The sequence below is a fragment of the Vicugna pacos genome, chromosome 22, assembly GCF_048564905.1.
Source record: "Vicugna pacos chromosome 22, VicPac4, whole genome shotgun sequence".
NCBI classification, from domain to species: Eukaryota; Metazoa; Chordata; class Mammalia; order Artiodactyla; family Camelidae; genus Vicugna; species Vicugna pacos.
In genome coordinates this window covers 28,090,144-28,159,032 of record NC_133008.1, presented here as the reverse complement: position 1 = coordinate 28,159,032, position 68,889 = coordinate 28,090,144, and the positions used below count along the sequence as shown (strand labels likewise).

Sequence of the window (68,889 nt, the reverse complement as noted above, 5' to 3'; positions counted from 1 at the left end):
ACATTCTCTTGTATATATATTACAGCACATTTTCTTTATCCATTCACCCAGGGATGGACACTTAGGTTATATCCATATCTTGGCTATTGTGACTAATGCTGCAATGAACATGGGAGTGTAGATCGATATTTTTTGAATCGCCAAGCAAGCAGTGTTGGCATAGCAGTTGCTGGCTTGGCTCCTTAGCACCCCAAATTTGGCAGCAGCCTACCTGCCTGATCCTTATCTCTGGATTCATTGAGTGGCTTAGGTGATCAGAGAATTCTGCAAAGGAAAGGATGTAGAAGCTGATGGCTTACAGAATCTGGCACTCACGACCCTGCCTTTAATTTGACTTCTCATTGTCCCATGAATATTACACCAGCGAAGAGTGCCCTTCTTGAAACCCCCAAGACTCTTTAAGAAATAGGAAATAAGGCTTCGTAGTTCCCCCTCTGTTATCAGTTAGAAGCTGGGGGAGCCATGGCCAAGAGTACAAACGTTTTCCTATGTGGTGAGTATTAAACGTTTTATTTTCTTTGGTTCTAAGACAGTTACATTGTATTATTCAAGTAGAGATGGTGCAAAGAGTTCAGATGGAGTTGACTTGTGCTCAACCGCAACTCTGTAATTTAATAGCTGTGTAACTCTGGGGAAATTGCTTTAATCTTCAAAGTCATACATGGATGGATATTCATAGACCCTCCTACCCTATGGCTCCCATTCATCCTTTGCTAACACCTCGTTGGGACAATGTAGGTCGCTTTGCCCAGGAGATTTTTCTCCCGTGGCATCTGTGCAGTGGAAGCAATGTCTTCAGCATTCGATGTATCACTTTGGAAGTTCTGTGGGTCTCTTCTCTGGGCTCCATGGGACTGGGAATCTTCACACATGCCCTTCACCCAAACGCCCATAATGTTAACAACAGGGAACTGTCAGTGAAAATAATCAATAAACAGCCTATAATAGGAATAGAAAAGAATTTTATCTGAGCCAAACTGAGGACTGTAGCCTGGGAGACAGCCTCTCAGAGAACTCTGAGGAACTGCTCCAGAGAAGAATGGTTTTCAGCATAGTTTTATGTTTTGCCAGAACAAGGAACATCAGACAAGTCAAGGATACATTACTTCAAGGTTTCAAAAAAAACCAGATCAGTATGTACATAGTTGGCCTTGGTACCTGGAAAGGGAGTCGTATCATCCAGAGTACCAGCCTTGGTGCTTCAGGAAGGAAAGCACTTAATCTTTCATTTTAACGTGGACAGTCTTAACTTCTGGTCAATGCACCTTTTTCTTTAATAATAGAAGCAGATGTACATTGTATGTTTGATAGGTCACAAACAAGCTATTCTAGAAAGCACAAAATTCAAGTTAACACATGTGTGAGCCTGGATGACTTCCCCATACCTTAATATGTGAAGATCTCTTTGATCAGAATCCTAGTACAACTCTTAAAACAGGAAATGAACATTGATACAATGAAAGCTATATTTCAAAATCTCTAAATACCGTATGATGTCACTTCTATGGGGAACCTTAATAAAAAAGAGAGACAAAGGAAATTATTTACAAAACAGAAACAGACTTACAGACGTAGAAAACCACCTTGTGGTTACCATGGGGAAAGGGAGGGGCGGAGGGACAAACTGAGGGTTTGAGATTTGCAGATACTAACTGCGACATATAAAATAGATAAACAACAAGTTGCTACTGTACAGCACAGGGAACTGTATTCAATACCTTGTAATAGCCTATAATGAAAAAGCATATGTAAGGGAATATATTCATGTATGTTTGTATAACTGAATCACTATGCTGTACATCAGAAATTAATGTTGCATTGTAAACTGACTATACTTCAATTTAAAAAGGGGAAAAATGTTTAATAAGGGCCCAGCGACAGCCTTCCCAGCTACTTACTTATATCCCCATTTTTGGCTTTTAGAATGTAGGATCCTGTAAAGATTGTGGAGACAGAGCTCTTCTAATTAAAGTAGCAAAGCACTTTCTTTCCTGTGATGAGTCTGTGTCATTAATCTGCCTCATCCCTTTTCTGTCCTAGAAATCAGAAGTAATAACTGCCTTAAACTTGGCCAGAGGGATGCATTTTGACAAAACTGTAAGAAGCAGGTAAGCGTCACAACTTGATGAATTTGCATCCGCTTGGATAAAAGGCACACGGAAGGAAGATCTTGTCAGAATGGAGTGGGGTACTGTTGAGCGGGCTATTTCAGCATGGTGCCCGTGTGTATTCGTCATATACTGCTGCATAACAAGTTAACCCAGAACTTATTGGCTTAAACAGCAATCATTACCCCCCAGGTTCTATGGATCAAGAATCCAGGGGGTACTCAGCAGGGTGCCCTGGTGCAGGGTATCTAAGAAGGCTGTAATCAAGGAGCGATGACATGGAGAAACTGGAACCCTCATCCACTGCTCGTGGGAAATTATAAAGCTCCTCTGGTAAACAGCTGGCAATTCCTCAAACATTTAAATATGGAATTACCATGTGATCCAGCAATTCCACTCCTAGGTACACACTCCAGAAAACTGAAAATGTAGCTCCACACAAAAACTTGTACATGAGTGTTCATAGGGACATTATTCACAATAGCCAGAAAGTGGAAATAACCAACACATGCATTAATTCATGAATGGATAAAAGAAATGTGGTCTATCCATACCATGGACTATTACTCAGCCATGAAAATGAGTGAAGCCCTGAAACTCACTACAACATGGATGAGCCTTGAAAACATGATGCTCAGTGAAAGAAGCCAGACACAGAAGGCCACCTATTATATGATGCAACTTATATGAACTGTTCAGAATCGGCAAATGCAAAGACCCCGAGAGTAGACTGGCAGTTGCCTCAAGACTTGGGGGTAGGTCGGTGGAAAGGCTGAGGAGTGATAGCTGGGGAATGCACAGTTCTTTGGGGAGTGATTAAATTGCTCTAAAATTGATGGTGGTGTTGGTTGTACAGATTTGTGTATGTACTAAAAACCCATTGAACGGTATGCTTCAAATGGATTAATCACATGCTATGGGAGTTATATCTCAATAGAACTGTTAAAGGGAAGAAAAGACGTTGGCTGGAATTGGCCGACATGCGTGCTTGCTCCCCCTAGTACCATCCAAGATTTTAGAGCCTGAAGACACCATCAAGACCATCCATTCTACCCCTTGTGTTTTCAAACGGGGAAGCCGATGCCCAGAGAGATTTAAGTGACTTTTTCAAGGTCACACTGCTGGTTGGTGGCAAAGCTGTGTCTTGGTTGCCCGTTTCAAGGTGTGTGTTTGGAGCTCGTCCGCAAAAACGACTAGACGGCCAGTTCAGCTGATGAAAAATTAAAAAAATAAAAAGGAAAAATAAATCATCTTCTTCTCTCTTAGTTAAAGGAGACCAGTTCTCAGAACAACAGCAGACAGACTTGCACCCGGTTGTCAAGGCTGTCTCACGACTGTGGAGCGGGGAAGACGACTGTATCCTTACAGGTCTGAGGTTCCTCGGCTCTAGTTGCAGACGGATAGTTTTTTCCCCGCTACCCTTTGAAGTAGACTCTATGTTTCAGAGCAGTGGTAGGTTCACAGCAAAACTGAGCAGAAAGTACAGAGAGTTCTCATGTGCCTTCTGCCCCGACATGCACGCATCCAGCACCAGATGGTACTTCTGTGAACCAATATTGACATATCAGCATCGCTCCAAGTCTGCAGTTTATGCTGGGGTTCAGCTCGTGGTGTTGTATATCCTGTGGGTTTTGCCAAATGTACCATGACATATATGCACCATTACAGCGTCGTACAGAGTAATTTCACTGTCCTAAAAATCTTCCGAAAAAGCCATCTCTATATATTTGTATTTAATGGAGGTACTGGAGATTAAAATTGGGACCTCATGTGTGCTAAGCACGTGACCTACCACTGAACTATTACCCTCCGTCCTCACATAAGTTTTAAGAAATGTCTTTGAATAACCATTTTACCTATCTCAGGAGTACGACGTGGCATTTTGATACACATATACATAATGAAATGATTAATTAGAATAACGACAGTAAAGCTAATTAACGTATCCATTTCTTCACACACTTACCTTTTTTTGTGTGTGTGGTGAGGTGCCCTGAAATCTACTCTTGGCAAATCTTCAGCATATGATACAGTATTCTTTTTTTTTAAATATGGTATTCTTAGCCATCTTCATCGTGCCGTTCCTTAGATCTCAAGACTCCTGCATCCTGCCTAACTGCAACCTTGGACCCTTTGACCCAATGCACAGGGACATTTTTAACAAAACAAATACTGTAGGTCTGAAAAGTGTTGGAAGACTCGCTGGGGGATCGTCTACTGAGACGAAGTTTAGCACACGAGTCCTGTAAAAGTTCTCAGAATGGGTCATGACACGGGGTTTGCACATTCGGGGCAACCTCGTCTCAGAGAGGCACCTTGGAGTTTATGTGTCGAGGTGGGTGCGGTGGTTCAGGCAGAACTTTGAGCCCCTCAAGTCTCCGTCAATGAGCATAGATGCCTCTTCTTTTTACATTTTATTTAAAATTTTATTTTTTTTAATTAATCCTGTGGCAAAATGTCCAGGAAGTGTCCTGCAAAACAAAATCTTCTCCCTCCCCAGACCAGAAAGGCGCTCTACAAAAGTAGAAGAGAAAGAAATCAGTTTTATTACAGAATTAGTAGGCTGGAGGGGCGGGGGCTATTGGTGGATTTGTTTGGGTAAAACTCAAGTTCAGATTTATTTGAGTAAAGAACCTGGACCTCACAAAGCCTCCTGTTCTTATAAGCAACCTTGTTTCTAACAGGGGATGAAGGACTCGTATCCGATCCTCACAAACCTCATTTCCCAGTTAACTGCTGGGAAGAAAAAAGAGAAAGCTCTGCTGGTGACGCTGTACCTGCAAAGGGTGGAGGAGGCTGTCTTTACAGCTGCATCCAGAGATGGGAAAGGCAGGCAGAAGGTCGAAGGGCAGTTCATGGGTAAGGAATCGCGATGCTGGTGAATGCAGCTCCGGCTGTGTGTTGCCAGGCTGTGTCCTGGCCAGTTGGTACATCACCTCACAAAATCCCCCCAGCAGTTCTGGGACGCAGGAGTGGTCACCTCCTCCACTTCACAAGGAGTCTGAGGTCTAGAAAAAGGGCATGAGTTCCTGGCTTCCTAAATGGCCGAAGAGCCAGGGATTGGACCTTCCAACCAGGTCTGAGCACACACTCTTCTCTGAACCAGCACACGGACCGCCAGCGTCCACTGTCGGGGACCATTTTGGATTTCATCTCTTTGATTTTTTTCTACAGGGACCCACCGTCAAGAGTTGGAGGTAGCTCATTTCATTAGGCACCAAAAATGCTGCATGGAGTGAATAGGAGGTGGCTTTAATTTTGGAGTGGGGAGATCTCTTTAGTTCTTCTTGTCAATAATTGAGGAATCACAGATGGCTTTTGTCAAAAGACAGAAAATAACAAGTGTTGACAAGGATGCAGAGAAACCAGAACCTTTATGCACTGCTGGTGGGGATGTAAAATGGTGCAGCCTCTAAGGAAAACAGGATAGTGGGTCCTCAAAATCCTAAACTTAGAATAATCACGAGATCCGACAATTCCACTTCTGACTATATACCCCCGAAGAACTGAGAGCAGGGTCTTGAGATGTCTGTACATGGATATTCCGTATTTGTAACAGCCAAGAGGTAGAATCAACCCAAGTGCCCATCAACAGATGACTGGATAAACACAATGTGGTCCATCCACACAATGGAATGTTCTTCAACTTTGAAGAAGAAGGAAGTGCTGACACCTGCTACAACATGGTTGAATCGTGAGGACATGATGCTCAGTGAAATAAGCCCATTACAAAAGGGCAAATACTGTCTGTTCCACTCATAGGAAGTCCCTAGAGGACTCAAAATCATAGAGACAGAAAGTAGGATGGTGAAGGCCAGGGGCTGGGGGAGGGGCTGGGGAGTCAGTGTTGACCTGGATAGAGTTGCAGTTTGGGAAGATGAGAAAGTTCTGGAGATGGGTAGTGGGGATGGCTGCACAGTAGTGTGAATGTGCTTAATGCCGCTGAGCTGTGCACTTAGACATGGTTTATATTATGTCTTAGTCCCTAGTTTACTGTTTGAACTTGGCTAAACTCTCACTGGGTTTGAACTCCGTTTCTCCAGAATAATCAGGAGGCAGACTCCTCTCTCCTGTCCCGAGCTGAGTGTGATCACACGGGAGCAGGTGGGTAAGTGGATGCTGGTGTTGACCACACGTGCTCTGTTTTTTAGCCTTTGAAACGCTGAAGGTTAAGCAGAGCTGCTCGCGGGAGAAGACACTCAGGCTGAGAGCAGAAAATCAGACGGTGACCATTCACTGCGCCACCATCGCGGAGGGGCGCGTGGGAGGTAGCGCAGACGGGGCCCTCAGATTTAGACAAAACAGCCCGACAGCTTCCCCAGTGAACTTCCACGTTGCTCCTTTATAACACATTCCCGGAATCCGTTCATTGTCACCTAAGTTCCACGCTTTTGTAAAGCCGCCAGGATCTAAATCCACATGCAGCCCTCACAGCCAGAAAAAAAAAAAAAAGATAATAAAGCAATTTCCTATTTTGTTTATTTGCAATGTGTCACAGTAGGAATAGAATGCTGGGTTTCTTAATCACTTCCTCTGTCTGTTCTTTGTGTTAACTCGCCTTTAACCCTCACGATGCTACAGGGTAATGTCCTTAAAACACGTGTGTTGGGAAGAGGGGTACAGCTCAGTGGTAGAGTGTGTGCTTAGCATGCACGGTCCTGGGTTCAATCCCCAGTATTTCCAGTAAAAAAAAAAAGAAAAAAAAAAACAAACTCCCCCCCAAAACAAAACAACAAAGAAAAACACAAGTGTCATTCCCCTGCACACGAGCAGTGAATGGCTTCTCATTGCCTACCAGAAAACCCCAGAAAAACTAGTCTTTTAGCTCATTTTTTAAAATCCTATCTTTGCAGCAACATGGATGGACCTAGAGATGGTCATACTAAGTGAAGTAAGTCAGGCAGAGAAAGGCAAGAATCATATATCACTTACGTGTGGAATCTAAAAAATTATACAAATGAACGTATTTATGGGACAGAAACAGATTTACAGGCATAGAAAACAAATGTATGGTGACCAAAGGGGAAGGAGGGGGAACCTATAAATTAGGAGTTTGGAATTAGTTTGGAATTAGTTTGGAATACACACTACTATATACAAAATAGACAAACAGCTAGGTCCTAGTACATAGCACAGAGAACTATATTCAATATCTTGTAATGACCTATAATGGAAAAGAGTCTTAAAATACATATATATACATATATACATATATATGTATAACTGAATCACTTTGCTGTACACCCTGAAACTAACACAACATAGGACGTCAACTGCACTTCAGTAAAAAAATTATAATGCAAAAAAATCCTAACAGTTTCAGTATTTATTATTTATTGACTTATTTATGCTTTATGCTTTTAATTTAAACATTTTAAATTGAGGTGTAACCGACTATTAGTTTCAAGTGTGCAATATAATTATTTGATATTTGTCTAACTCATTTTTATTAAAAAAATTTTTTTAGTGAAGGATAGTTGATTTGCCCTATTGTGTTAAGTTTGAGGTGTACAGCAAAGTGATTCCATTATATATATATATATATATATATATATATATATATGTTTTAAGATTCTTTTCCATTATAGGTCATTATAAGGTATTAAATACAGTGCCCTGTGCTATACAGAGGTCTTTGCTGTTAACGTCTTTAAACTTCATCTCCCCGAATTACAAAACTAAACTGTGATTATTTATGTGAGTGAGTCACTCGGAACACTGTCCCAGAGCAGAGGCTCAACAAATGGGAACTAAAATTATTCTTTCCAGTGGGCTGGCATCCCATTCACAAGTGAGATTTAACATGATGTTCCCTTAAATTGTTGACCTGGCCAAGTGGGCATCACTGAAACCCAGTGGGGCCTTCTTTATCTCAGGTGCTGCTGCATTTATAGCCTATGCTTCAATTGGCTCCATCATCAATGAGAACTTTGTGTCTGAGGAGAACCTAAGGGCAAAGGAAAAGCTGCATAATTTCTACTCAGACTCCAAGATAGTGAGCGGGATCCAGGAAGAATGCCTCGCTCTCCAGGTCTATTAATTTCACGTTTCAGCATGAACAGGTGTGTTGAAACCAGGTAACTTTATTATTACATCTGCAGGGGTTTTGTCATTAAATGGGAATGTTTCCGTGTTGATGATTTCATGGGTAGAAAGTCTTTAAAAACGAGCTGGGTTCTCATATCTCTAAGAGAGTTTGGGACATGGTGTTGAAAAGTCCAAAGTGAGCCAGAAGTATGATGTGGCTGCCTGGAAAATTTGCATACCCTTGAGGCGGATTTTCAGAAGCCTCTCAAGGGTCCACCAGGGCTCTGGCCTGGTCACACCCAATCTGGGGCCACACAATTTTAAGAAGAAACAAACATGGACCAGCATATGGGGTGAGCGATAGTCATTAAATTTTTTGAAGTGCTTACTGAGTGCCACACCAAGGCATCGTACCAACAACGTTTCGGTAGACGAGCATCTTAGGTTTCAGGACAATGTCTAAATTTAAAAATGATTCCGTCTTCTTCAGAGGGGGTTCTATTTGCTGTGTCACAATGACCTCAGAAGTCGGTGACTGAAGGCAATAAACATGTATTAGCTCATTCAGATGCTGGGGGTCAGGAGTCTTGCAGTGGCTTGCAGGGGTGGTTCTGGCTCAAGGTTTCTCGTAAGCAAGTGCTGTCCTAAATGCTGACCTGGCTCCAGTCACCTGAGGGCTTGACAGGGGCAGAAGCATCTGTTTTCAAGACGGCGCCCTCACATGGCTGCTGGCAGGCGGCCTCAGCTTCCTGCCGCGCGGGGCTCGCCAAAGGGCTGCTTCAGTGTCCTCACCACATGGCAGCTGGCTTCCCCCCGAGTGAGTAATCTATGAGCACGAAGGTGCGAGGAGGAAGTCTCCTTGTGCCTTTTATGACCGTCTCAAAAGTCACACTCTGTCACATCTGCATTCTACTCATTATGTCACATCTGCATTCTACTCATTACAAGTGACTCGTAAAGGGCAGCCCGCACCGACAGGGAGAGGAGTTAGGCGGGACACTTTGGAGGGAGTGTCAAAGAACTTATGGACAGGTTTTAAACCACCACAGGGATAGTATAGAGTCTGGAACCGAACAGTCTGTGTTCAAATCTCAGCTGCCTTCCTGCTCACCCGTTAGGCAAGTTATCCAAGCGTCGGTGCCGTGCTCAGCCTGGTAAGCAGAGGGTCTGCTACGGATAATTGCCGTGTGTCTTGGTGACACGTGGGTTAAATGGGTTAATGTACATAAAGCGCTTAAAATCATACTTGCCATCAACAAAGGGTGTTGAGAAGACGGGATATCTCCTGCAAAAGAGTCAAGTCGGACCCTCACACCAAATACAACATTAACACAAAATGGATCAAAGGCATAAATGTGAGACCTAAACCTGTAAAACTCTTAGGAGAAAACGTAGTGGAAAAGCTTCATTACATTGCATTTGACAAGAGTTTCCAGGGTATGACAGCAAAAAAAAAAAAAAAAAAAAAAGGCGATGAAGTAGAAATAGACAAATTGGACTGTATCAGGCTAAAGGCGTCTGCACATCAAAGGACATAAACCATGGAGTGAAAAGGCAACCAACGGAAGAGTAGGAAATATTTACAATTCATGTATCTGATAAGGAGTTAGTATCCAGAATACATAAAGAACTACTACAGCCCAACAGCAACAACAATGAATAAATTAATGTTTTAAAAAAATATGCAAAGGACCTAAATAGACATCTCTCAATACACAGATGGCCAAGAAGCACATGAGAAGATGCTCAGTGTTACAAATCATTAGGAAACTGTCCATCAAAACCACAGTGAGATCTTACCCCACCCCCATTAGGACGGCTGCTATTTAAAAAAAAAAAAAGCATGCAACAGAAAATGATAAGAAAGGAAAGTTGCTTTTAATCAGAATGCCCACAATCTGGGGAGATGGCTGATTCAGTGTCTCTCAAAGGCCATCTCCCCAGATTCTGCTCATCCGTGAAAGTTTTAAAGGGAAAAGGGGAAGAAATCTCAGTTAATCACTGAGACAGGAGGTCAGGGCTGTCTCCATCCCCCACTGCCTGCAGGCTCGTCAGTGTCTCTCGTGATCTTTCCTTGAGATGCTGTCTTGTTCACAACAGCCTTTCCCCGAGGTCACTGGAGGCAGGGCTCAGGATGAGATCTGGTCATCTGTTAATGCCTTAGTCTCCATTCCTCCTTCTTTGATCTGGGAAAGAACCAACACATTAGGCAAGGTAGGGTGATCAAAAGATTTGAAAAGTGTGCTTGGGCGGGGGGTGGGTAGACCGTGCGGGCACCTAGTTCAAGGTTAGTGACCAGATAAAAGGGACCTCCTGCAGAAAGCTCTTTCCCACCAAGAGCTCTTTCCTGCCAAAAGCTGCTGGCAAGAGGCGGTGTGATTGTTCTCCAGGGGAAGAAGGAAAGCGAATGGGCTCTCCGCGTTTACTGGCATGGGTCATCTTGGTCTACAGGGGGCTGCCAGGTCATTTCTTCAGACAAAAATCAAACCCTTTGCAGCTGCAGCCACCTCTCCAGCTTTGCTGTACCCGTGGCATCAACCGAACTGAAGGTAATCTCTGCTTTCATTGACATAGAACCTTAACAAGTTCCATAAAGAAGAGGACTGACTGCATTCTAACACTGAAAGGAGATGAGGTTTTCTTTTGAACACTTTAATTTTTTTTTTTTGCTTTGTTTTGGGGGATAAGGGGGCAGTAATTAGGTTATTTATTTGTTCATTTTAATGGATAAATTAGGTAATTAGGTTTCTTTATTTATTCATTTTAACAGAGCTCCTGGAGATTGAACCCAGGACCTCGTGCATGCTAAGCACACGCTCTACCACTGAGCTATACCCTCCCCTCCCAACAGATAAATAGGACAGATAAGTAACAAAGACCTGCTGTGTAGCACAGGGAACTATATTCAATTTCTTGTAATAACATATCATGGAAAAGAATCTGAAATATATACATATGTATGTGTATGTATAACTGAATTGCTTTGCTGTACACCTGAAACTAACATTATAAATCAACTACACTTAAATAAAAAATTAAATTAAAAAAAGAAAAGGAACATATACATGTATGTGTAAGTGAATCACTGTGCTGTATGCTGGAAATTAACACAACATTGTAAACCAATTGGACTTCAGTTTTAAAAAATGAAATTAATCCTCTCGGCAGATTTCAAGTGTAAGATGCAGTACCGTCACCACGCTGCACCTTAGGGCTCCAGGACTCATTCATCTCACATACCTGAAACTTTGCACCCTCTGACCACATCACCTCCTTTTCCCCTCCCCCCAGCCCCTGGCAACCACTATTCTGCTCTCTGCTTCTATGAGTTTAACTGCCTTAGATTCTACATACAATTGAGATCATGCAGTGTTTGTCTTTCTGTATCTGGCTTGTTTCAGGGTTTTTTTTGTTGTCTTTTCAGCATTTTTTTAATTACAAAAGAGTTGTCAGCATCTGGGTATATCCCCCAAAGAGTTGAAAGCAAGATCTCAAAGATATTTGCATGCAAGCATATCCACGACAGCTAAAAGGGGAAAATAACCAAGTGTCAACTGGGAAACAAAACGTGGTCCATCCACACAACAGAATACACTCAGCCTTAAGAAGGAAGGGGATTCTGACACCCACCACCACAGGGATGAACCTTGAGGACTTGATGCTCAGTGGAACAATCCAGTCACAAAAAGACAATACCATGCGATTCCACTTCTGTGAGGTCCCTGGGGTCATCAAAACTTCAGAGATAGAAAGTAGGATTGTGGTTGCCAGGGTCTAGGGAGGGCAGAGGGGGAGTTGTCGGTTAATGGGTGCGGAGTTTCAGTTTTACGAGATGAAAAGAGTTCTGGAGATGGCGGCTGGTGAGGGTCACAAAACACTATGAACAGACTAAACACTCCTGAACTGTCCCCTCAAAAATGGGTAAGGTGGTAAAATTTGCACTATGTATGTTTTACCACAAATTAAAAAAATAGTCCCCGGCATTTAAAAATTGAGAGATTTTGCACAGCCATCCTGATTTCCAGCTTTTTTGAAAGAATGAAAGTGATGGCCGTTTGGGGCTCAATAGAAACAGTCGCTTTTTTTAAAAAATTGAAGTATAGTTGGTTGCAATGTGTCAATTTCTGATGTACAGAACAATGTCCCAGTTATGCGTATACATACATATATTCGTTTTCATATTCTTTTTCATTAAAGGTTATGACAAGATATTGAATAGTTCCCTGTGCTATACAGAAGAAATTTGTTTTTTAAATCTATTTTTATATACAGAAGCTAACATTTGCAAATCTCAAACTCCCAAATTTATCCCTTCCCACTCCCAGCAACCATAAGATTGTTTACTACGTCTGCAAATCTGTTTCAACAACAGTTGCTTCTGATACAGGAAAAATGGGGTGAGAGAGGATGGCCAGGTCCCAGGTCCCAGGTCCCAGGCAAGTCCCTGGAATGTGCCCCATCAAGTGAGGGTCCTTGGCTTCATGCAGGAAAGGATTCAGGAGCAAACCATAGTTGAGAAAAAGTAGATTTATTCAGAAAGATGCACATTCCATAGACAGAACACAGATATTCTCGAAAGGCAGAGAGAGAGAGAAGGAGGGGGTGGCTCTGGGATGCGGGATTAGAAGCTTTTATAGGTCAGTAGCTTCCTATGCTAACAAATGGGAGGTTTATTCAGCTACCTTGGGGAAGGGCCGTCGCCCACTTTTTGACCTTTTTTGGCCATCCCTGAAGCTGTTCTGGCTCCTGTGGGGGGGACCCTTTATCAGCTATTGTATTTCAACGAGTGTATATTGAAGTTCAAGGTCTACTGGAAGTTCAATATTCTACCGTCTTGGTGCTAATTGCTCTGTCATTCTTTTAATGGCTGTGCCCTGCCCCCTTCCCTCCTGTCTCACTTTTAAGAAGGGTCATGGAGCACAGTTTCAAACAGTGCCTATCCCCTAAATCTAGTCTGCTTCTCAAATATATTCTGCCTCCCTGACCCTCTGTGAGTATTTGAGGTTCAAACCTGTAGGCTGACTCTAAGAAGTGCAAGAACTCAATCTAAGCATGTTGCTCTGGACCACTATGTTCCACGGACCTTATATCCCATTTGCCCAAAGAACGGTGGGCATTGCTCTCCAGGTCCCCATCAAACGCTCCCAACCCGCCCCTCCCCTCCAGGTGCTGTGCTCCGTCACTGCAGGTGTGCTGCACCACCTCTACTTGGCCTCCTTCACCTGGATGCTCCTCGAAGGGCTCCACCTCTTCCTCACAGTCAGGAACCTCAAGGTGGCCAACTACATCAGCGCGGGGAAGTTCAAGAAGAGGTTCCTGTACCCTTTCGGCTATGGGACCCCAGCGGTGATTGTAGCTGTGTCTGTCGGTGTGGGACATGGCAATTATGGAACACGGACTCAGTAAGCTCGATGTCTTTGTAACGAGGAAGTGATCATCTCTGTATGAACTCATATGTATCAAAACTCTGCCATCAGCGTCGTTCAAGGTGCTGTGGGTGCCCCAGGAAGCAAAACAGACAGTAATGAAATAGACATGCCCTATAACGTTAGGTACCACTGAAGAGAAGCGAACAAAGAAATGAGAATAGCGGTGGGGTGGTATTTTAAGTAGTGTGATCGGGGGCGCCACTGAGAGGTGAACTTTCAATGTCACGCATTACTTCATTTTTTGTGTGTCTTACTGTACTAGTTTCCTATTGCTGTGCTAAGAAATTAGCTCAGACTTGGTGGTTTAGGACGGTGCAAACTGATGCCCTTAGAGTTCTGTAGATCAGGAGTCCAACACTGATCTCACTGGGCTAAAATTCAAAGGTGCATTCCTTCTGGGGGCTCGAGGGGGAAAGTCCATTTCCTCTTTGTATGAAAGGCTTTTCCAGCTTCCGAAGGCTGCCAGCGTCCTTTGGCTGGTGTCCCCCTCCCTCTGTCTTCAAAGCCAAACCATTGCATCTCTGTGCCCATCCTTTACATCTCCTTCTGCTTCCCTTTCCCCTTCTAAGAAAATCTGTGATTACATTGGATCCACTCAGGTAATCCAGGATAATCTCTGCATGTCAAGCTCTGGCAATTCAATCGCACCTGCAGGGTTCCTTTGGCTGCATAGGGCAACATAGTCACAAATTCTGGGGATTCGTTCGTGGACATCCTTGGGGTGGGGAAAGGGTCACACTATTCTGTCTACCACAGCTGCCAATTTACTTCTTTCCTAATTTCTTTTAATTTGAAAGATTAAATTTAGTAACAACTGAGCACTCCTGGGTTGAGGGTTGAGGTGACATTCGGAAAAAACACAATGTACTAAAGACTATCCACTGAAGCAAGCAGTCAGCAATTTATTTTTGAAGTCCAACTGGAGAAAAAGCACACTGTCGTTTACGGATGAAAGTCAGAGTTAAATCTAAATATTATTGTTACTAAAAACCTGTTAACGGTCTATCCCAGTGGTTCTCAGTGAGGGGTGATTTTATCCCTCACCGGGGATATGTGGCAGTGTCCAGAGACATTTTTGGTTGCCACAACTTGGGAGGGGGGATGGCCAAAGAGGCTGCTAAACGTTTTGTAAAGCAGAGGGCAGCCCGACCATGAAGAACCATCAGCCAAGTTTGAGGAACTCTGGTCTATTCAAAACCACTGCTCTGATTGCCATTGAATTCTATCAAATAATGACTTTGCAACTCTCAGTGGATCTTATATGCTTACTCGAACGGCTTGGTCCACAATGCCTAGAACATAGTATGTCTTCAGTGAACGTTAATCACTAACTTTTCCTCTGTGTTACTGTTGCTACTATTATTATTATTATTTCTTCCTCCCTGACCCAGTTCCTGTGCCAATGTTTCCTCCTACGTTTCAATTTAGGAAAGCTTTTTTCTTTTTCACTGAAGTACAGTCAGTTGCAGCGTGTCAGTTTCTGGTGTCCAGCACAATGTCCCAGTCACACATACACGTCCATGTATTCGTCTTCATGGTTTTTTAGGAGAACATTATTTTGAAGTTTCATCGCATTTGCTTCTTTTTATGAAGAGATGGGAAATTGTTGATCTATTTTTCCTTTCAGCTGCTGGCTTAACTTCCACAGAAGTTCTCTCTGGAGTTTTATGGAACCAGTTTTTGTTATTATTTTGGTAGGTTTCTAATTTTCCTTTTACTTTGGATATAAAATATACCCAATTTAGTTGATGTGGCGGAGGGGTACTCTGAAAAAGACCTGTTTAAACTTCCTGGTGCATTCTTGGACTTCTTAAGACAGCACATGCCAAGGAATTATAAAACTTTTTATTTGTGGAAAGAATCCCATAGAACCCGACTGGGTTGAAACTGAGATGTTCCATGAATTGAAGTTTCTGACATTTACCTTCCTTACATCACCGATGCTTTGACTCAAAAAAAAAAAATTTTAGGCCAAGGCCAATCAGCTTTTAAAATTTTTTTAATAAGACCATTTAACAGGAGATCTACCCTTTTAACAAAAATGTAAGTGTACAATACACTATTGCTACCTTTAGGGGGTGGGGAGGTAATTAGGTTTGTTTGTTTGTTTGTTTGTTTGTTTGTTTATTTTTTAGTGGAGGTGCTGGGGATCGAACCCAGGACCTTGGACATGCTAAGCGCATGCTCTACCCCTGAGCTGGACCCTCCTCAATATTGTTAACTTTAGACGTGACCACAGATCTCTAGGAGTTACTCATTTGCATAACTGAAACCTTTTACTTATTGAAATACAGATCCCCATTTCACCCTCCCCTAGCCCCAGACAAACACATTCTACTCTCTGCTTCTGTGAATTTAATTTCTGTTTGACTATCTTAGATACCTTGTATAAGTGGACTCAGACAGTATCTGTCTTTCTGTGACTGGCTTATTTCACTGAGCATCATGTCCTCAAGGCTTGTCTCTGTTGTCACATACTGAAGGATCTCCTTCTTTTACGAGGCTGCACAGTATTCCATTGTGTGTGTGTGTCTGTCTGTCTACTATCATCTATCTCAATCCATCTCACATTTTCTTAATCCATTCATCTGTTAATCCACACTGAGATTATTTCCACTTCTTGGCTATTGTGAATAGTGCTGAGTAAACATGGGACTGCAAATATGTCTTCGAGATTCTGATTTCAGTTCTCTAGGCTAAATACCCAAAAGTGGGGTGGCGGAAGCATAGGGCAGTTCTATTTTTAATTTTTTGAGGAACCTCCATGCTGTCTCCCATAGCGGCTGCACCAGTTTGCATTCCTACCAACAGTTTACAAGGTTTCCAATTTTCCACATCTTTGCTAACATTTGTTATTTTTTTCATTTTTCAAATAATTTAAGACTCACAAGAAGTTGCAAAAACAGTACAGAAAGTGCCAGGTACCTTGCCCCAGCTTCCTCCAGTGGTAACATTTTGCATAACCGTGGCACAATATCAAAACCAGGAAAATGATTTTGGTACAATAATACTGACTGGACTCCAGACCTTATTCAAATTTTATCTATGATTTAATAGAATATGTTTTGCAGACAGAATTTGATCATCGATCTTGGGGGTTTTTAATGGTCATACAAAAATGTTTAGTGCATAATTAAAACATTTTAGTATGTAAAAGGAACAACAATGACAAAAAGAAAAATTGAAAAGATAAACACCAAAATGAAAATAGTGTTTCTCTCTGTGTATGGAAGGACAGATAAATTCTGTATGTTTTTCTGCATTTTTCTAACTTTTGATAATGACCATGTATTACTTCTCTGATCAGGAAAAAAAAAGAAAGAAAGAAAAGGAAGCAAGTTTAAAGAATCACTGTGTACATCCAGGGAGTTTCAGAAATCTTAAGCACATATTGTATGTTTCTGGAATAAATTTCTATATCGTTTCTTATTGAAGCGTTGGGTATCAGCCTACGTTAAGCTCCATCCTTCATGTCACTTCTACAGATCAACTTGTCCTTCTGTCTAACCACCCTGTGGATTTTAAGATACCAGCTTGGTTCTCTTAATAGTGAAGTTTCCAGAATGCAGAACACAAGGTAAGTAGGCATAGAGCCAGAAAATGCAAAGGAAGAAAGGGGTTTTTTGTTTGTTTGTTTGTTTGTTTCTTAGAAATTTTCACTGTACAAATTTAGGGCAGTGAAAAGTTAGGGCAATTTTCTGGGGATATTTTTGGTTGCCCTGACGTGAGATGGGGGATGAAGGGATGGGTGCTACTGACATCTAGTGGAGGGAAGCCAGGTTTGCTGCTAAACATCCTATAAGGCACAGGACAGCTCCTCCCCCTATCCAATGTCAATAACACTGAGGTTGAGAAACCCTGAATTAGGGGAATAATGCCTGTGCTGTTTGCCCCATTTTTATGATTTGGGAAACTGTCGACTGAGAAAAAAAAAAGTACAACCTATAAGTTGAGAATTATGTTTTATAGAGAGGACAAAACTGAGGACTTAAGCCCAGAAGGCAGTCTCTCAGACCAGATCCCTCTGAGGGACTGCTCTGAAGAGGTAAGGGAGGAGACAGGATGTACAGGAGTTTTCTCAACAAAGATCAAGTAGTCAGAACACCAAAAGATTTAGCACTTTTCTATGAACGGGAAGATGCAAGAGCCTGTGATCATTGAAATCATTACTCTGACGTGCACCTCAACTAGCTGGGGCCAGTATCCTGTTCCTTCCCATCCTGAGACCCCTCAGGGTGCACTGTTAGGGGCGGCTGCAGTGGCTGCTGGCTTGGCAGTGGGCAGCTCCTTTGTCTCCATCCTGAGTTCCCTTGGGGCTCACCCTCAGGGCGGCTGCAGTGGCTGCTGGTTTGATGGCCGCAGTGTCCTTTGTTTGCTGATACGGCAAGAAACTTCTTTAATTCACAAACTATATGGTCCATGGGAAAACTATATGAACCTCTGAGGATGTATTTCCACAGAATCATTTGCAGTACTTAATATTATGAAATATACATTGTAATTAATATGATTGTGTTAACTTACTGGTGTATACAGATGATTATTAAGTACAGTAAGGACAACCAATCAAGAGATGGTTGCACTGAAAAGATAGCCTGTTATACTCACAGATCCCAAGAGGAAGGGCGTGCTACGCTGGGAGGACCTGGGGAAGCACCAGAGTCTGTTAGGAGGCGAGGGAGAAGGAGAAATTGTGGACAAGAGCCTTTACTGTGGTGTCTGCGGGAAGGGATGGACGAGGAAGGGGAAGCAGGTGTAGAACTGGCTGGTTTGAATAACTGCAGCAGGCTCTGGGGTGCAGGGGCTGAACTGAGTTGTCTGGTGCCTGGCTCTGGGATGATCAGGGCAGCAGGATAGTGCCTGGGACTGAGAGAGCCAAACAAAGGAGGTGTGTGAGGCTGTGGTCTCTGGACTGGTTTATTTGCATTTGAAAGGCATGCAAGTGGCCGAACTGTTTGTTATCTCTCTGAATTGGCTAAGTCCCAGGAGGGAAGGGCAGTCCCTCGAGGGCAGACCCGCTGTCAAAGCAGCAGAATATAAACTTTAAAAATAATAAAACAGAAATAAAAGACACAGTTAGTACACTTACAGTATACAATAATACAAAGCCATCGTGTTAATGTTATGAACACTAGAACAGAAGCGACTTCATTATACCCAACACAAATATGTAAGTCTCTGCATGTGTGTATTACCTTCTGAAAATGATTACTTGACATATATTGTCCATTATATGCCAGCGTGACGTACCAGTTAATCTATTTAATATTCCTGCCAGTAGTAATCATCTTTAACAGCCTGACATTCTAAGGCAACCCAAGCCTCGAAGCAAGTGGAAAAGCATCGTATCGTGTGATGCAGGTGCTGAGATGAAGCTCGGAGTTGCGATGGATGACACCCCTCCGTCTTGGTTTTGGCAGGATGCTGACGTTTAAAGCCATTGCTCAGCTCTTCATTTTGGGCTGTTCTTGGGGCCATGGCTTCTTTCTGGTTGAAGAAATCCTGGACCCCATCAGAACGGTGATTGCCTATTCTTTCACCATCATCAATGTCCTCCAGGGCGTCTCCATCTTCCTGGTCTACTGCCTTCTCAGTCGCAAGGTAAACCCACCTGCCCGTCTAGACATTTGATTGCCTCTGGGTGTCTCACTTTTTACCAGTATTTTCTTTTCTCTTGGGTTTTTCCATTTCTTGGGGGATGGGTGAGGGCTCTTTCTTCCATACTTTATAATTGTCCTGGGTACCACTTGTTTCTTGCTTCTGAGACAGGAGGGAAGGGGGCAGGGCACATCCATTAGGGGAATGACACAGCAATTAGTACCAAGGTGGCAGAAGATTCCACTCCCAGTAGACCTTGAGACCCAAGATGGCGGGCGAGTTGACTTCCAGTAGACCCTGAGCTTCATTATATGCTCATTGTAATATATTAACATGGTAAATGACACACCCACAACTGCCATGACAGTTCTGAGGCTGACCATAAAAGGTCAAAAGTGGGTGGTGGCCTGATGCCTGGGAATCCCTGTCCATTCCCTAAAATAGTTGGAGTAATCCTCCCACTTGTTAGCATATGAAGTTACCCAGCCCTAAATCTAACAGCCCTGCACCTTGTAGTCGCTCTCTCTGGCCTTCTACGGTCCACACTCTGTCTGTGGAGTATGTATCTCTGAATAAATCTACCTTCACTCTACTATGTCTCACCCTTGAATTCTTTCCTGTGAGAAGCCAAGGACCCTCACTTGATGGGGCGTGTCCCAGGGACTCTCCTGGGGCCTGGGACATAGCCATCCTATCCTCTCACCCCATTTTTCCTGTATCACTTCCAGTCATTTGAATCTGCACCAAAATAGCAGAAACTAGCTAGAGCCACATAAGGTCCACATTATCTGACAAGAAAAGAATAAAAAATGGGGACAACTTAGTAAATACTATAAAAAAAAAAGCCTTTTACTTGGAAAATACTGAAAAAGACTTTATCATGGAGGAAAAAACCCTACACTCTGAAAATAAGTTTGGGTTGTTAAATTTGAAAACTGAGTTTAAATCTGAGCTAATTCTTAAGATGAAAAGGGAATCAATTGAATGCTGATTTTGGAGGGGTGAGATTTTATGCAATGATGTGGGAGTAATGATACAATCTTTTTAATGTGATGCTCAACTTTTGCAAACTGCGGTTTTGCACAAATATTTTGGGATTAATTAATTTTCCAATGGTCTCTGACTCCTTTGATAGTCTTTAACTTTTTGTTTGGCACGTCTATCTTGTCATGATTCTTTTTAGAATTTCACTTCTTAAATGATCTGGTGTAATTTGCCAGATTCTTATTTGCTTCTAAGAAGGGTTGACAAGTGCTTCTTAAAGGATCAGATAGTAAATATTTTTGACTTTCCAGGCAATGAGACTTCTGTGAGAGCTCTTTCTGAGTCCATTCTGCTCTTGCAGCGTGAAAGTAGCCATAGACAATATATCAATGAACAGGCAAAGCTGTGCCGATAAAACTTTATTTGCAAAAACAAGTGGTGTGTATTGAGCCTGGGTGTGTAAATTGCTGACCCCTGGTCTATTGTGTCTTAAGCAACTCTCCGAGATCACAGTCAATGACTTCATGAGCTTGTGCGTGCTTTTTTATAAAAATTTCCATTTCTCTTTGGAATCAATTTGCATTGGGATTTATGGGTTAGATGTTTTACTGTGTGGTGGAATTATGGGTGTAAAGAATCAAAATAAGCACTGCATGGGAGGGAGGGTGTAGCTCAAGCAGTAGAGCGCAGGCTTAGCATGCACGAGGTTCTGGGTTCAATCCCCAGTGCCTCCTCTAAAAATAAATAAATAAATAAACCTAATTATTTTCCCCTGCCCCCACCCCCATTTTTTTTTTAATTTTTAAAAAGCACTACATGGAATGCAGTTAATGCTCAACTATTAAACATATCTTCCTAGTCATCAAAATGAAGTAAATTAATTTTCCTCATTTCATTGCAATTTAAATTTAAAATACAACTACAAATTGAAGGCAATTAACCTGTTAGAAACCATGAAAAATAAAACAGCAGGCAAAATGCACACAAATACAGCTATTACAAAACTTGTTAAGTTTAAATGTGTTTTAAAACACTAACACCAATGTTCAGTTACGCTTTTGAATAACCCTAAACGTGGTCTTTAGTTTCCAAAGGCTATGGTAATGTTACACTGTACTTATCTTGATAACTTCCTAGCATTATGGTAATTTTATGAGATCCAACAGGATAAAAAATACTCGGTCCTAAAAGGGAATCCTCCTACGCTGCTGGTGAGATTGTAAATTGGTACATCCACTATGGAAAGCAGTATGGGGTTCCCTGAAAAACTAAAAATAGAGTTACCATATGATCCAGCAATCCCACTCCTGGGCATATATCTGGAGAAAAGTCTAATTTGAAAAGATACATGCACCCCAGTGTTCACAGCAACATTGTGTACAATAGCCAAGACACGGAAGCAACCTAAGTGTCCATCACCAATGGGTGAATAAAGAAGATGTGGTGTATATATATAATGCACTGTGTGTGTAGACACAAAATGGAATATTACTCAGCCTCATAAAAGGATGAAATACTGCCATTTGCAACAACACAGATGGACCTAGAGGTGATCATATTAAGTGAAGTAAGTCAGAGAAAGACAAATGGAGTCTAAAATATGACACAAATGAACATATTTATGAAACAGAAAGAGGCTCTTAGACATAGGAAACAAACCTATGGTTACCAAAGGAGAACAAGGTGGGGGAGGGATAAATTAGGAGTTTGGGATTAGCGGACACAAACTACAAAAAAAAAAATAGATAAACACGTCTTAATGTGTGGCACAGGGAACTACATGCAATATTTTGTAATGACTTACAATGGAAAAGAATCTGAAAAGGAATATATATATATGCATGTGTGTGTGTGTGTGTGTATATATATATATATATATATATATATATATATCACTTTGCTGTACTCCTGAAACTAACACAACAGTGTCAATCAACTATACTTCAATTTAGAAATAAAAAAGAAAGAAAGATTAAAAAAAAAGTGAGGGGAGGGTATATCTCAGTGGTAGAGCAAGTGCTTAGCATGCCTGAGGTCCTGGGTTCAACCCCCAGTACCTCCATTAAAAAATAAGTAACTAAATAAACCTGATTACCTCCCCTTCAAAAAAAAATTTAAAATGAGAGAAGTTACGCGAGGCTTTGGGAGTGGAGATGGGAATTTATTGCTTAATGGTTACAGGAGTTATGAGAACATTTTGGAAGTCGATAGTGATGACGGTTGCCCAGTATTGTGAATGTAATTAATGTCACTGAATTGTGCACTCAAACATGGTTGCAATGGCAAATCGTGTGTTATGTATATTTTTACACAGTAAAACTGTAGGGAAAAAAAAGAAAAAGGAGTTGATAATAAAATGCATTTTAGAAAACATTTATGGGAGGGTCATTATGGCCAATGAAGGAGATTGCAAAGGTGACCTAAGGAACTTTTGAGAGAGGGGGGCAGGAACGCACGTCTCCGAGCTGCTGTTTTATAGCTCTCATCTCTAACTCACACTCCCAGAAGCGATGCCCACCTCTGTGTGCTTGCGTGCTCGGGTTCGAGGAGAATACAGAAAATGGCTCAAGCAGATGGAGGAGAGGACAGAAACTGATAGCTACGACTTGCTTGGCTCCACCACCCACAACAGGACGGTAGGATTCTCCCTCCTCTGATTTCCCACCGCCTCCTGTGTCTGCCCCTCGTGATTTCATTCATTTGAGCATCTTGGTCCTTGCTTCTCAAGAAAGAAGTGGTCTTCACAGATCAGTACCATCAGCCAAGGATAAATCTTTCCAGAATCACTTGCACAAAACTCTGCTTTCCTATTTCAAGTCATTGCGAGCTGTTCTGGGGGCCAGAACATGGAATTTTTCTCTGCACGTCCCAGTGACCTAGAGCTGGTCTGGTTCACAAAAGCAGACACTCCAGGGCCATGAGCAACAGAAACATTAAAGAAAAATTTCTTATTTAAGTGCAATTTCTTCGTAAGTTCAGAATGGTTACTAACCTTGATGGATTCAAATAAAATTGATCTGTAAATTTTCTTAAAAAGAGAGATTGGGTCTCAAGACAGCAGCCATGGAAAGGACATAACATAGAAGCCATTCCTGGTCCCTCGACATTTCACTATGAAAAAATTCAAATGCAGAGAAAGTTATAATAATTTCACCATGAACACCCATATATGCACCACTTAAAGTTCATAACAGTTTAATACAGTGGCTTTATCTCATATCTGTTCATCGACCCCTCCCTAATCAAAGCATTAACTTTTATTTTTACATCATCTGTATTTTAACTATTCAATCTGTAGCCTTCAGAAAGTGGAATCTGTTGCTTCGGTTCCTTTGAGGCAAATTATCCAAGAACAAATAAATAAATCAGATATATATATAAAATAGCCATGCATTGTGCTAAATCCTGGGGAGTCAAAAATTTCCCTGAAGATTAAAATCTTCCAATGAAATGACTTAACACTAGGAAAGCAGGTGGAGTAACGCTGGCACACCAGAGGAGCCGTGTAAGCCTTTGTTAGATAAAAGCGACAAAAATAACAAAAGTTGGGTGAAACTGCAGTCTCCGCAGTGAGGTTCTGGGCAGTGACGGCGTGTGCGCCCCGCTCGGTATTTCTGTCCCCGGCTCTCTCATAAAGCCAAGGAGGCTGGGATGCCTGAAACCCACGCATGCGAGTTTGTTTCTACACGAGGTACATTTTTATCTTTTGACCCTGAGTCCAACGATTGGCCAAGCATTTCTCCCGCTTTTGCTGTTTCAGGCTTTGGAAAAGGTCAGTGAGGAGTAAATGGTGTGAATCAGAGGCTAAGAATGAATGCGTTGCTATCTATGTGCACAGGCTAGAGCGGAAAACTGGGAACGGTGCGGCTTGGGGGACAGCAGGGTGCAGGCGAAGTCGCATACGGAGAGAGGACTCCAACGGGTGGTCCTTCCGCTGAGAATGAGAGAAGAATGGATCTCACCAGCCGGAAGCTGTTGCAGGTGAAACGCTTCTAGTTCAGCCCAGCATGCCTGCCCTTCCCTGACCTTGAGCAGGTGTTTCAGCTCCGGGGTCCTCAGTGCCGTCTGTCCAGTGAGGAGGCTGAAAGCATCTGATCTGGTAACAAGTACTCAGGGACAGCCTTCTCCGTGCTAGGCATCGTCCTGAGCCTTGAGAGGACAGTGATGAGGGGCAGAGGCTGCTCTTGCCTTCAGGGAGCTCAGAATGCGTGAAAAGATGGAAACGGAGTAATTCCCACACAAGGCAAGGGCCCCATGGGTTACCACTGTAGCAGCCAAATTCCTTGAAACCCGCAGCAGATTATCGTTTGATGCAATAACTTCTATGGCTCTTAGATTTTAATCTGGCAAACACCAGCTCACTTCTTATTTCATTTATAATTTTCACACTTGTAACGTGTTTTCTTTCCCTTCTGTCAATTTCCCAAGTGAAATGGTATAAATGGTGGACTTTCCTGGGAAGAGCAGCAATGGATCCTCATAACGTAACTTAACAAATGCTCGGATTCATCACCTGGCTTTCCTGGTGGTAAAAAGGAAGACCAAGTATCAAGCAACTTGTTAAAATGTGTTTGGAGAACTTTGCATCACACACTGGCTGTGTGGACAGAAATTATGTTTTCGTTCTCTAACGTGGCTTGTGAAACTTCATCATAAAATCTTGACTCAGACTCTCACACTTGTTACATATTTAGCTTATTTTTTTGTGGAAGCAAACTGTTTTCTTCCTTTTTGAAAAAGATTAAGGCTCTCTGCCCACAGATTCTCCCGACATGCTTGTCTGGTTTAGCACGAGTTTCAGCTCCTCGGTGTATTTTTCTGTTCTCCCTTATTGCTTGTAAATTAGATATTCTGATCCTTTGAAGAAGGGTGGGTCTTTGACGCTGGAGACTCAAGAGGAAAATATAGGGGAGAGAATTTTTTTAAAGCACTTGGTTGATTGGCTGATTTGCACAGTGTTTTTTTTTTAAATAAAAGTATATATAGTCAGTTTACAATGTTGTGATAATTTCTGGTGTACAGCATAGTGATTCATTTATATGTATTCCTTTTCATATTCTTTTTCATTATAGGCCATTACAAGGTATTGAATATAGTTCCCTGTGCTATACAGGAGGGCCTTGTGATTTGCGCAGTTTTGAGGAACTGGGAAATGCTGAATACTGACATCAGTGCTACTCCTAGCAAAGAGTGTCTCCAATTACTTTTACATTTTACTCGCATAATATTAGAATTTGAAGTTATCTACAGCGTAAAATTTTCACATCCGTGGCACGTCACTAAGGTATTTGACGTGAACTTTTCCCATTACTCAGAACAATGCAGTTCTCCAGAAATTAACACAACATTGTAAATTGACTATCCTTCAATTAAAAAAAAAAACCTTTAAGATTTGGATTAAAAACAAACAAAACAGCTTTAAGATTGGGATAAAAAATGTAGTTCTTTTTTTTAAAAAACAATTTATAATAAGAACTGAATGATGTATAGTTTTTCTGTAGCCAATTGCTCACTTCGTCTGGATATACTCTCATGTTCTTAACTCTATTTACAATCTAAATTTGTATTCTTTTATCAAAGCCTCACAGAATTGCTGTGTGTGTGTGTGTGTATGTTAAACTTGCCTCTCTTACAGTGCTAAAAAGTGTAGCACCAGCTTTCGAAAACCATCTTGCAAGTTATCATCATGGCCAGGGTGATAACCCTAATGTATATGCTAATAAAGTCTGATGTGACTTGAGTAGGGTGTGTGCCTGTAATCAGAGCTGATGAGGTTCGTTCTTTCACGCACTCATTGCTTAAAGAAATACTCAGTTTCTTATGTTCCTATTCTACGTTTTTCCCACATATAATGTTTAAGAGGGTGGACAGAATATATAACAAAACTATACTAATCTACAAAATCAGTGTATTATTTCTACCATTCTATGGCTATGGGTCACTTTTTTTTTTAAGTGTTTTTTAGAGCAGTTTTAGGTGTGCAGAAAAATTAAGAGGAAGGTACCGAGATTTCCCATGTGCCCTCTGTCCGCACACACGCATAGCCTCCCCCGTAATAAACACCCCCCACCAGAGTGGTTCTTTTGTGACAACTGATGAACCAAGATGGAGACATCTATCACCTCCTTGGATCCCTTTGGGTTTTTTTTTTTTTTTCCCTCTGTGATAAGACCACTTAACAATCTACCCTCTTAGAAATGTTTTGGGCGTACAAAACAGTGCTGTTAAGTACAGGCACCAGGCTTATACAGCCGCTCTCTGGAACACATTGACCTTGTAGAACTGCAACTTTATACCCACTGAATGATTTCCCGTTTCTCCCTCCCCCAGTCCCTGGCAACCACCATTTCTTTTCTGCTTCTCTAAATAGGACTGTGATTACGCCCTTATCAATGGAATCATGAACTACTTGTCCTGCTGGGACTGACTTTTTTTACTTTGTCTTTTGGGTCCCTCCATGCTGTTTGCAAACGATAGGGTTTCCTTTATTTTTTTCAGGCAGAATAATATTCAATTGTATGAGCTCCCAAATAGAAGATTTGTTTCCTTTCTGTTACGATCACTGTTTATTTTTTAGATTCCATATACAACTGGCGAGTATTTGTCTTTCTCTCTGTGACTTCCTTCACTTAGCATGGTACCCTCCAAGTCCATCCATGTTGTTGCAAATGGCAAAATTTCATTCTTTTTTTAAAAAAAATTTCTTTAAGTGCAGTTGATTTATGATGTTAATTTCAGGTATACAGAAAAATGATTCAGTTATACATTTACATATAATATATATATTCTTTTCAGATTCTTTTCCATTATCTGGTATTACAAAAAATTGAATACAGTTCCCTGTGCTATATGGTAGGTCCTTGTTGTTTATCTAGTTTATATACAGTGTGTGTGTGTGTTAATCCTCAACCCCTAATTTATCCCTCCCTGCTCTTTCCCCTTTGGTAAGTGTAATTTGTTTTCTATGTCCATGAGTCTGTTTTAGGTTTGTAAATAGAATCTGTATCATTTTTTTTAGATTCCACCCATAAGTGATATCATATGATACTTGTCTTTGTCTGTCTGACTTATTCCAGTCAATATGATCATCTCTAGGTCCATCCATGTTTGCTGCAAATGGCATTATTTCATTCTTTTTTGTGGCTGAGTAGTATTCCATTGTATAAATATTCCACATCTTTTTTGTCCAATCATCTGTTGATGGACACTTAGGTTGCTTCCATATCTTGGCTATTGTAGATAATGCTGCTATGAACACTGGGGTGCGTGTATCTTTTCTAATTACTGTTTTGGGGTTTTTTTTTTCCAATTCTATACCCAGGAGTGGAATTGCTGGGTCAGACGATAGTTTTCAAATGGAAGACTTTCTTTATTTCAAAAGTTATCCAGGTGACCTGGGACATAATATAATACCACTCAGAGTCAGTTCTCCTCTGCCTCCACCCCAAGACCAGATAAAGATTCTACAGAAGGAGAGGAAGTCTTTGAGGAAGTTAGACCGTGAGACATTCATGGGGCTCTTGTCCACAACCACTGCCCAGGGGTTGTAGCACATGTGCAGAGCAATCTGTATGTAGTTTGGGAGATGCAGGAGCAGGAGGAATCTGTTCCAGAATTAACTGGCCACTGCCGTCCCAAACAGGGTCCCCTATAACCAGGATGTATAGCAGTTTTACCACAAAGACCAGGTAGTCCGAACATTGAAAGACTACTGTTAACTAAAGAAAATCAGACATCTCAAGAAAGAATTTAGCACTTTTCTATGTATGGGAAGGAACAAAGGTCTGGGCTCATTAAAATCATTCCTTTGACAAGCATCTGGCTCTCTAGGGCCAGTATCCTGTCCTTTCACATTCTGAGTTCCCTCAGGGGGCACTGTTGGGGGTGGCTGCCTGCTTGTCTGCGTCCTGAGCTCACTGTCAGGGGTGGTGGCAGCAGCTGACGACTTGATGGCTTCAGCATCCTTTGTTTACTGATAGGTCCTGCAGTATTTTTTGTTACACAAGCACTTGTTAAGAGCTCCATCAATGTTTGAGAAATGAAGGAAGAAAAGAGAGCATGAGGAGGAAAGGAAGAGGAGAAAGAACCAGTTAAATGATATTTATGAAATCTCGATCTTTTGTCTCTCGCTATGTTGGGAGTTTGAGATTTGCAAATGTTAACCCCTATATGTAAAGATAGACAAAAAACAAATGTCTTCTGTGTAGCACAGGGAACTTTGTTCAATATCTTGTAATAACCTTTAATGAAAAAGAATATGAAAAGGAATATATGTATATATATGCATGACTGGGACATTATGCTGTATGCCAGAAATTGACACATTGTAACTGACTATACTTCAATTTAAAAAAAAGAAAGAAAGAAAAAAAAGGAAAGAGACATTTTACAATTAGAGCAGCTCCTTCTAACTCCCCAACCCTGAGTTCCATTTCTCTTCTTTCCCTTCCTCCAAGCAGGCAACTCTCATTATTTATGTAGCGTATACCCTTCCCTTCTGAATTTCACATGTATATGCATTATATACATCCAAACACGTATGCATCTAAACATGTATTCATGCATAAAACATCCATATTCATGAACAATATATAGCATTGTTTTATGCACTTACATTTTTACCTGTACATACCTACACATGTGTAATGAATGGATTTATTTATTTTTCCTTTTTCACTTTGTCATTATAAGTTATTACAAGATATTGAATGTAGCTCCCTTATAATGAGTGTATCAGCATTTCATCCTGTTCTTTTTAACTGAAGTGTAGTCAGTTACAGTATGTCTGGTGTATAGCACGATGTTCCAGTCGTGTATATTAATACATATATTCATTTTCATATTCTTTTTCATTAAAGGTTATTACAAGATATTGAATATAGTTCCCTCTGCTATACAGAAGAAAACTTGTTTTCATCCCTTTCTTTTTAATTAAACTAGTTTTTAAAGATGACTTCTGTGGAAATGGGACTCTCATGCCCTGTATTATAATGAACACAGACATGTATTCATGACTGGTTTGCACCCAGTACCCACAGGAAGAGAATGGGGGAAGTGGGTTTTTGCAAGAGCATGCATCGAGGCTCCACCCTTACAGAGCTAAACAATGTAGTCTGGGAGGTAACCTCTGTTGGTGTCCAGGAGACAAGGTTAGCAACCAGATAACACATAATTAAAGCATCACTTTTTTGCAGGGGGTGCAGATCATTTAAGAAAATGACTGAGTGTTGGTATGAAAACTTTGAGAAATTATTTGGCTCCATCTACTATATCTCTATGGTTTCTCTCTGTCTATTTGTAATCATCTCTACATCTGTCTCCACCTATCTATGTATATTTTGTGCTGTCTTTTTGTATATATATACATATGTGTGTGTGTGTGTGCGCGCGCGCGCGCATGCGCTCATGTGCATGCAAATTCACTCCTGGGCACAACCCCAAGAGAAATGAGTACTCATCTACACCTTTAGATATGTATGAATATTCACAGATTAATAGATGAGGGCATATTCATGCAATGGAATACTACACATCAATGAAAAAGGACAAAGCACAGCTACATGCACCAGCACAAATAAATCTCACAAACAATGATTAGCAAAAGAAGGCAGATCAAAAGGACAACAGAGTAGGGGAAGGGTATAGCTCAGTGGTAGAGGGCATGCTTAGCAAGCATGAGGTCCTGGGTTCAATCCTCAGTACCTCCATTAAAATAAATAAATAAACCTAATTACCTCCCCACTAAAATTTTTTTTTTTACTTTGAAAAAAGTTCAATGGATGGTATAAGTCTCTTTATATGAAGAACAGACAAAAATAATCTCTGGTGGTGAAAGTCAGGAGAGTGGTTAATTCCAGGGTTGGGGGGATGGGACTGACCCATAGACTCGGTGCCTGTGGGGAGAGGGGCAGGAGCTGCTGCAGAAGTACCATCGAGGCCAGGGGAGCGCAGTGGAGGAGGCCTCCCAGCCAGCTCTGGTTTTACAGACCTCGCCTCTGGCCTGGACCTGGCACTGGTTGGCCACACGTGGAAGCTCAGCATGAATGCCGAGAAGAACCCAGTGGTCTTCTGGCCACGGGTGGCAGTCTTTCCCCCGAGACTCCGCAGCCCCCATGGCACTGGGACAACTGGCGGCAAACATCTCCTGTCCCCTCCCCTTCTGGGTCATGAGCCCAGGCCTCTGGCCTCCCTCCTGCCCTTGTGCCACCCACAGACTGGCCTCTCCCTCCCGGATTCGTCCCCCTGGCAGCCCACAGACAGGCTGTAACAGGGAAGAACAAAGCTGACTCCGTAATGACTCGATTCCTTTAGCTCTAAGCTTTGTGCTCTGCTGCCTGTGTTTAGCATTGGTAGCTCTGCACCTCCACGGACAAGTGTTGCTTCGAGCCTGAAATATATAGAAGAGCCCATTCTCCAGGCTCTGACCTTTAAAGGCATAACACTTTTCCATTAAAAAATTGCAGAAGTGAGAATAACATTCATCTTGTTGGAGGTTTACAAGGACATCGTGACCTGACCTGCATGGCTAGCTGCAAGAAAAAAAGATTCTGAAACCAAGAAGTTTGCAACAACCAGCCACATGCCCTCCCCTTTTAGTATAGAAGCCTGAGCTCTAACTCAGGGGAGATGGTTCTTTGGGACACTAGTGCACCATCTTCTCTGTCTGCTGGCTTTCTGAATAAAGTTGCTCTTCCTTGCCCCAAGAGCTAGTCTCTCGATTTATTGGCCTGTCATGCAGCGAGCAGTACGATCTTGGACTCAGTAACAAGGCCAGCAGAGCTCTGGACCACCCAGTCCCCCTGGCCTGGAGGAGGATGGCCCCAGGATCTGAGGATTCTGAGTGTGCAGCCCCTGTGCTGTCTCCTAGCAGGTTGACCACCTCCCCAGCTGCTCCCTGGGTTCAGAGTAGCTGTCAGCCGATCTGCTCTCAGTTGCCAAGACACGGTCCCCAAGAGGACCTGCAGGGAGCTAGTCCACCGTCCTCCCCCACCCTCTGCCAGCCAGTGGGGGAGCCAGCTGCACCTGATGGCTCTGCCTCCTTGTCTCCCAGACCCAGTCAGCACCGGCAGAGAACTGCTCCTGTGAGCCCCCAGGGTGGGAGGACACACACTCTCCCCAGGACCTGACAGCTCCAGGCTCGAGGGCCAGATACACAGGGCAAGTTACACCTCTGCTGAGGGCAGCATTCCCAGCCAGGGCTGACCAGACACTAGGAGAGGCCTCTCCACAAGAGCCAGGGGGAGTCGCTGGCCTGGCCTTTGAGATCCACTATCACTTTGTTCCAATAATCCAATTCTTTCACTTACATTCTGCTCTTTTAAGAAAGATGACTTCACAGCCTCAATTTCTTTTTTTTTTAATTGAAGTATGGTCAGTTACAATGCTGTGTCAGTTTCTGGTGTCCAGCATCATGTTTCAGTCATACTTACACATACATATATGCATTTTCATATTCCTTTTCATTGCAGGATACTGTAAGATACTGAATATAGTTCCCTGTGCTCTACAGTATCTATGTTATATATAGTAGTTAGGATTTGCAAATCCCAAACTCCTAATTTATCCCTTCCCACCCCCTTTACCCCTGGTAACCATAAGTTTGTTTTCTATGTCTGTGAGTCTCTTTCTGTTCTGTAAATAAGTTCATTTGTGTCATTTTTTTAGATTCCACATATAAGTGATATCATACCATATTTGTCTTTCTCTTTCTGGCTTACTTCACCTAGTATGACTATCTTCAGATCCATCCATGTTGCTGCAAATGGCATTAGTTTGTTCTTTTTTATGGCTGAGTAGTATTCCATTGTATAAATACACCACATCTTCTTTATCCCGTCATCTGTCGATGGACATTTAGGTTGTTCCCATGTCTTGGCTGTTGTAAATCGTGCTGCATAGCCTCAATTTCACATGTTGTACCCTTCCCAAGCCCACTGTTTTTCCTTGTCATAATTTTCTTGGCTAGTCTAAGGCATTTAATCTTTTTATACGAACTTAAAAGGATTTTGTCCTATCCACCACTAGCAAAAAACCCCCAAAATCCAAAAAACAAAAATAACAGCAAAAACAAAACAAAATAAAACAAAACACTAGCACCATGTTTCAAAATATAATTTCATTCACTTTTCATATTAAATTTGGTCCAGTAGACAAATGCATTCATCCTAGGATAGGGATGTCTTTCTTTTTGTTTAAACCGTATTTAGGTTTTTAGTTAAGATTGTATCACTTTCTTGCAGTGTATATGCATTTTAATGTGGAAAGGCATTTATAAGTTAGAACACTGGTTCTCAACTAGGAGAAGAAGTGGTCATTTGGCCACGTCAGGAGACACTTTTGGTTGTCACAACAGGGGTTGGGGGAGGGTGCTTCTGGCATCTAATGGGTGGAGCCCCAGGCTGGCTCCGCACAGCAAAGAGTAATCCGACACCAATGTCAGTGATATTGAGATGGAGAAACAATATGCAGACCACAGTTAAATTTTTCTAAAATACTAGTAGGAGTGCTAAGCTTAGAGATTAGGCATGACTTTTTTTATTTTCTTCTTTCTGAAATTTCTGTGATTGGTATTTTTGACCTTAAGATTTTTTAGACAATATTTCATTATGAACATTTGCAAACATAGGGCAAAGCTGAAAGAATTTTACAGTGAACTCCCATATTCCCACCACCTGGAACTTACAATGAGCCCTTTACTTGCATTTTCACGTGTGTCTCCATTCCTGCATTCCTCTATCCATCTGTTCATCCATCTTATTTTTTTAAACATTTCAGAAGAAGCCGCTGCCTACAGTAGACTTTCCCTGTTTCCCTATTAAAAAAAGAAAAGAAAGGAAAGGACAAAATTTGCTATTCTCTTCAATTGCCCATTACAATACTAGAAAACTCTCCCGTAGTAGTTGTTACAAAATCCCCAATTCTCCTTGAGAAACACCAAAGAAAGATAAAAGGCGATGCAAGTTCCTATTTTTGCTTCCATTTCGTGGTCATGGCTAGAAGTCACTTCTTGCCTTTGGGTGGTAAGTCTTTCAAACATTTTATTCGCTTCAACTAGAAACAGCAAGGACTCTTGGCTTCTCATATTCTACTTCGTTTTCGAGGTTGTGACCTGGGCAGTGGGGGGCCGGGAGGGGGAATCCACTTTCTTTGTTCTTTGAAACCGCAGCTGGGGTGTCTTCTATGGAAATACTTAGAGGGATTAAGAAGAAGAAGTAATTCAGAATGATTCCTAAAGAAATGGGAATTTTTTTCAAAGCCCACAATCTCTAACATTCAGTCAAACAAGGATTGGATGGAAGTGAAGCCCTGGGCATCACCCTTCAAGACATGAATCACTTTAACCTAAGAATGGATTCTTTTACGTCAGGACCAGACTTTCGGCATGGAAGGCTGCCCCGCGCTCATTTTTCTTCCTAAAACTGAGATAGAAACTCTGTCTTTGGGATCCATTTACTTAGACAAGCCAGAATTCCCACAGTGTGTGTCCTCCGGGTTTTAGAGCTGACTGCAGCATCCAAAGAGCTCATCAAAGCGCTACTTTTCTCTTTCCATCTGAACATCCTGCGGTTGGAACTGAAAACTGAGAGAGAGGCTTCCTCTCTTCAGGGGAACTATAGTTGCTTTCTGCTCCTGATTTTGGAAGCTCCCAACCTGTATTACGTAAAACATATTAAAATTCTTTCTCATTCCAGGCTATGGTTGGGGGGGAGGGGGTAATGACTATAAATACAAAGAGGTAAATATAATTTTCTATGTATTTCTATATAGTATTTCCATAATTTTATTTCCATAACTTAATTTTTTAATTTACTTGCCGGTGATAAACTCACATCTAATTGTTCAAGTCCTATGACTTTTATGAAACACTTGCCAGATGAGAAAACCTGAAGTATGTATTATTTTCTTTTATAAAAAAAGTTTTAATTTAAAAATTTTTATTATTATTTTTGTTTGTTTTGGTGGGGTGAGGTAACTAAGTTTATTTATTTATGTATTTTTTAACAGAGGTACTGGAGATTGAACCCAGGACCTGGCCCTCGTGCGTGCTAAGCATGCGCTCCACCGCTTGAGCTACACCCTTCCCCTCTGTTTTCAAATATAATAAAGTGTTAATGCCTGAAAAATTCAACAGTTGATTAAGTCACATGACGTTACCTTTTGCAGGCATTAAAGTGAACATTTATCCATTGATATTGTTCAGTTTTCTAATTTTACCCTCTATTTTATCTATTTTCCCCCCTGAGGTCTCAAATATTTTTATGGATCTGTGAACACTTTTAGCTCTAAGTGATAAAACCGTCGCTAGAGGGCTTAAATTTTATTGGACGTACCCCGTGCCTTTGGAGGAACGAAGCACCCAAGAGCTATTTGAGGGAATAACAAAAAGTCAAGTCAGCCTCAAGAGATTCAGATCCTCAGAAAACACTTAAAACATTAAATTCCCCTTTTGTTTTCTCTCCCAGGGCTTTCCTGCTTCATCTTCTTCGCGAACATTCATAATTCATTCCAAGGTATGTGGGTGACAAGCAAAGGGAATCCGAAATGGCTCATGGAGCTTATGTTTCTAAGATACTCATTTACAACGCAGTTTGGAGATAAGCAGACCAACTTTTGCTGTCCCCCAAATTCACACCTAGAAAGAGAAGTATGGAAATGGTGAGCACTGGCTCAAGTTCATGCAGCCATCCAGGGACACAGCCAAGTGTAATTCCAGCCCTTGTAAGTTTTCCCTCCACACTGTACTTACAGCATTTGAAAAGAAACAGCACATTGTTTATTCTTACTGTTCCTTTCTTTCTTTCCTTCTTTCCTTCCTTCTTTTTTTCTTTCCTTCTTTCTTTCTTTCCTTCCTTCCTTTCTTTCTGTCTTTCTTGGTCCTTTGTGGGAAGAGGTAATTAGGTTTACCTTTTTTTTCTTTTGCTGCGTTAAGCTTTATTGTTTTCGTTTGGTCCAAGGCTTGGGAGAGGGCTCCAGGATGGTTAACAAGCCTGGTGACTGCAGAGAGAGGCTCCAGGCAGAAGCCCTGACACCAGAGGGGCACAGAGGCCGCTGGGGTGCAGAGGCTCCTAGTCATGCTCGAGGGTGAGCCTTTCAAAGAGATACTCGCCCAGCCCAGCCTGGGGACCAGAAAGCCTGTGGGGGTTGGTCAGGTGGTTGCCCATCTTCTTGATGAGTTTCACCTCCTCATCTAGGAAGTGGCTCTCCAGGAAGTCGCAGAGGCGTGGGCCTGCGCGGGCAGAACCCAGGGCATGCAGATCCACAAGGGCCTGGTTCGGGGGCTTCTCCTTACCTACTCATTTTTAAGAGAGGCACTGGGCTTGAACTCAGGACCTCATGCGTGCGAGGCACACACTCTACCACTGGCTGCACCCTCCCCCCTAATCCTTACTGTTTAACTTACACAGGCTGTTTACACAAAGAATCCACAAACATCAGGAGAAACGTTATATGGAAATAATAGATGACCACTCTTTTTATTACAATATTTATATATATATATATATATATACATTTAGCTATTTATATATATACACACATATATACCTATGTGTACTTATTTACCTATTTATACATGTATAAAATATATATTTATTTGCATATATTTATACAGATACAAAAAATATAAAAAATATGAATATAATTTATATTTATATAAATCAAATATATAAATGTATAAAATATATTTATAATATATGATGATATGCTTATAATAAGTTAATCATATATTTATATCATTATAATATATTGATAATATATTATTTATATTATTATAATGTATACTGTATAATATAAATGTATAAAATATGTTTATATATTTTAATATATTTATACAGATAAAAGTATTTTATATATTTATATCGATGTAAACATAAATTTTATATATACCTATTTATGTAAATATATAAAAATAGATAAATAGGTATATATTAATATATATAATATATACATATTTGGCATAGGAATATGTAAATATATATTACATATATTTATAAGTATATAAATGGATATATATTTAAACTCTTTAAAGCTCTAATAAAAAGTGACATCTACTTATTAGTTCCATATTATTTTTCTCCTGATTTTTGTAACTTCTGTGTGAATAGCTTGTGTATGTTAAATAGTATATACACAAATATGTACATGCATTTTTACATATATAAACAGGTATAAATACAGACCGAGATTTGATAGATGCAGGTTTGACCACGTACATATTATTTTACCGAATGCGGTCACAGTTTATAAAGTGTCTACAGTGGGCTTTTATTTCACCTATTATGTGCTAAAAATCCTCTCTTGACAATAATCAGTGAGCCGTCTTGTCGTTAGAGGCTGAGTAGCATGATATTGCATCCCTCTATTTATTTATGGATATATTTATCTCGTAATATAAACATAAGATTCCATACTGCGTGAAAAGAATCTAGTCATAACACACGCAGAGAGAAGTATAAAGGAATACGGCAGACTGGGCCAACATGGACGACCCCCCTTCCTCACTCCCATCCCAAGATCCCACTGAAATGCTGGGCAAAATTTAACATTAATGTTACCATCTGTAGACATTCAACCAGACATGTACTGCTTTCTGCTTTTCAGTTTTCTGTTTTCACTGTGGAGCCAAAGATGGAAAGCAAGAAAGAGGAAGGGATGGAGAAGGAGGCGGAGGGAAGGCTCACGAGGCATCTGGCATGTTTTCCCTGTGACAGGCGCCGCGCTAGCTGTGCACGTGTTTAATTACTGATACTCTTGTCACACAGGCACACACTGTGATTAAGCTATTTGGCAAATTTAACACAGTTATTAAGTAGAGAAGGCAGACTTTGAACCAAGGTGGATTGGCTCTGGGGTTATTTCTCTTCAGATTTCCATCCTCAATTCTCATTCCAAGATAAGTAACATAGCCTTGTGCTGACTTGAGGTGCGGAGCTGGATCTGGGTGTTCTATATAAATCCCAAAGCTTCCAAGGGCTATCCTGTTCACTCAGAGTGAACTAGAAAAACCCCATCCGCTAACCCAGAAGGGCAAAAAGAAAATTTTCTAGTGGCCCCTGCCCCTAGGTGGGGGGAAAAAAAAGAAAGAAAGAAAAGAAAAACCCACTGAAGCCTCATGCATTGGCCAGGATCGGGTCTAAACTTACATATTCAAATAGCAGGAATCTCAAACTATCACAATAGCAGGAGAAAGTCACACACCGTGGGTCCACAGGGAAACTTTCAGGACCCAGTACGTGCAGAATGCCAGCAGAAAGAAAACTAAAAGCAACAACAATTCTCACTGCAGAGTCGTCACTTATAACATGTTTATTCAACGAATCCCCCGGGCATTGGTGCTTGGGTTACGTCTTGTTCCCCTCTAGGGGGCAGTAAGCCTTCCTGAGTACACATGTTCACGCACTAGAAATTAAACTTCCTGAAGTTAACCTGCAGAAAGAGGAAGGACTTATATTTAAGACCTCTGATAACTATTATGAAATTTCCTCTGGAAGACTCCTTATCAACTTGGGCTTGCAGCTGTGCCTTTTGTAGCATAGGAGGGACACTTTTGCCTGGTGGCTAAACAACTTCTTTAGGGTTTGATGGAACTGACTCTCCCATTTACCTGCTATTCCATCTCAGACAGGTCAGATTTTGGCTTCATTCCACCCTCCCCTAACATTTTATGAAAATCTTTACAGAAAACTTTTAAAGATCCTGCGAAAGCGAATGAATTAGATGCACTCTGAAACCTGGCATCAGGCACGTGATTAGTTACAGAGTTCTCTGTCTGTTTCTTTTTCTTCTCCTGAAGTCAACAGAACATACAATGAAATGCCAAAACCTTAAGTGGACTTATTTATGAGTTCTTCATGTAACTGTGCAGCTCAAGCCTCTGTCAATATATAGAGCATCAGAATTACCCCCTAGAGCTCCCTCGCGTCCTTTCGCAGACAACCTTTTTCCCGTTCCACCTAAAGGTAGTATACCTGGAGGCGACCACCGTATGCTAGCTTTACCTGTTTTGTAGCGTCATATAAATGGATTCACGCAGTATCTAATGTGTGCCTGGCTTCTTTCATCCCGCATAATGTTTCTGAGATTTATCCACATGGTTGATTGCAGCAGTAATTTTGTTCCTTTTAATTTTGAGTAACATTCCGTTGTGTTAGTAAACCACCGTTTATTTATCCATTCTCCTATTGGTGGAGTCTTCTATTTGCTTTCTGATGGTTGACGATTATGAATGGGGCTGCTATGGACATTCTTGTACAAGTCTTCCTGTGGACATGTGTTTTCATTTCTCTGGGGTAAACTTCTCTAAGTGGAATCTCTGGGTCATGGGGTGAATTTATATATTTAGTTCTATTTTTGTTTAAGTCAGAACTTTATCCTCATCCGCAGAAACTTTTGGTATTGCCTGTCTTTTTAATTCTAGCCATTCTGGCAGGTGAGTAGTGGGATCTCATTGTGATTTTTAATTTGCATTTCTCCAGGCTGATTTTTTTTTTACTTTCATTTGATCATTTACAAGATGGAGTAAATTATTCTGCATAGTTGGGGGAGTTTTTGTGAGATTTCATGGAAACCACACAAGTTAAGTACTGACATAATGGCTGACACCTAGTACATTTCAAATATGTGCTGTTTCCCTGATGCTTATGGTACCCACTGGAAACTGTCAATAGTAGGGAAGAATTATTTTCACGAATATTTAGTGGGAGATTGCCCTGGGACATTAACTTTTTAAAATTACATTTTGAACTCAGGGATGATCGTTCCTTCTCTCCCTGTTCACTCCTGTCCAGCTCTACACTCTGAGCTGGTCTCCATCACAGCTTCTGCCTCGGCTCAAAAAACCCTTCCATCAGATTTTCCCATTCTCTACACGAAATCATCTCCACCACACTTGCTGTGATCCTCCTATGGGATTTCCCCTCCTAGCTCCCTCTTAGCCTCTGGCTCCTTACACTATGTTTATTTGCAGTCCTTTCCACGCAAGATAATTTGTTCACATGCCTCCCATAAAACTGTCAGCTCTGTGGAGCCAGGAACTGGAGCGCTTTCATCAACTGATGGGTCAGAGAGCAGTAAAACTCAGTGCCTGGCACGGAAGGACTGCTCCATCAATGTATTTTTTTTCCTGTAGGTACTCTCCTTTCCATTTAATTTTTTCATGATCTTTTTTTTTACTGATATATAGTCGATTTACCATGTTGTGTTAATTCTCATGTACAGCACAGGCCACCAGTATTTGTTGACAGAACGCCTGCATGACAGGTTGGTGACATGGATTGAATCCACCAGTTTGACCTCTTATTGATCCTTAGTCACAGATGTGAATGAATGCCTGAATGCCGCGACTTGCCCTTCGAAATCCACCTGCAGTAACACCGTGGGAAGCTACTTTTGCACCTGTAAACCCGGATTTGAGTCAAGCAGCGGGGAACAACATTTCACTGACTTCGGAGTGACTTGCAAAGGTGAATGTCCTTTATGAATGTTCTCGGAAAAGTACGTAAACTTATCCCACATAAAGTTTGGACCCAGATTTTGATGATAACTGATCAAATCAAGACCTTTGAGAGTGGAGACCTACATATTACACCTGAATAATATTTTTTTGTTGATTATCATAAAGATTCCTTAAATCCTTTAGTCCAAGGATTTTTGATCAGATCACAGTCTTTTTTTCCTTTTTAAATTTTTCATTATATCATTCTTTTTCTGTTTTTAATTCCTATTTTTTATTGAAGTTTACAGAGTTTGTTTCAGGAGTATAACAAAGCAATTCAATTATACGTACACATACTTTTTTTTTTTCAGATTCTTTTTCATTATGGCTTGTTACAAGGAGTTGAATACAGTTCCCTGTGCTATGCAGTAGATCCCTTTTCTTTATCTGTTTTCTACATAGTCGTGTGTATCTGTTAATCCCGAACTCCTAATCTATCTCTCCCCTCCATTTTCCCCTGGTAACCACAGTTTGTTTTCTGTGTCCAAAATCACATAGTCTTTTGATCTCATGGGCTATCTGCAAACAATAGACGGGGGCTGCCTGGATCTACTCTCTTTAGTACCAAGTGAGAAGGAATGTTAGCCAGGAATAAATAAAGGGGATTTGTCCTCAATTTGGAATACTTTAAAATTCCATATTAACAAGTTCATAGCAAGCCTGTTTATCATAATGATTTTTCTTCTCCTTTGGAAACACATCTTCATGTATTCAACTAAAAATGTATTTTCTCACCAAAGTTTCCTAATACATTCAAAAAATATAGGTTATACAAAATTTTATTGTTACCATTTTGCATCCGGGGCTTTTCAAAAAAACCTCTCTCAGTGCATAATGTATATTTATAGGAAAAAAATATATTTTTAGGAAATATATGTTTTTATAGGAATATATTTATAGGAAAAAGTAAATGAAAAAGTTATAAAGATTTGTGCATGGAAGTTTGTTTTCATTATATTTTCTAACACGCTCATAATGTATATTGATAGGAAAAAAATATATTTTTAGGAAATATATGTATTTATAGGAATATATTTATAGGAAAAAGTAAATGAAAAAGTTATAAAGATTTGTGCATGGAAGTTTGTTTTCATTATATTTTCTAACACGCTATGGCTGGTGTTTAGAAAATCATTTTTTTTAAAGTGTTTTCCTGGAACTCAACTCCTAAAACACAGTAGTGATTTTTCAAATGTTGCTCCCAAATTTTTCATATTGAAAAATCAAATCATATAAAAAGAATTATTTATATCTTTTTTTTTATGTAAAGAGAGTTTTTGTCTTCTCAGCATATTGACTGGACCCTTCAGAGCTCATTTGGAAAAATGGCTGCAAGTAGCCAATTGTATTTATCTGACTTCAGTCGGAAAGTCACTAATATTTATTTTTAAATAAGACATTTTCCGGTTTTTTTTTTTTTGGTTTTGTGTTTTGCTAAATACTCTTTTTCATTTCAAGGTCTTTCCCCCTCTATTATTAGTTTAATAAGATTTTTTTGATTCTCAGAACCATGCATTGAATTTTGTGCCACTCTTGTTGACCTGAAGATGTTTTCATTGAATATATAGTCAAATAATCCTAAAGACTGCCTCTGTGGATAGCTAATTTTATCTTGTTCAATATCTACAAGGGATATGGCTGCAGCTTACTTTTTGTAGGTTCTCTTTCCCTGGAAATTCTCAGATTCCCAGAAGGCAGCCCTCCGTCCACGTACAGCCTCCATGCACATTGACAACACCGTGCTAAACCGGGAAATGTCCGCAAATGCCCACACACTAATCTTTTGAATTGGTGAATATATTACTGTCTTAGTCTGTATGGGCTCCTCTAATAAACTATCCTAGATTGTGTGGCTTATGAACAACCAGCATTTATTCCTCACCATCCTTGAGGCTGGAAGGTCCAAGGTCAAGGCACCGGCAGATGCAACGTCTGGTTCCATAGGTGGCACCTTCTGGCTCAGGGAGCTCTCTGGGGTCTCTTTTCTAAGGGCATTAATCCCATTCATGAGGGCTGCACCCTCTTGACCTAATCACCTCCCAAAGACTCCATCTCCTAATAACATCACACTGGGCATTCAGTTTCCAGCAAATGAGTTTGGGGGCAGGGACACAAACAGTCAATCTATAGCAATTACCTTACACGTCAAAAGGGGTTTTCACAGATGTAATCAAGTTAAGGATCTCAGATGGGAAGATGATCTGAACTATCCAGGTGGACCCAGATAATCAACGGTCCTCAAGTCATGGAGGAAGGAGGCAGAAGTTCAGAGTCTGAAATGAACTGAGTGATGCTCAGCTGCTGGCTTTGAGGAGGGAGGAAGAGGCCAGGAACTAAGGATTGTGGTGGCTTCTAGAAACTGGAAAAGGCAAGGAAATAGATTCTCCCTTGGAGCCTGTCAAAGGAATGCAGCCCAATTGACACCTTGATGATCGCCTGGGGAGATCTATGTTGGAATTCTGACATCTCAGACAACAAGATAATACATTTGAACTGCTACAGAAATCATGGGAGGCTCACACAACCAGTGACCTCTGTAGATCCCTTGTATTTGATTCAAGCTGGTGAGTCTCAGAACTGATGACCATGTTTTTCCTCCTTCCCAGACATAGATGAATGTCAAGGTGTGTGACTTATATTTTCCTACCTGTGCCTTGAAGAACTCTTGTAATTCTTAAGCATTGTAGCCAGCTCCTGCAACCATCTTACACTCTTAAACACAAGCCTACCACCTGTGATCAGGACACAGAAAGCAGGGACTCATCCCTAAAGTCTTAATTCTTCTGCACAGGTGTGCTCCGTTCTGCAGCCTGACTCTTGCATCACTGTTCCTTTTGTCTGGGAATTTCTTGTACAGTGTTTTCTTATCCCCTTACATTTTGCCTTAAGTGTCACCTCTCCAGATAGACCTTTTCTAAACTTGCTCTCTAAAAATCTCTACTCATTTACTCTCTTCTGCCTTCTGCTTTTTGATCTTCCTTCCTGGTAGTTGCCCTTCATTAACAGGGACTCCTTGTCCCTGGCCTCACGGTGAGCCTCCAACATTAGAAAATAAATGCTGATTATCCTGTTCACTGTGCTGTTAGTGGCTGACAGTCTTGGTTTGGCTGGTACTTCGGGGATTTCTGGATGCAGAACTTTCCACTTTATACCAAGACAGCCTTGAGCAAACTAAAGTGAATTGATCACCCCAGAAATACAAAGGACTGTGACTGGTGTGAGGTGGACATGCCACAAGCATGTGAATGCAGATTAGAGAGATGCCTCAGAGCGCTGTCATTGATTCCTTTTTCATCTCTTTCCTGCCACAGATAAGGATGAATGTAAGAACTCCACCTTGTGCCCACCTACAGCCACTTGCAAGAATGCCCCAGGAAGATACTTTTGTGTCTGCAAACCTGGATTTGTGTCAATGGATGGGAAGAATCAGTTTACTGGCCCTGGAACTTGCAGAGCAAATTCGACTCCTTCAGGTGAAAATTTTCCTAAAAAAAGAGTTGAGCAAAACAAAGAAATGAAAACAAACCAACAAACAAAAAAACTCACCACTATGAATTTGACTTCAGTTACTCTAATAACCTTTAAGTTCTTCAGTTCTGAAACATTGTTATTTGATGCATGTATGTATGTGTGTGTGTATAGATATAGATATATAGATGGAGTTTTAAAAAAACACCCTTATGACACATGACCTCCATCACTGGAGCACATAGCCAATCACTAGGTGTATGAGTGAGGCCATCTGAAATCAGGCAACACTCAGGCAACCTGCCAATTTCTTAGATATTCATAAGTGAGTCCAGGTCAGTTGATAGCAGACAAGCCCAACTCAGACCAGAATAACTGCCCAGCTGAGCCCTGCCCTGATCACTGTGTGCCTGTCTAACTAGAGCCATCAAAATATTCTTTCTCCATAATATATAAGAAGATCAATGCAACCATGACCTCTATGAATTATAGTGAAATAAAACAAGAGTATTTTCATAGGAAAGACCAAATAAACAGAGGCATTGAGATAGTTTGAAAACAGCAACTGAAAAAGCAGACTTTCTGTTTTTATCTAAATCACGCCTAAATTTTTAGGCTATACGTTGCTTACAATGTCTTTTTCTTCTCCTCCTAAATTTCCTGTGCTAGGAAAAAGTAAGTGTCCTTCTGTTGTTTTCCTGTCACTCAATTTTCCTTTTCATAGCATTTTCGCTATTATTACTTCTCGTGTTGCAATATACAAACACCCCTACATGGGTCTGAGTTAAAATAAATCTTATCCTGAGAAATCTCTTTCCCAACTATGAACGATTGAAAGAGGTATGAACGTTAAAACCCAAGGTAAAAACCCAACTTTAGTAACTACAGAGGCCAAGGTTATTAAATATTTATTTTAACAATTTGGTTAGTATTGTCGACTGGAGCGGGGTGGAGAAGAGTTAGCTTTCTGCGAGGAGAATTTCTGAGGACTTAAGCCTGGGATGCTGCCCCTCAGATCACACTCTAAAAGACTCCTCTAAAGAAGCAGGGGAGGAGCAAAGAACAGGTAGTTGAAACTTCAAAAGATTACTGTTAATTAAAGAAAACCAGACATGTCAAGTTGAAGAATTTAGCCCTTTTCTATGTATGGAAAGATGCAAGAGTCTGGGCTTATTGAAATGATTCCTTTGACGTGCACCTCCACTATCTAAGGCCAGTATCCTGTTCTTTCCCACCCTGAGTTCCGTCTGGGTGCGCTGTCGGGGATGGTGGCAGAGGCCGGGCTGCCTGCTTGTCACCATCCTGAGTTCCCTCCGGCTCACGGTCGGGGGTGGCAGTAGTGGCTGACAATTGATGTCTGCAGCGTCCTTTGTTTACTGACATGGCAGGCGATGTTTTTCATCCCCAGTACATAGGCATGATCTTCCTGTTGCTTGCATAGCAAATTACCAGACCTCTCATTGCTTGAAACAACAGAAACGTCTTATTTTACCAAGGACTGTAAGAAATCACGCGGAAGTCTGAAATGAGTCTCACTGAGCTAAAATCAAGATATCTACAGGGCTGAGTTCCTTCCCTGATTCTCTAGGGAAGAATCCATTTCCTTGTTTATTCCCCACATTCCTTGGCTCACAGCCTCTTCCTTCATCTTCAGAATCAGCAGTGCTGCATCCGTCTGGCCATTCCTCCCTAGTCACCTCTCCCTCGGATTCCTACCAGGAAGTGTTACCACTTTTAACATCCTTGTGTCAGGGTATTAATATTGGATCCGTCTGGATGATCTGGATAATCTTCCCACATCACAACACCAACCTAATCACCTCCGAAAAGTCCCTTTTGCCACATAAGGTACTATAGTCCTGGGTTCTGGAAATTAGAACTCGGACATCTTGGAGGGAGGCAAATTTTGCTGACTGCAAATTTAGACAGGTTAGACAGCTAACAGAAGGGACATACGACAAATTGCATTTTTTTAAACTTGTCATCTGATTCTAAAAATCATTGTGAAGATAAAATGAATGAACTCTTATAATATTATTGTTGATAAAATCACATTGTTAACTATACACTGTTGGCTTCCTAACAGCACGACTCCCTTCCAGACACGCAGCTCCTGTTACAGTAACACCAATGACTCCCCCCCTAGTGGCTGCCAATGATGTATTTTAACTTGTCATCCTGACTCCTACTGAAAAATCCAAAGATGGAGCAACCCAGTTAAAAAATGGGCCAAACACCTGAGTAGATGTTCTTCCAAAGAGGACACACAGATGGCCAACAGGCATATGGAAAGATGCTCAACATCACTAATCATCAGGGAAATGCAAACCAAAACCACAATGAGGTATCACCTCACACCTTTCAAAATGGCTATCATCAAAAGAACACAAATAGCAAATGTTGGCAAGGATGTGGAGAAAAGGGAACCCTCATACTCTTGGTGGGAATGTAAATTGGTGCAGCCCCATGGAAAACATTATGGAGGGTTCTCAAAGAACTAAAAGTAGAGTTACCATATGACCCAGAAATTACACTCCTGGGTATATATCTGGAAAAAAAAAAACCAAAAACACTAATTCAAAAAGGCACATGCACCTCAGTGTTCATAGCAGCGTTATTTACAATAGCCAAGATATGGAAGCAACCTGAGTGTCCATCAACAGATGAATGCATAAAGAAAATGTGATATATTTACACAATGGAGTACTAGTCAGCCATAAAAAATAACAAAGTTTTGCCTTTTGCAATAACATAGATGGACCTGGAGGATGTTATGCTTAGAGAAATAAGTCAGAGGAAGACAGATGCTCTGTTAGCACTTATATGTGACATCTAAAAAATGAAACAAATGAATGTATATAACAAAACAGAAACAGACTCACAGATATAGAGAACAAACTAGTGTTTACAAGTGGGGAGAGAGAAGAGGGGACCAAGATAGGGGTAGGAGATTAAGAGACACAAACTACTATATATAAAATAAATAAGCTACAAGGATATATTGTATAGCACAACGAATATAGCCGATATTTTGTAATGACTTTAAATGGAGTATAATCTATAAAAATATTGAATCACTACATTGTGCACTTGAAACTAATATAATATTGTAAATAAACTATACTTTAATTTTTAAAACTAAACAAACATAGGGCAACCAACAGGCATGACTGAGAAGCAGGAATCCCATTTGGAAAGAAAGTTGGGAGGGAAGTTGGGGAGAATTTTCCATGTCTTAAGGTAAAGTCACAATTTCAGACCACGAAGAAATATCTCTCTCTCTCTCTCTTTTTTTTTTTCTGTTCTCTCATTCTATTTATAGGAATCAACTCTACTTCCTCTACCCTGAGCCAAGATACATTTTCAAGAGGCTATAGCCGACCAGTAAGCTCACATCTTTATAAATGTGTGTATGATGCACACCATCAGTATGTGGAAGGAAACAATAATTACAAATAAAATACTCTCTAAGTATGAAATACAAAACAAGGGTTCAAAGCATCTTCCCCCACATATACACATGAAAAAATGATCTCTGGGGGAAAAAAAGTTTCCTGATAATTAATATTTTTACATCCTCTCATATACCTTCCATATTTTGTGCTTTATCAATTGCTTCCATTTTGAGCAACAAAGTATTATTTGAGAATAGATCGGAGCCACAAAATGTCCTGAGTCAACACTAGTTTTGTACAGGATTAATTATTTAAAAAGAGGCAACTCCAGGCACCCCTACAATTCAAACATCCTTATGGTGGATGTAATTTCACTGTTGCAAGTTGCTGTGTGTTATTATAAGCAAATCTTTAAAATGTGACTTACAGAATAAACATATGTTACACCAAGATATTAGGGAAATCAGGACATACACCCATAAGATGAATTTTTAAAAATCCAAGCCTTTGCTTCATTAAAAGTTATTTGTAGTTTGGCCTAAATTGTCCAAGGTCAACATCATATGGGACTTAAAAATGCTGCCTTTTAGGCTGTTTAGGTGACCGCGTGCTTTTGGAAAATAGAGTGTCTCTAGTCACGGCCAAGGGTAAAGATCATTGTGCTTATGAAGATTGTTTTTATTAAAACTGAGAGTGGAAAAACATTTCTAAATTATTATATTTTGCATACAAATATTGTAGAGAAATATGAACATATTAAAATTTTTTATAAAAATATAAATAAATTTTAACATATTGATTATTATGAAAAGCATTCGATCTTTTTGCCTCCATCCCCCACCATTGAGATATTTGAATTGCCCCTCCTCCAATTTTAATTTGTTTTAATTTTCTCAGTGAGAAAACAGAGACTAATCTGATAGTTGGGATTTTATTATATATATCTTATTATATACATTTATTATAGATATTTTTAAATAGAGGTACTAGGGATTGAACCCAGGACCTCGTGCATGCGAAGCGTGCACTGTACCCCTGAGTTATACCCTCCCCTCCGGGGATTATATTATATTTAGACATTAGCTTTCCAGAAATTACTTTTGGGGATAATGAGGTAGTTACTGAACTAATTTACCTTTTGCAAATGAACATCCACTTGTCCTAAAACAATTTATTGAAATCTATTTACATTGTGTGCTTGTGTTTATACTCTCAAACCCTTTGCTTATCACGTTAAATTCCCTTAAGTTATTTTTAATTTTGCAGTCTTGCATTCACACGTACACCAGAGTATTTCTCCACCAGGACCAACTGTTTTCATAAAGCTTATATGAATTTAAGAACAACCTCTGGATGCTTTTAGCTTAATGAAAACTGATGAAATGTTTGTACTCTTTCCTTTTCGGACACCACTACGGACCAGCGTATCAGCCAGACGACTTCCTCCGGTTCAATGAAGATAAAAGATGTATTTGAACATAGAAATGCTACAATTTCTTTACAGGTTTGAAATCGTTCCCAGTTTTGGTTAATGTTATCTCACGCTAGATAATTCTCCATCTTTTCCATCCTCCAGTACCCTGAGGGAACTGACGATCAGGTAGGTGGGACCAGTCCTTTTTCCCTTCTGTCTTCCCATCGTGGGAGAAGTGCAATCCCCACGTGTAGATTTCTACCTCAGTTCTATTGGCCATAGAGCGCTCCCTTCCTAGTTCTTCTCTGAAAATAAACGTCTTTCCATATTGGATGACGATTGAGCGTGTCCCCTGGGGTTTACCAGAAAGCCGAAAGAGAAAGCACAAACGCAGGGAAATGAAGAAGAAACACAAAGGTGAAACAAGACAGAGGCAAAATCTAGGAGAGGTGGATTTAAAGTGCTCAGTTACTTCACATTGGAAGGGGATGACTGTATAAGGTCCGAGTCCCTTCCTGCCTTGTGTAAACGTTCACACCTTGCTCCTAAGCCGTCCCCTACACCTCATCCCCTTCTTCAGCTTTTAGGAAATGGAAGTCGTCCCAGAGGAAGGTTGCAGTTATCTAAGCTTTCAAAAACGGTCTATTCGCCGCCCCCCAAATGTTTTAATTAAAAATTTTAAAAGTTAAAAAATTAAAAATTAAAATTAAAAATTTTAAATGTATATAAAAAGGTTTGGAAAATTGGATCTGTAGTCTATTTCCTTCTATGATTTCTTCCAAAAGAATAGGCATTTTTCACACTCACTATTTTTTTCAATGTGAGCTTCTGAAATAAAACTTGTCAGCTGAACTGAGCCAAAACATACTATTTTTTTTTCACATTGTACACATGATTTTTTAAAATTGAAGTATTGTTGATTTGCAACGTAGTGCTAGTTTCTGGAGTACAGCAGAGAGATTCAGTTATACATTTATATACATAATTTTTTAATTGAAGTATAGTTGGTTTACAATGTGTTAATTTCTGGTGTACAGCACAGTGATTCAGTTATACACATATATATTCTTTTTAATCTTCTTTTTCATTGTAAGTTATAATGCTATTGAATATAGTTCCCTGTGCTGTACAGTAGAACCCTGTTGTTTATCTACTTTACCTCTAGCAGTTTGTACCTGCTAATCCGAAACTCCTAATTTATCCCTGCCTTCCCCTTTCCCCTTGGATAACCAGAAGTTTATTTTCCGTGTCTGCATATTTGATTTTTTTATGGCAGGAAATAGCTAATTCTATTGGCCACATCAACAACATCATGACCCAGTCATCTTTGAGAAACAGAAAAGAAACTGCCCTTTTAGCGACGCAGTATCTTCACAGAGTCCAGCTGGCGGCGTACGAATCTGCCCTCAACCAGTCCACAGAGGGGATACAGAGGGTAGCGTTGCCATTCGTGGGTAAGCTATGGTTATCCATCCTCGGGCTGGCATTTAAATTTAATTTGGGTTCAGGAAATGCTGGTGGAGATAAAATTCAAAAGCCACGACCGGCATGAAACAGCCTTCTCTGTTCGTGTGTGTACTTGGTGCAAAATATCCTGTTTCTCTCTGGAATCCTATGTTTGCGTTGGAGAAGGCTTAGAAGTTCATTCTGCTGAAACATCATTCAAGTCTAACTTATTTTCAAAGTGACTCTTTTGTGGCTGTATGTACTGTCCCTTTTAGTCTAAGAGTCACCGTACGGTTGTCATGGACACATCTTTATCAAGGATACATTGAGGGATAAAGCATTCTGGGCTTTTAGAGCTGACAGGTGTTTCCATGGGGGGAGGGACTAAACAGTGCCTGATAAAGTGCCTGATGCCTGGAAGTGTTTAGTAATTTTCCAGTGAACGAATGAATGGCTAAATACATGGACACAAAAGAAAAATATGGTGCTGTCATCAATTAGAAGACAACATCCTGCTTTTTTAGGTTAAAAATATCCCAGGGAATGTCAGAGAACGAAATAACAACAGATTTTATCTCCCCTAGAATGAGCGAATGTTGTGCCTTGTGCAGTATTTAACTACAGTATTTTCTATATACGAAGTAGAAGGTTATAGAATAATTCAGAATACTTTTCCCCTCGCTCCATCCTATGCTCTTTTCTTCCTTCTCGAAGGCATGTAGTAGCAATTTTGCATCCCTTGAGTCTGTGCGTTTGTATTTTTTGCTACACATTTGTGTTCCCGGAGTAAGTGGTGCTACTTGTGGGTGCTTGTAAATTTCCATAAATAACCTCATAGCATATGTTTCTCCAAGCTGCTTCCATTAGTCTACATTCTTTTTTGCATTTTTATAGTGGTAGGAACACCTAGCATGAGGTTTACCCTCTTAACAGAATTTTAAGTACAGTATTAATGATAGGTGCAACATCGTACAGCACAGCTCCAGAACTCACTCATCCTGCGTAACTGAAACTCCATACACATTGAGCCCCATCTCCCCAGGCACCTGCCCACCCGGCCCCTGGAAACCACCGTTCTGCTCTCCCTTTCTTGGTGACTATTTTAGATTCCTTGTATAAGTGGAATCATGCAATATTTGTTCTTTGGTGGCTGGTTTACTTCACTTAGTGTAATTCCATCCAGGTTCATCCATGTTGTCACATATGGCAAAATGTCCTTCCTTCCTAAGGGTAAATAATATTCCACTGCATGTATATGCCACATTATCCATTCATCTGTCAAGGGGTGTTTAGGCTGTGTCCATATCGTGGCTGCTGTGAATAATGCTGCAGTGAACGTGGGCGTGCACAGATCTCTTTAATATCTTGATTTCCATCCTTTTGGATTGAGCAGTGGGATTGCCGAATCATATGGTAATTCTATTTTTCACTTTTTGAGGAACCGTCATACTCTTCCACAGGGGCTACACCATTTTGCATTCCAGCCTACAGTGCACAAGCATTCCAGCTTCTCCCCAAGAGTCTCATGTTTAGAAAAGATGACAGGTGGTCATGCCAGCCCCACCATATTGAATTTGTTCCTTCCAATGAGAGACTGTGTCCTCAAGTAAGCCAGCACTCTCAGGTGTCCACTCTAATTCCATCACCCAAGCTCCAGTTTTTAGCTGAACCTCCAACTCTCGTCACTTTTTAATGAGATCTACAATGAGATTATATTTTTAAATAACTGATTACAAAGATATCCAATAGTCACATTGACTCTCTTTCTGTTTTGTTTTTTTTTAGTTATCAAAACACTGACCATCAAGAATGGCTGCAGAACAGAAAATGAGATGTTTAAATTAAAGACTGAAAAGGAGTCGATGGACATTGCCTGCACCGCCATCACTGGAGGAGGAATGGGGGGTAACAGAAATTTCTCACATTCTCTAGAAGTCTCTAGAATTGGAGGGAAGGGAAATTCACTGTTTTTTTATTGAGTTATAATTAACATACAATATTCTGTTAATTTCAAGTGTACAACATAGTGATTCGATATTTTTATACATTATGAATGGTCACCACAATAAGACGAGTTATGATCCGTCACCATACAAAGTTGTTACAACTTACTGACTATATTCCCCTTGTGTACATTTTATCCCCAGGACTTACACATTTTGCAGCTGGAAGTTTGTACCTCTTAATCCTCTTCACCTATTTTGTCTGTCTCCCTTCCCCTTTCCCCTCTGGCAGCCACCTGTTTATTCTCTGGGTCTAAAACTGTGTTTCTGTTTTGTTTTGTTTGTTCATTTCTTTGCTTTTTGGATTCTGCCTATAAGTGAAATTTTACACTGTTTTTCTTCCTCTGCCTGACTCATTTCACTTAGCCTAATACCCTCCAGCTCCACCCATGCTGCTGCAAATGGCAAGACTTCATTCTCTTTTTATGGCTGAATAATATTTCTATATAAGTACATATAAATTTATATTTGGAGTTTATAAATGGAGTTTATCAATTTCTTGCAGTGGCTTAAAAGTAACTCAGTGCTTAGTACATTCAGACAGCAAGTCGTCTCATTTATTTTGGCATACTATTTACAAAAAGAATTTTTTAAGAGAATATTTATAGCAAAAAGTTACACTAATGAAAGGAAGTATTGGAGGCACTTTGTTAAGATATTTTTTCCTTTACAGCTGGGGTGGATGTTTGATTAATCTAGTTGGAGATCTGATTAGTATTTCGTTAAGAATACATAGGAGATATATACATACACACACACACACACACACACACGTATATATGTATATCACATCTTTTGGGGGCGATTTTAAAAATTTTATTAAAGTGGAGTTGATTCAGTTTCAGGTGTACAGCAAAGTGCTTCAGTTGTACGTACACGTACATGTAGATTTTATTTTCAGATTCTTTTCCATTACATGTTATTACAAGAAACTGAATACAGTTCCCTGTGCTGCACGGTAGGTCCTTGGTGTTTATCTATTTTATGTACAGTAACGTGTGTCTGTTATTCTCCAACCCCTAATTTATCCCTCCCCACCCCTTTCCCTTCGGTAACCATAGTTTATTTTTTATGTCTGTGAGTCTGTTTCAGTCTGCAAATAGAATTTGTATCACTTTTTTTTTTTTAGATTCCACATATGAGAGATCACATCTTCTTTATCCATACATCTGTGGGTGGACCCTTGGGTTGCGTCTATATTTGGCTATTGTAAATAGTGCTGCTATGAGCAGAGGGGACTTAGCAACTTGGAAGTGGCAAGACTTCAGAATCTCCCCTAATCTGTTTTATACGGATTTATCGTCTATTAAAGTAGGATTCAGAATCCTACATTCTGTACACCAGAAGTTGACACACTGTAATTGACTATTCTTCAATTTAAAAAAAAAAGAATCCTATATTTTGTGTTTGACTCCTAAGAGACTTGCCAGATAAACCCTTAACTCTGGCTAGACCGTCCCACACTTCCTCCATAGGCTGATGGGTTCCTTGTTTCATTTCAGGTGCCGTGGCCTTTATTTCTTACAAGTCTATTGAGTCCTTCTTAGACAGCTCGTTTGTATCTAAGGAAAACCTAATTCTCGATGAAAAGTTGGATCACTTTCAGCTGAATTCCAAGGTGGTCAGCGGCACGACGGGGTGCCCGAAGAACTGCTCCCTGGCCACCCCTGTGAATTTCACTTTTCCGCACACACAGGTGGGCAGTTACCAAGCTCCTTGTGCACCTAGACGTTTCTTATGATCACGCCTGTAGGCCCAAGGGTGGGAAAGTGTTGTTTTTCATAGTCGGTGCTTTCTGCCTGAGCTGCTCTGCCAGGGACTGCGTGTGGAGGCTGGAAATACAGCCGGTGCTTGGTTAATGGCTACTCCACAAACATTTGCGTGATGGAAGCCATTCTTTCAAGAGACTGAAAAGCTGTATATCCTGTAGCTGTATTTTTTAGGGAGGAGGTAACTAGATTTACTTATTTATTTTTGTTGGAGGTACTGGGGATTGAACCCAGGACTTTGTGTATGCTAAGCATGCACTCTACCGCTTGAACTATAAACGTCCAGGAAAGTGAAGGAAAAAGACACATTTGCATCCTGGCAGTAGAGTACCTATCAAAAGTCAGAAAATATTATCATCATTCATGACGGTAAAGACCTCGAGTGGAAGTTTCTGGTTTGATTTGGGTTTGATTACTTTTTAAAATTTTAAAATTTATTGCTGTATTGTTGATTCACAATATTGTTAGTTTCAGCTGTGCAGCATAGTGATTCTGTGTTTTTGCATATTATATTTCACTATTGGTTATTTCAAGATATTGGGTATGGTTCCCTGTACTATACAGTAAATCCTTGTTTCTTATCTATTTTATATATGTTAGTTTGTATCTGTTAATCCTATACCCCGCATTTGTCCCTCCCCTTCCCTCTGCCCTTTGGTAATCATAAATTTGTTTTCTAAGTCTATGAGTTTGCTTCTGTTTTGTATGTGCATTCATTTCTTTTTTGGATTCCACGTGTAAGTGATAGCATAGAATATTTGCCTTCCTCTGTCTGACTTATTCCCCTAAGTATAGTGTTCTCAGTAGAGTCTTCTCTAGGTCCATTTGTGTTGTTTCAAATGGCAGTATTTCATTCTATTTTATAGCTGAGTAATATTCCTTTGTAGATATATGTATATATATGTTGTATATATATGCACACACACACATTTCTTCTTCTTAAGCCATGTTTTTGTTTTTTGAGAGGGTAATTAGGTTTATTTATTGTTATTATTTTTATTTAATGGAGGTGCTGAGGATCGAACCCATGACGTCCTGCATGCTAAGCATGTGCTCTACACTGAGCTGTACTCTCCCCCGCCAATTGTCTGTTGATGAGCACTTGGGTTACTTCCACATCTTGACTGTTGCAAATTGTGGGAAGTTTCTGATTTTAAATGATGGTGTCTCATGAATAAGCAATTCTCTTTCCAGTTGACAGGGGAAAGCAAAAAGCCTCTCTGTGTCTACTGGAATGACATCTCATTGGGCTGGTCTAATGAAGGATGCCACGCCATCTTTTACAATGGAACTCAAACCGTTTGCAGCTGCAGCCACCTGTCCACCTTTGCAATTCTCATGGCCTCGGTGGTGCTGGCGGTATGTGTATAAATGCACTTAACGCTGAGATTGGCTCCCCTGCAGAATGGTGTTGGGCTGGGTGGGACGGGCGACCGTATCTTAAAAAAGAATGATATTTGTGCAGCCCCTTCTCTTTTCTTCTTCCTTTTTTGTTCTTACTTTAAAAATTGTCTCTTTTTTCTTATTAGAAAATATAGCCCTTTCAGGGGTGTGTATGGTATCTCTGTGGTTTGAGTTTGTGTTTCTTTGATGACTAACGGTGTGGAGCATCTTTTCATGTGCTTTCATGGGGAAGAGCTTGTGAGCAAGAGCAGCACCTATTGTGTCTGGGAACCCAGTCACTCAAAACTGATGGAATTTGGTGATTCCACCAGCCTTTTGGAATTTGGTGAAATGCTGGTGGATTCCTTCACACTCGCTCCTGGAACAATGACCGCTTCCCTCTGTGACCTGTCGGAAGTGAAACAGTTCATCTGTCTCCTCTCTCCTTGGAGGATCTTGAATAATATCGCTTGTTTGCTGTGTAGATGCAACTTTCTGATGGGCTTGAGAAAAGTTAATGATTTTGTCGGTTTTCTCATTGTTACAATGGGAGCCATGTTCTGTTGTGACTTTCTACATCTTAACCATCATAGAACCTCTCTTTCTATTTTCAACATTCACCTGAAATTTGTTTTTGTTAATTTTTTAAAATGAATTTATCCTTTAATGGAGGTACTGGGGATTGAATCCGGGACCTCTTGCATGCTAAGCACACACTCCACCACTGAGCTATGTCCCACACCCCCACCTCAAATTTATTTTTATGTGTAGAGTGAATTAGAGTTAAATTTTCTTTTATTCCCAATTTTATTCAGTTGGTGCAGTGCTACTAAGGCTTCGTTTCCAACTGGTCGAAATTTCCAATTTTTGAAGAAGCACAAGCTCCTTAAGGAGGTTATCCAAAACGCTTAAAAATTGGAATGAAATGGAAAGCTAGCCCCGCCCCTTATGCAAATCTGTACTCCTATGTTAATGTCCTTGCCCTTCAGACGGCCACCTTCTCACTTGTCCTTCACTCAGCAATAAAACTTACTCTGAAAACTCCCGTCTTCACCTCTCCCTTGTACTCACTGCCTTGAATTATCTTTTTATCTTTTCAAGCCATCAGCACACTGGGGAATTTGTGTTCAGCAGCGGTTTTCCTTATGTGGATGATAAATAATGAATCTGCCTGAAGGTTGCACATGTCATCAGATGTACCGATTCCAACTGCAAAGATATTCATAGGCAAAATAAGGAGGACAAAGACAGCAAGGATTGGGGGGGTGATGTCCAGGGAGGAAGCGAATGCTGGTGATGTTTTCTGCTCATTGGCATTCTGTCTTGGGCATGTGCAAGATGAACCAAATGAGAAAAAAAAAAGACTGCATTCTGAGCTTGCTATAGCAAGGAAGTCTGTCACCATCACTTGTGTTTTGGCAGAGACTCAAAGGCAAGCCGAAGCCTAGGGGAAATTTATAGTGGAAAGAAGAGACAGCTTCAGGTGTGCCCTGACTGGAGGTTGATGGACCGGTGAAGCTGAAGGCAGGCTATCTGGAAGTGGGGCATCTTATGTGATTGGTTAAGGAAGTATTTTTGGTTTTCTGTGGTTGGTCCAAGTTGAAAATGGGAACAAAATTGAGCAGAACTGTCAGTTATTAATCAAGTCCTGGCCATTCAGAGCCAATTGTTCTGGAAGTTATTGCTGGACGTCCTGAATTGTCACTAGAGAGAGCCCCCTGGATTCCTGCCTGTCCAGCACACAGTAGGCTGGCTTGCTGGCTTGTTCATTGCAGCTAAGGGGATTGGTTTCCTGGGCACGTGGCTGCAGGCTGTGGGTCAGAGTTCTCTTTTTATCTATGGTCTGGCCGTTGTCTGTGTGTTCGGTCTCTCAGGAGGACATTCCTACTAGGCGATGCGATTGCTAACCTGGGTTGTTAGTGACCACAGCATCCCAAACAAAACTGAGTTGGAATCTCTTTTCTTCTGCTGGATCCAGGAGGATCCCGTGCTGACTGTGATCACCTACGTGGGGCTCAGCCTCTCTCTGCTGTGCCTCCTCCTGGCAGCCCTCACCTTCCTCCTGTGCCGGCCCATTCAGAACACCAGCACCTCCCTGCACCTGCATCTCTCCATCTGTCTCTTCCTGGCCCACCTCCTCTTCCTCACGGGCATCGACCAGACGGAGCCCAAGGTAGGAGAAGTAGCCAAAACTCTTTCTTCTTTAAAAAATAGCATTATGTGTCACAGAAAAGTCTGTTACAGCTCAGTGTTACAGCTCAGTTGTAACAGCAACCTGGATCCGGGCCAGAGACCAAGCAGCACACGGAGAGTTGGAGAACTGAGGTTTATTACACCAACAGGCCCAGAAGAGTTAACACTCCAAGCTCTGGACCCCGTCTGCAGGTTTACACAGGTTTTTATAGGCTACCAGTCTAGACTTTGCAACATTTTGTAACATCATATGCAAACAAGGTATAATAAAAGTGACTAATTAGGAACAAGCTTTGTAGAAATGAACCAATCAAGAGTGAGAGAAATGGACCAATCAGGAGTGAGGGAAATGCACCAATCAGGAGTGAGGGAAGTAACCAATCAGGAGTGAGGGAAATGGACCAATCAGGAGTGAGCTTCATGTAAATGAAGCACTACAAATGGGCCAATCAGGAGTTAGCTCAGGGAACCAAGATTTTTAGGGGTAAGTTCCACTTTCCTAGAAGTAAGCTGTTTCAGAGGCAAAAAGTGAGATAGAGCCACTGGGCCAGGAAACCAGATGGTGACAGCAGGAGAGTAGTGGCCCTTCCTGGGGGTCCTGCTGGTCTTTTTTAATGGGGCTTCCCACCTCATATTGAGATATAATTCACACCTATCTAATTTGTCCTTTTAAAATGTACATATCAGCGGCTTTCAATATATTCACAGAGCCATGTGCCCTTCACCACAACCCATTTTTTTTTCTTTTTGCTAAGTCTGTTGCCACACAGAATGTTTAATTGCATTGTAGTCAGCCTTACACACGTTCTCTCTCTCACTTCTCTCTCACTTTTTTTTTAGCTGAAGTACAGTCGGTTTACAGTGTTGGGTCAGTTTCTGGTGTACAGCGTAATGTTTCAGTCACACATGTGCAGACATATATTCCTTTTTATATTCTTTTTCATTATACGTTACTACAAGATATTGAATATAGTTCCCTATACTGTACAGTAGAAACTTGTTTATCTATTTTGTATACAGTAGTTAGTATCTGCAAATCTCAAACTCCCAATTTATCCCTTCCCACCCCTCTTCCCCTGGTAACAAGTTTGTTTTCTATGTCTGTGAGTCTGTTTCTATGTTGCAGTTCATTTGTGTCTATTTTTTAAGATTCCACATATAAGTGATGTCATATCATATGATGGCGTTTTTCTTTCTCCCCTCCCCCCCTCACTGAACTTGAAACATGATTCATTTTCATGTTTCTTCAGTGGCCTCAATGACACCCTGCCTGAGGCATGGAAAAAGATCAAGGGGCTCCCTCCAATCCATCTGAGGGCCAGACTCTAAATAAAAGAAGCACATGCAAAGGCTTAGCAACACCTCCCACTCAGTGTGTCCAGAGGCAGCCTTAGTGACTAGCGGAAGCTGGGATGGTCATGCCCATCAAACGCTCCAGGGGCTCTCCTCTCCTCGCCCCTCCCCTCCAGGTGCTGTGCTCCATCACTGCAGGTGTGCTGCACTACCTCTACTTGGCCTCCTTCACCTGGATGTTTCTCGAAGGGCTCCACCTCTTCCTCACCGTCAGGAACCTCAAGGTGGTCAACTACACCAGCGCAGGCAGATTCAAGAAGAGGTTCATGTACCCTGTTGGCTACGGGATCCCAGCAGTGATTGTGGCTGTGTCTGCAGGGGTCAATCCCCGTGGATATGGCACACCTTTGCAGTGAGTATGACGCTGAACTCATGCTGATGGGACCGTATGGGCACAGCCGCCTCCGTGTGACAGTGAGGCAGAAAGGGAAAGTTGAGCTCATCCTGCCTCAGGTTGATAATAAACATGCTCACCATTTACTCTTCCAGCCCCCGTGTGAAGTGTTTCATAGACACCATTTCTCGTCTCTCTCCAGGGAGGAGGGTAATAGCTCAGTGGTAGAGCGCATGTGTGAAGTCCTGGGTTCAGTCCCCACCACCTCCAAGAAAGAAAGAAAGGAAGGAAGGAAGGGAAGAAAGAAAGAAAGAAAGGAGGGAGGGTGGGAGGAAGGGGGGAGGGAGGGAAGGAATCTTATCTTTCTTGAAACAGTTACAGGGGAAAGTACTCCTATTTATTTTGTAGGCTAAGTGAGGTTTAGAAACAGGGTGAATGACTGGCCTAAAGGAACACAGACAATAATCTTGGAAGAGTATGAATTCTGGGCTTGATTGCCTGGTTTCACCTTCAAGGTCCCTCACTCACTAGCCTGAAGACTCTGGGGGAAGTTAGTTAAATTCTTTTCTGGGTTTTCTTATCTGTGAAATAAAGATAATGATAGTATCCACTTCATCATACTTAGACACAGTGCAAATGCTCTATAAATATTATCTATTACATATCATTTATTTTATCTTATTACCTTTTAAGTGCTACTAATATGGTTTGTTTGGTTTTTATCAGTTGCTGGATCAACCTACAAAAAGGATTTATCCTGAGTTTCATAGGACCCATATCGGTAGTCATCCTGGTAGGTTTGTAGTATGTGTGTGTGTGGTGTGTGTGTGTACGCGCTATGGGCACTAAATGTGTATACAGTATGTGTGTGTAGTTTGTAGTATTCAACTTAATTTGAAGATCAAAACAGGTACTATTTTAACAGTCATTTGTTTCCTTTTAATTGCTGACATTTGAGCATATTGACTGGTTGATTTAAAAAGATCTTTGAGCCTATTTAAATGCTGATGTATAGAGAGGAAATCAGCCCTGTCTCTCTAGTACCTAGCATATCTCATGTACTTAATAAATCTTTCTTGAATAAGTGAATGAGTTGATGTGAGAAAAGATCATTGTTCATATAATCAACTTAACATGATCTGGAGGAGACACCACCCATGTCCTTAAATTTCCTTCCACCTTTGTGCTTGTTCTACTTTTAGGATAAAGTCTGATGATTAGTCAGTATAGACTAAAACATGCTGCAGCGACAAATAAGACCTGACTTCTCAGTGGCTTGACACCACAAGTATTTTGTGTGTCTGTTCTTGCAAAGTCCACTGTGGATCAGGACGCTCTCCCCCTTTAATTTTGTGGCTCTCTTATTTTGACACGTGGCCTCCTGGGTTGTTGCTGGAGGGGAAGAGAGTTGGAAGACTGTGTAGACCTCAGGCACACATCACTGCCACCAACATCCCACTCACTGGAGTTCAGCCACGTGCTCCAGGCTATCTGAAATGATCCTGGAGATGTTTGCCCGTGACCCATGTGCCCAAGGAAAGGACTTGATGGAGACATCACATTGCATTGTCCCTGGACCACCTGGTCATCCACTCATAGTTCTTTTGTGGACTTCCAGGAGTGCTTAGCAGTATCATATAATATCCACAAGCCACTGAAATGAGTTTCAACATCTTCTAACTGAAAACCTCACACCTTTCCCATAGTCTTAAGCTCTCTCTATACCGACTATAGGTATTTGTCCACAGCTGTTTGTTTTTTATGTGTTTTTTTTCCTTTCAGATAAACTTAATCTTCTATTTGATAACCCTATGGATTTTGAGAGATCGACTTTCTTCCCTCAATAGAGATGTGTCCAAGATACAAAGCACAAGGTAAGACAGTTTTCAATAGTTAGAGGGGCTTAGCATGTGTTGCATTTCTCTAGGATTTTTTTCTGACACTATGCAATATGGATTTTCCAGACATCCATGAAACTGAGTGTGTGTCTGGGGATGGAGATGAGTGTAGGTGGGAATAGGAGAAGGGAGGGAAGTGTTACTGAACACCTACTGTATGCATCAGGCACTGTATTAGAAGCCTATGAAGCAAACATAGGTATGCACATGAATGCCTGAAACATGATGCTGTACACCAGAAACTGACACACTGTAACTGACTACCAGAAAAATAAATAAACTGAGATAAAGCACAGATGTTCACAGACACAGCCAAAAAAAATAAGCCTATGAAGTAAATACATTTATCCCACTAAACAGATGGTGGTAGAATATATTTAAGGGTGACAACAACCTATGTTAGAGGACGATTTCCACTCTACATAAGGATTCTTCCTTTTTCCTCTACATTCCTTGAAATCCAGGTCTAGCAAACTACAGTTCATGGACCAGATCTGGCCCTCTGTCTGTTTTTGCACAGCCTTTAAACTAAGAATGACTTCTGTGCTTTCAAATGGTTGGTAAAAATCAAAAGTAGAATATTTAGTGACATGGGAAAGTTATATGCCAATCAAGTTTCAGTGTCCATAAGAATGTCGAATTGGAGAGTTAATCTATGGATGTTTTCCCACTACAATGATAGAATTGAGTAGTTGAGACAGGGACCCTGTGGCTCACACAGCTGAAAATATTTCCTATCTGGCCCTTTACACAAAAATGTACTAAACCCTGCTTTAAATAACAAGGCAACAGTTATTAGACCTTATTTAAAGATACAATTAAATGCAACCACATAAACAATCATTTATAGAGAGTTGGCTGATATGTCAGGAACCAGTATCAAAAGAGGATCAACCCTAAAAGCATGTGTATTTGACAAATAATAAATGCTGGAGAGAGTGTGGACAAAAGGGAGCCCTCCTACACTGCTGGTGGGAATGTAAATTGCTGCAGCCACTGTGGAAAACAGTATGGAGATTCCTTTAAAAACTAATGATAGACTTGCCACATGATCCAGCAATCCCACTCCTGGGCATATATCTGGAGGAAACTCTAATTCGAAAAGATAAATGCACCCCAATATTCATAGCAGCACTGTTTGCAATAGCCAGGACATGGAAACAACCTAAACGTCCATCTACAGATGATTGGATAAAGAAGTTATGGCATATTTATACCATGGAATACTACACAGCCATAAAAAAGAATAAAATAATGCCATTTGCAGCAATATGGATGGGCCTGGAGATTGTCATACTAAGTGAAGTAAGCCAGTAGAGAAGGAAAAATACTATATGGTATCACTTACATGGGGAATCTGAAAAATGACACAAACAAACTTATTTACAAAACAGAGACAGACTCACAGACATAGAAAACAAACTTATGGTTACCAGTGGGGAAGTGGGTGGGAAGGGTTAAATTGGGAGTTTGGGATTTGCAGATACAAACTACTATATATAAAATAGACAACCAACAAGTTTCTACTGTACAGCACAGGGAACTATATTCAGTATCTTAGAATAGCCCATAATGAAAAAGAATATGAAAAGGAATATATGTGTATATATTTATGACTGAATCACTATGCTGTACCCCAGAAACTAACACAACATTGTAAATTGACTATACTTCAATTTTTTTAAATGTATATTTGAACCCTTAAGATTAATGAGAAAATTCACACAGAATGTAGAATTGTTGTTGCCAGGGGCCGGAGGGAGAGAGGAATGGAAAGTTACTGTCTACTGGGAGCAAAGTTTTGGTTTTGCAGGTTGAAAAAAGCTCTGTCGATGGGAAGTGGTGGTGGGGGGATAACAGTGTGGATGTTCTTAGTGCTTCTGAATTGCATTTTAATATAGTTGTGATAAACTTTATGTGTCTTGTCACAAATTTTTAAGTCCTGATTAGACACCATTCCAGTTGCAAACATTCACATTAGAGGAATAGACCCAGGGAAGAAACACATGATCATTTATTACAAGAGTTTTCACATTTAAAGGGACAGCCAAATAAATATTGTACACACCACCAGAGTTTCTCCAAGTTCATCCCAGCTTGAGAAAAGCTCACCAGTAATTGTAGGGAAAGGCAGATGGGTACCTGAAGGCAGGACAGCAGACTGCTCAGGGGAGAAGGTGAAGAGGTTGGTGACTCTCCTTCTTGGTGTTACCAGGATGCTGACGTTTAAAGCCATTGCTCAGCTCTTCCTCTTGGGATGCTCCTGGTGTCTGGGCTTCTTTCTCACTGAGCTTATAGAGGAACCATTCAGGTCGGTCATTGCCTACGCTTTCACCATCATCAACGTCCTGCAGGGGGTCTACATCTTCGTGGTCCACTGCCTCCTCAATCAGCAGGTAACGTGAACCGCCATGTCTTCTCCCCAGGTCCCCGCTACAGTCCCTTCCCGTTGCTCACACGGCTCATCCTCCTCTCCCACATTCGAGCCCTCCTTTCTGTCGCCTACATAACTGATGGCCTGTTCGCATTTTTCCCATTCCTCCTACTCTCCCCTGAGTCTAGGGAGTTCACACCTCTGTTTTCCAAGTTTCCAGTTTCCCGATACATGAAAAGGCATTGGGGATTGGATGGTAGCTTTCCCGTTCATCCTCCCTGGGTCAGAAATATGGGGTCTGAAAGTAACAACACAAAGGTTTGGGGACAATGTTTTCCATTTCTTAATATCCAAATTATATTTTAATGATTATTACAAACCTGGCTTTGAGAGGATGCAGTGGCTGCTTCCTGAAGAGGGAAGAAATCAGAAACAAGACAGAGCATAAGCAGACATTGAATTACCCTCTGTGATTTACACCATGGGGAAAAATGTAGGTGACATTAGACAACCAAGTGAGGCTTCTTTAGACTTGAGAGCGAGGGGCTTAAGGTGGGTGGGAGTCAGCCAGGCAAAGAAGGGAAGGAAAGCTGGTGTGGAAACTTGTAAGAGTTCCAGAACCCAAAGAAGGGCAGTGCTGTGAGCATAGGACAGAGTGGTGGGGTGACGGTCCAGATGCCAGCATTGGCTGGACCACATAAGATTTTTTAAGCAGTGATTTTGCATTGCATTTGGACCAGATAAATAGGTAGATATAGCTAGGTTTCGCTCCATAGGGGATGTATAATTTTGCATTTTGACCAGTAATGAGTAAGAATCCTTGTTTTCAGGGGTTGGGGGTGTAAGTAAGTGGTAGAGCATGTGCTTGGTGTGCATGAGGTCTGGGGTTCAATCCCCAGTGCCTCTGTTAAGGTGGGGGAAAAAAATCCTTGTTTTCCTCCAAATGCACCAATGGAGGGTTTCATCCAAGCTTTGAACAACCAAAGAGAAATAGAGAAATGCAAACTAAAAGTACGCTGACAGATGAGATAATATAAAATATTATATAGAAACATATAAAATATTATATCACGTATCAGTGATTCCTCTTACTATGAATGATCTTGTTTATCTTTTCACATATTTAAAGGTCATTTCTTTCCTCTTCATCATTTTTCTATTGGTGTTGGCCCTTTGTCCTCTTGATTTCTAGGAGCTCTTTACATGTTAAAGACACAAGCTCTTTGTCTTTGATAAGTTATTGATACTTTTTTTCAGTTTGTTGTTGTTTGTTGTTGTCCTTGAGATGTTAAGTCTTGAGAATTTATTTTATACCATGTTCTTTACAAGATAAGTCACTTCCCATGTGACCTCATCCTTTGTTCCCTACACACACTTCCTTCCAAGAGAGACCATGGTTTCCTCTGCCTCTACTGTTGATTTATTTTGCATGTGTCTTTTTTCATTATCATGTCACTAAGAGGAGGGGGTTCATACAATTTGGTCTCAGCAACTTTCTGCACTTGGTCAAACATCAGTTATGTTCTTGGCTTGTCTCTAATGAGTACAAACACATAAACACATAAACCTGCCACTATCTATGCTTCTCTCTCCTGATTTTCCAAATGTCTGGGTAGACAGGACATATTCTCCTAGACTCGCTAGCTTAACAAGATTATATTGCTACTAAATTTTAAGTTACAGATCATATCACTACAAACCTAACAAATGTATTTTCTATATATGTATCAGGGAACATAACTGCATTCATTTCCTAGTGCTTCTATAATAAGTCACTGCATACTAACTGGCTTAAATAATACAAATGTATTGTCTTAAAGCTCTGGAGGGCAGAAGTCTCATTGGACTGCAGTCTATGTGTCGCAGGTCTGTGTTTCTTCTAGAGGCTCTCAGGGAAAAGCTGTTCCCTTGCCTCCTCTGGTATCTAGGGGCTGCCTGCATCCCCTGGCTCATGGCCCCTTCCTTCAAAGCTGGCTATCGTATCTCTCTGTCCTCTGCTTCTCTCTTCCCGTCTACATCTCTGACGCTCCTGCCCACTCTTTCCCTAATCAGGACCCCTGAGATTATACTGTCTCACCCAGATAATTCACGATAATCTCCCCATCTCAAGAGCCTTCACTTAATCCCATCTGCCAAGACCCGTTGCCGTGGAAGGCAACATATTCCTAGGTTAAGTGAATTAAGGTGTGGATTGACTCTTAGATGTGGGGGCCGTTATTCTCTGTACCACAAATCCATAGGATGTTTCCTTTTTCCCAAACACCATATCTCCCTATGGATTAATACAAAACACCACGAAGAAGACCTAGAATAGGCACTAGGTATGGTTTTATGTGACATTTTAATTTTGTTATTTCAGCAGCCATTTAGAAAGAGCTATTAAGTTACCAGGGTTGCTCTGAGAGATTGGCTGGTGGCTATTGGCTGCAGGAAATCTGCCAGAAATGAATATGCCTGCATTGATTTGTGTTGAAATCTGTAACCCCATTCAGATGAGTTTCTAGTGATTTGCTGGATTCAGAGACAGAAAAGGACTCTGAGCCTAACCTCTGTCATATGTTTTATCAACATCAAGGTTTAAGCCTAAGACCTAAAATTTGCATTTATTTGCATTTCTCATTTAGTTTTTTCTTTTTAAAGACTCCATTTGCATTTTTTTTTTTTTACTCTCCGTCCTGTATGAAGAAAACAGAGTAGGTCTTCCTTAAATGAGACTCATTTTTCTGAAGCTAATATTTTTACCAAAAAAACCTTTTTAAACAATACTCTGATAATATTCTGAGCATGTCTTTCTCCTAACAATTGAAAGGACTGGAAACATTAACGTCGTTTTACAAAGGAAATGTAAGACTGGTCAGGTAAGCAACTTGGTCAAACTCGGTGAAAATCATTCCATAGAAACATCCTACCATTTGTGCTCCCAAAAATCCAAGCACGGACTCCATACATCCTACTCATCTTGGCGCTGGCGCCTCATCTCCAGTGACAGGGTCACTTTGTCCTCCTGGTACAGGGATGGGAGGAAAATATCTCTCCTTCACAAAGGGGAATTTATGCTCCCGTTTTAGGCAAATGAGGGGAGGGCAGAGAAATCTTCTTGCATTTATTGATTCTCAGTTGTCTTGAGCTCAAAATTATCCATGTGCCAAAGTGGCTAATTTGTGAACCCCCTTCAGGAGCTCTGCTGAGCACAATACTCAAAATCCATTAGCGCACGTGCGTTGAATGAAGGAATACGCCTGCACAATGAGAGACTAAAATCTACAAAGAACCCCAATTCACACATATTCAATATCCGTTCAGCTAAACGATGGACGTCTGCTGTGTACCGGGCTCTGTGTATAGAAAGAATTCTTCCTCTGAAGAGTTAAGGAGTTAAACCCATAATGTCATTAGGTAGAGGCATAAATTAAGGTTGAATAACCATCATGGCTATCCATTTGACCAAGTTTAATAAGACTCAGAAAGAAAGAGATTAAAAAATCAGATCTCAGGGAGGAGGGTATAGCTCGGTGGTAGAGTGTGTGCCTAGCATGCACGAGGTCCTGGGTTCAGTCCCCAGTACCTCCACCAAAAGAAGTAGGTAAATAAATAAATGAACCTGATCACCTCCCCCCCACCAAAAAAGAACAATTGGATCTCAACTTCCAGGTCAGTGTTTCTACTAAGCAAGATTTGAAAATGTATTGATTTTCATTTAATTACTAAATTATCTTGTCATTTGAGGTTGCTCTGTTAAGAGGAGGTCGCAATTCTGTGGCTACAGAAAAGTGCTCAGGTTCTTAGTCATACGTCAGTGCTGTGTGATCGTTAGCGTAAATAATGCACAGATAATATCTCTTACCCACTCTTGGATAAAACTCTTGAATAGAGTCTATATGAACCATTGGCGAAGATTAACGGAGGAAAAAAAGCCCTATTTTTTGGTAGCATCCTTTTGTAGCCTTCGTGCCTATAGCAGGAAAGCATTTAAAGGCAAGATTTTCAGTTACAATCTTTTTCAGGTGAGAGAGGCGTATGTCAAGTGGTTTAGGACGATGAGTAAAGTGCCCGAATCCGACAGCTACATCCTATCCAGCTCCACCACCCACACCCACGTGGTAAGGCGATCCCTCTCCCCGTCCGTGTGGTTTCTTTTTTTGTGTTCATTTTATTTTTTCTAAATTTCTTTTGTTTATTTGTGTGTGGTGGGGGGTAATTAGGCTTTTATTTATTTGTTTGTTTGTTTATTTTAGTAGAGGCACTGGGGATTGAACCCAGGACCTCGTGCATGCTAAGCAGGCACTCTGCCCCTGAGCTGTACCCTCCCCCCGACCATGCTGTTTCCTAGTTGGAGATGCTCTCTCCTGCCTGCAGCTAGGTCTGCCACCCCGATAGTGATGGAGTCACGCAGTGATTCTTGGTAGAGGAACCTGTTAGCATTTCTGTCTCAGCTGAGTATCTCCCACCTGACTGTGAGCGCCCCTACGTGGGGGGATGGTACTATACTGTCTGCACACTGAATTATTTTGCTTTTCTAGAATATGGTTCTATGTGAGTCCAAATCTTGGAGTTATAGAAACATGAATGAAAGTCTTCCTTACATGAGATTGGTTCATGAGTTCTACGAGGTTGCCAAACAGGTGTTTTATTATGGTTTCCTATGAGCCGAAACCATGCACACATTTTGTATCCTCCAAAGGGTCCATGGGATTCTGGACTTTCCCAAAGTATTTGTCAAACTTTTTTTTTTTTCCCTGTTGAAAACGTCTTTACACTTTGTGGAACACTGATGTTTGAAAGAGCATAATTTAAGGATTGGTATAGGCAAGATAGTGCATGAAGAAAGAGATAAGATGTTACAAGCCGCTTCTTTTATTTGATAATGCTGATGGGGAAAATGAACGAAGAGTTATATTGATGGGTTTAGATGAGATTTCAGAGCAGGAGACCTAGGTTTCAGTGCTACTTCTGCAGTGAATTTTGTACGACTTTGAGATCAGCCTCCTTATTGGTGAGATGAGAGGACCAGACACCATCATCTTATCCTTACTCTCCAATCTTTGATTTTCTGAGATACAAAAAGCAAACTTAAGCCTGGAAGAAAGACCCTCAGACATTACCTGGGACCCACACGTTAAAATGAATCTCATCATTTTGCCAGGAGATTCCCAACGAATGATTTCTAACAATGACTTTACTGAATATTTCAACATGAATTCTCTTTATGTCTCTCCCACAAACTCACATATGGCTCTTTGATGGAAAAGAAATCCAATTTTAGGAGGAAAAGAAGCAATACTTCAGTTTGAAAATTTCAGGCCGCTCCATGTCATCATCCCAACCATCCTGGAGAAGGAATCAGTCGTGTTACTCAAACATCCATGAGGACCGCTTCATGGTCCAGGAGCATTGTTGGCAGAACGTATGCTTTGGTTGAATGATATTTTGTGCCTTGCTTCGCTTACAGCCCTTACATTTTCAATTAAAGTATTTTACACGCAAACATATAGATCTTAACACATACATTTTGATGAGTTTGCAAATGTATATACTTGGATAACTATCCATCATATCAAGCAAATCAAGATATAGAATGTTTGCATCACCCCTGAAAGTTCAATCGTTTATCCCGTCTTCCACCCCTGAAGCAGTTACTGTTCTGATTTTTATCACAGTAGATTAGTTTTGCCAATCCTTTAAGTCCATAGACATGGAAATTCACAGTTATGTCCTCCTGGTGTCTGCCATATTTTGCTCATCATGATTTTTTTTTTTTGCAATTCATCCATTTCATGCATATATTGTTAGTCTGATCCTTTCATTTGCTGGGTAGTATTTCACACTATTACATTTTGTGATTTGTTTATCTATTCTCCTGCTCATGTCCGTTTGAGTTATTTCCATTTTTTTCTATCATAAATAAAGTCGCTATGAACATTCTTATGGCATTATTTCATTATTTTTTATGGCTGAGTAGTACTCCATTGTATAAATACACCACATCTTCTTTATCCAGTCATCTGTTGATGGACATTTAGGTTGCTTCTGCATCCTGGCTATTGTAAATAGTGCTGCTGTGAACATTGCGGTGCATGTATATTTTCAAAGTAGAGTTTTCTCCAGATATGTGCCCAGGAGTGGGATTGCTAGATTATCTGGTAACTCTATTTTTAGTTTTGTAAGGAACTTCCATACTGTTCTCCATAGTTGGACTAGCCATGTTTTAAATGCTCAGTAGT

General features: G+C 40.8%; 1 protein-coding gene across 2 annotated transcripts; it reads left to right on the top strand.

The window, feature by feature from the left end:
• Positions 1-33,132: 33,132 nt before the first annotated feature.
• On the top strand, positions 33,133-68,590 carry LOC102528627 (adhesion G protein-coupled receptor E3-like). 2 transcript variants are annotated; one of them, XM_031689806.2, is made up of 17 exons: positions 33,133-33,165; positions 34,609-34,656; positions 39,454-39,606; positions 42,950-43,111; positions 46,429-46,490; positions 47,925-48,005; positions 49,192-49,369; positions 51,147-51,266; positions 52,867-53,060; positions 54,328-54,492; positions 56,495-56,689; positions 58,179-58,414; positions 59,123-59,189; positions 60,179-60,270; positions 62,510-62,690; positions 66,673-66,768; positions 67,918-68,590. In XM_031689806.2, exons 1-17 carry the CDS (start codon positions 33,135-33,137, stop codon positions 67,957-67,959), a joined length of 2,103 nt encoding a protein of 700 aa, XP_031545666.2. In that variant the 5' UTR covers positions 33,133-33,134; the 3' UTR covers positions 67,960-68,590. The 2 variants fall into 2 exon arrangements, with proteins under 2 accessions (XP_031545666.2, XP_072803933.1); XM_072947832.1 differs by lacking the exon at positions 67,918-68,590 and adding an exon at positions 67,812-67,901.
• Positions 68,591-68,889: the final 299 nt, after the last annotated feature.

Bases quoted from the DNA above. Each gene is read 5' to 3' on its own strand.
- LOC102528627 (XM_031689806.2), top strand. From the start codon at position 33,135: ATGGCTAGAAGTCACTTCTTGCCTTTGGGTG. The intron at 34,657-39,453 runs GTATGTGGGTGA...ATTGATCCTTAG, and splicing joins CATTCATAATTCATTCCAAG to TCACAGATGTGAATGAATGC. The intron at 62,691-66,672 runs GTAACGTGAACC...AATCTTTTTCAG, and splicing joins ACTGCCTCCTCAATCAGCAG to GTGAGAGAGGCGTATGTCAA.